The sequence below is a fragment of the Onychomys torridus genome, chromosome 10 (genome assembly GCF_903995425.1).
Source record: "Onychomys torridus chromosome 10, mOncTor1.1, whole genome shotgun sequence".
Lineage (NCBI taxonomy): Eukaryota > Metazoa > Chordata > Mammalia > Rodentia > Cricetidae > Onychomys > Onychomys torridus.
In genome coordinates, this window is record NC_050452.1 from 45652795 (window position 1) to 45724883 (window position 72089).

The window sequence follows — 72089 nt, forward strand, 5'->3', positions numbered from 1 at the left end:
CTTCTTCTCTCTCTCTCTCTCTCTCTCTCTCTCTCTCTCTCTCTCTCTCGGCAGGGTTTTTCTGTGCAGCAATGGCTGTCCTGGAACTCACTCTGTAGACCAGGCTGGCCTTGAACTCACAGAGATCCGCCTGCCTCTGCTTCCCGAGTGCTGGGATTAAAGGCATGTGCTATCACCACTACCTGGCTATTTGTCCATTTCTATCTGGCACCCTGTTTACATCTTTGCATCTGTCATTTGTTTTGCTTTTTAAATTTTTTTAAGTAGACGGTTTCACTGTGTAATCTAGCTTGGTGAATGACCAATTCTCCCAGAAGTTCACAGGCTCTGTCTTGTGAATGGTGCTTAAAGGTGCCTGAGAGTCAAGCCAGCCACCTCCACTACTGCTGAAACACCACCTCCAGATGGTGAAACACGGCTCCTGATAGGCAGTTTCCAATCCCTGCTGTGCACGCCACATCCATCCGCGTCTTCTCAGGAAGCGAATGGCCAGGAGTCCTAGGATACTTGGACCCAGGTTTCCTGCTTCCTGCATTCTCCTCTTTCAACAGAAGCCAGAGGCCAGGAAGCCTGGATCCTTCCTTAAGAGATTTTCCTTTTCCTCCCTTGGATCTTTTTCTACAGATCCCAAGGCTATTTTTCCCACGCTACAAACGAGGAAGCATGAATCTGCAGCCACTGGTTATAAACATTCAAGCAAAGAAAAAGAAAAGAAAAGAAAGAAAGAGAAGGAAAAAAAAAGAAAAAGAAAGAAAAGTCATCAACTTATTCTCAGCCTGGACCTGCTAAGGACACAAGGTCTGACACTTCCTGCGGGTTGCACCTTTGCGCGTCTTGCACAGCTGCTCCCCCTGCTGCCAGATGCTGGAAGTGCACCCGTGGGTGGGGCGGCAGGCCCCGGAGATAACCTCGCTCCAAGGTGGCTGTAAAGTGAGTGGTCGAAAGATGACATCGTAGAGCCTCAGGATTCTTCCAGGACTCTGGAAAAGGGGCCAAATGAAGTCTTTTTTTTTTTTTTTTCATGTCAGGAATACACTTTGTAATAAAGGTTGCATAAATATCTTCCCTAAACAGTGTTTTGTTCCAAAACCAGAAATGTACGCCTCCTTTAAGGGTTAAGTGAAGGAAAGGACCCGAGGGCTGGAGTCAGAGTCAACATAGACCCAAGTTTGGACGAGCCTCAGCTTGTTTACCTGTACTTTGAACACGGTGACACTGCCCATCTCACAGCGTCACTGTGGACCGTATCCAAGAATATGAATGTATTATAAATGTCTTATAACAAAAACCACGGCGTCTGCCTCCCTTCTAACAGCCTCTCCCCCTCTCTCTTCCCCCCTCTCTTTTTCCTTTCTGCCTCCTTCTATCCCGACTTCCCCTCTTCTCCTTTCCCATACCGTCTTAACTGGACATTATAGTGAAGCCGATTAACCCTTCCACGCCCCGAAAGGAAGTATAGGCAAAGAAAGCTCAGCCACAAACCGGAAGTAACAGAAAAAAAAAAAAAAAACTATCTCGGGCAAAACAGTTAAAAAAAAAAAAGTGAAAGAAAAAAAAGAAGAAGCGTCTCTCGGCATTTGGGAGATCAAGTTAGGTTTAGCTAATGACGGGGTTGCCAGGCTGGCTTGACCCCCTAAGTAGGGGGTTTTAGTGACGATTGGGTAATTCTTGACCTCTGTGTGACCTCATAAATAGAAATTCTCCTTCTGCGTTGTAGGCGCTCTGGAGCTAGTAAGTTCCTGCCTTTTTAAATGTAGGTCTCTCCTCCTTTTCCCCTGTGGCAGTGGGCGGGCCTGGGCTCGCGGCAGGGAGGGGCCGCCACGCCTGCGCCCTCCCGGGAGCCACCCTGCCCTGGCTGCTGCTGCTGCTGCTGCTGCTGCTGCTGCTGGGAGCCCGGCTCCCCCCCCCCCCCCTTCCTGGAGCAGCCTTGCCACGTGGTGGATTGGCTACTTCTGGGAATGTGAGAGAGAGCACCCCAGTGAGGGCCACACCAAGAACTTTTACAGCTCTGTTCATTATGTCAAACTTTCCTTGCAAGTGTCTGCTTGGAGATGATGAACCCTGAGATGTTCTCTAAGGCGAGGAAAGAGAAGGGGTGACAGAGGGGACATGCCGACCAGTCAGGACAGTACGAGTTGTAGTGTTTCCTTAGTGTTGCTGGAAAAATCTTAAAACTGTTCAAGAGCTCTCCTGCCTCTTCTTCCTTGAGAGGAGTTTCCACTGTCAGCAAGAGAGGGCTCTACCAAGATGCCGGGGAGCCTCAGCACCCCAGCTTCCATGACGGTTCCTGCTCTCGGACTAAGGAGGAAGACAGCAGCCTCCTGGCCCTGAAGCTTCTCTAGGCAAAGCGCTTGAGTAGAGGGGGACTTGCGTCTCTAGATGATAGGAGTCCATGGGACAGTGATGTGGAAACAAAAGTATTCTCGAGGTTTTATAACACCATGACTTAGGCTTGTGTGTTCTGAAACTGCCTACTGCTTGTCCAGTGACCTCCCAGTGTGCCTGTGCAATGGAAAAGTGTCCTGGCAGGTGGATAGACTTGCTTTCAAGGTGTTTGGACCTCCGAGCCTCCTCAGAACTGTGAGACTGTAAACAGGTGGAGTCAAGCCTGTGCTCCGGATGGGAGGAGGTCAAGGTCCCTGAGCTGGTTTCCTGACTAGCCTCGCCTCGGTCAAGGTCTGAATGCAATATCTGGTACCTGTTATGAAGGTACTGCTAGCCTTCCTAGTAAATAAATAAATGCCATTTTAAAACATAGGTCAGCCGGCCGGTGGCTGTGTACACCTTTAATCCCAGCACTCAGGAGGCAGAGGCAGTCAGATTTCCGGGTTCAAAGCCAGTCTGGTCTACAAAGCGAGTTCTGGGACAGCCAGAGCTACACAGAAAAACCCTGTCCCAAAAAATTAAAGCAAACAAACAAAATATAGGTCAAAATAAGCACTCAAAATTATAGATTCATAGGACCTATTTATTATTTACTTTACAAATTACACAGGTGTGTTTCCAATGCAAAAACATCAGACTCTGGTACCCTCTTTAGCAGAAAGTGCATTTTAAATTGAAAATTCATTTTGATGGGTTATTTATTTCTACAAGTCTAAAGTTAAATTCTAGAACATATTGTACCTGAAAAGTCTTGCCAAAATCTCTCTCCCATCATCTGATTTCTTCAGGTTCTTTTCTCCTTCATCAGTAATCTTTTTTTTTTTTTTTAATGTTACTTGACTATGAAAATACAGTTGTGCTATTGTTGAGCCTTACAGTGAGTTGGGACACATGGTATGTTTTGAATTGGTTTCCTTCAAGTGGCCTTAGACTTACCCAAACAATCTGCCTCTTGCCTGGGACCCCCAGGGATGGCTGAGGAGCCAGTGGCTGGGCCACATGGAAGAGAGAGCCTGAGAGTTGAAGCTGTGGAGGGTTCGGTGGGATAGGTTGACCCCCATAGGTTCCCCAAGAATCAAGCCAGACAAGGTTTCTGCGAGTGCCTCCTGGAATTCTTGCCGGCCACTGATGGGGGTTGCCAGCTATCTTCACCGAGAAAAACCTGTCTAGAAAGAGGCCACAGTGAAGTCAGGGGTGAGCACGGGTTAGAGCACACAGATCTACCCCTCCCGCTGCCCCTGGGTTTGCCTTGGAGAAAGAACCCCAAACAGAGCTGGGACTCTCCAGAGGCTGCCCAGTGTGAACGGAGCAGATCATCTGGCAGCCTGGGGTAGGCTACAGAATCAGCTTTTGGCCTCTCTGGACTCGGGCCAGGTCTGTAGTAACCAAGTGTCACAAAGAGCAGAAGTTCACCATTTTGTGGTACTAGATGCCGGAAAGGAAAGCGGAGATTCTGTGCGCTGTAGAGCCCTTCTGGGACTTGGGAAGGGTGGATCGGTTCCCGAACTTTCTCCTTGGCTTCCATGTAGTTGTCTAGTCTAGGGTCTTCATACAGTTTGTCTACACATCCTCTGTGCTTGTCTATAGCCCATGTCCTCCTTTGTGTAAGTCATATTGGATCAGGATCTAACCTAATGGCTTCATTTTAACTTTGCCTTTGTGAAACACAATGAAACAACAAAGTAAAACACTACCTCATTCAAAACATCATTCAAAAAATTATAGAAATACCTTGCCTGGGAGTGAGGATCCTGCTATTGTCTGTGTGTGCCCTCGAAAGTTCCTGTGCTGGAAGATTCCTCTTCCGTGTATTGGTGTTGGGAGACTGGGATTGATAACAGGTCATTAGGACACAAGAGAATCTGCCCTCGGGAGTGCAGTGCAGGAGTGGGGTACCTACTGTGAGGGTGTTCAACTTAGGATAAAGACATGCGCAGCCTCCTCTTGTTCACGCCCTGTATTCCCTAGTTCTTCTGCCTTTTGCCATGGGACTACCCGGCATGAAGGCCAGCCCTTGATGCCCTTGTCTTTAGACTGACTTTCCTGGCCTCTAGAACAGTGAAAAATGTCTCTTCTTAAAAATGACCCAGTCTGAGCCGAGTGGTGGCGGCATGCCTTTAATCCCAGCACTCAGGAGGCAGAGGCAGGAGGATCTCTGTGAGTTCGAGGCCAGCCCGGTCTACAGAGCGAGTTCCAGGACAGCCAGGGCTGCACAGAGAGACCCTGTCTTGGAAAAACAAAACAAAACAAAAACAGAAAACAAAAATGTACCCAGTCTGTGGGATTCTGCTAGAGCAGCACAAAAGGACCAACAGACTCTAGTCTATATATTTTGTTGGTTTATTTGAGACAGCATCCCTCTTCATAGCCCTGGCTGTCCTGGAACTCACCAAGTGGCCCAGGCTGGCCTCAAACTCCCAGAGCTTCATCCACCTCTGCCTTCTGAGTGCTGGGGTCAAGGGCGTGCGCCACCATGGCTGGCCCTAACCTATATTTTTACTGTTAAAATTGTGTAGAAATTCCAAAGCAGATTGGAGCTGGAGGTCCTCTACCTCCAGATGCTGGGTTTCCAGGCACGCGCCACCGTGGCGGACTCACAAGCTGTTCTTCTCAAGGGAACACCAACTGGCACCCTCCCCTGTTCCCTGCTGCCTTCTCAGATCCAACTGTGTCCATTTCCCTCCCCAGATGCTGTCCTCACACCCCCACTCCACCACTGAAAATCCCGATGCACAATTCTGGGAAAGCATCCGACTTGTCAGGCATGTGACAAGGGGGAGGCAGTGAGAGACACTCACCCCCCCCTCCCCAGCTTTATCACTACATCCTCTATATATGAAACCCAATGCAATTCATTGTGAAGATTGGCTGTGCCATTGTAACAAATCTTGCATCGTTATAAAATGCAACCTCCCTCCAACCGCGGTCCTGTATGGCCAGATTCTATGAAATGACTTGTTACTTCGATTCCATTTTGTTGTTGGTTTTTAACTTACATTTTAAAGTAAATACTAATCTCAAAGGTCTAGCTGGGCATTGGGTGTTATGGCCTTGGATCATTTTTCTCTTTGCTTCGGTTAAATCTGGCCAGGCCTGGCGCCTTGCCTGGGACACTGTGACAGTTTGGACCTGTGACTTGGTGTTGCTGGGTGTGGCTTCCCCTGCACCTTTTCCTCCTGGTGCATGTGAAGACAGCCCAGCTCGGTGCGAACAGGCTGGAGGGATTCGGCTCCTGGAAATCCCCCCCCCACCTTCCCACCCCTCCCCCCACCCTCCCCGAAGCAAATTCCATCCCAGATCTTTCTCAACACCCAGAGGAGGAGCACAAGAGCTGATTGTCCCCTCAACTTCCCTGCAATTTGCAATTCTATATTCTGGGACTGAAGGGGCAGGGTGTGTGTGTGTGTGTGTACTAATGGATGTGAGGGTTAAGTTAAGTAGATTTGGAGTCTTGGTTGGGTCCAGCAGCTCAGTATCACTCCTGTGATTCTGAGGGAGACACTGGTCACATCTCGCCACCAGGCTCCCCAGGACTTTGACCCTGTGATGCAAAGGCCTGTTGCTCTCTGGCGTCCTGGCCATCCAGAGTTCTTTAGTTCCAATCTAGTGTCTCACGCCTCCTGGGCTCCATCCACGACTGAGGGATGAGTAGAAGCCAAAAGTGCTGGGGAGCTGCGCCATCCCTACAAAGAGGAACGTGACTGTGACTCTCAGGGACCAAAGCTCCTAGGCCACCTTCCTCACTCACCGACTATTGCCTCAAGGGACCCAGAGACGGTGGTGGGTGTAGCCAGGGTGGAGTGATTTGTTCTTGGGCAAAGTTGGGGACAATCAAGGATGACCCAGTGCCACCTCCCTCCTTGGCATTCCCTAGGTCTCTGGATGTACTGCTCTCCTTCCTTCGCTCCATTCCTGACTCATCCACTGTTAGTATTCTGACCCGCGGATCACCCTGAGTCCTGACATAAAGGAAAAACCCTCCCCTTCCCCCCATCTCCATTCCCAAAGGTGTGCACACCTCCTCTTTCTCTCCCTTCTCTTTCTTCCTTGTCTCCGTCTTTCCTATCTTTCTCTTCATCCACGTGGATGCAGTGCCTGGGTGTAAATGACTTTCCAACTGCCATTGCCGCCGCCGCTACCACCGCGCCGCCCAGCATGTTTTCCTTCCCGCAGGGACCCGGGTCCCGCCGGCCAGCTGTGGGTCTCCCACGTACATAATTCATCACACCCACCCCAACCCTTGTCTTTGGAAGTACTAGAGTCCACAGTTGCCTTCCAGGGAAGGAAGGAGCTGGAGCTGGGAAAGGTGCAGCAGTATTTGATCTTACATGACCCTGGTCTATGACTCACTCACTGGCCTCCTGGGCTGGCCCTGATTCCTGATGGATGGTTGGATGGATGGATGGATGGATGGATGGATGGATAGATGCCAGAGTGGACATGGAAACAACACAGGCCTGAAAGGAGGGCTGACGTGAGGTACCAAGTCTGCAAGTGAACTCCCAAAGCACTTGATAAGAAACGATGTCCTGAGGGAGATGGTAACAGTAACCCCCAGCGAGCGTCCCCCACAAGATGCCTTTCCATTTCAACATTACAGTCACCCCAGGAGGCAGGTCCTGTTTCAATTCCCGTTTTACCAGGGAGGAACCTGTCATAGTGAGTTCCAAAGAGGCACAGTTAAAATAAAGCAGAACCAGGTTCCCAGCTCTGGAGTTTGTGTTCTTAGTGTAACTGCTCTGAACTAATAAAAAAAAAAAAATGTGGGTATTATTCACTTTATTTTATAGCTGAGAAAGCAGAGGCAGGGTAAAGTCAAGTGCCTTGTCCAATACTGCACAGCCTGGGAGAAACAGAGGAGAAAAACACCTCCCCGCCCTGACTCTAGACTTCTCCCCAGGCACAGGGCGGGGCCCTCCAAGGAGTGGTGGAGCTGGGATGTAATTGCATCTCCCATCTGACTCGCCCTTCTCCACCTCGAATTTCTATCTTCCTCCTGACGCTGTGAGCTCTCCTTTCAGGTGACAGGAAGCCACTGGAAAACAGAGCCAGCTACTGAGTGATCTGGTGAAGAAATCAGAAACCTGCACCTGCCAATCCAGGAATGGGTCCAACACGCCCGATGGGACTGACACCTGGCTTCCCAGGTAAAGTGTCCAGAGCCCCAGGCCAAAGGAGGTAAAGACTGGAGGAAGTTAGAGTTCCCAGAAAGGCCAAGGGGCAGAAGCTGAGAAAACAAAAGGCTAAGATGTGATTTAAAAGACAGGTTGGAATCAGAGTCTCTTAGTTGGGAAGAGCCATGGAGGAAAAAAAGTAACTTTTTTTTTTTTGTTTTGTTTTGTTTTGTTTTGTTTTTGGAGACAGGGTTTCTCTGTGTAGCTTTGCGCCTTTCCTGGAACTCGCTCTGTAGACCAGGCTGGCCTCCAGCTCACAGAGATCCACCTGCTTCTGCCTCCTGAGTGCTGCGATTAAAGGCATGCGCCACCACCATCCGGCAAGAGTAACCTTTTATTGTATCAATAACCAGAGCTAACTAACATTGACTGGGTACTTTGTACCATGACCCATGCTACAGGTTCACCTCAGGGCTATATGGTTAGGAAAATGCATCAAAGTTTAGCTGATTCAATAAGGAGAAAGATTTGGGCTGTCTCCTCACTCTGAACCCACTTTTTTAGTACTCTTTAACTTTTGATGGTGGAACATTTCAAAGATGATTTAAGAAAATGTTAATGGGGCTGGAGACACAGCCTGGGTGGTAGAATGCTCTGGTAAAGTACATGAAGCTCTAGGTTTAATCCCCAGCACTGGAGATCCAGCCATGGTGGTACCCGCCTGTAATTCCAACACTCAAGAGGTTAGAAGCAGGAGGAAAGGAAGGAAGGAAGGAAGGAGGGAGGGAGGGAGGGAGGGAGGGAGGGAGGGAGGGAGGGAGGGAGGGAAGAAAGAACATTGTAATGAATCCCCATGAGTTGATCTACTAGCTGCCATCATTATCATCACAAGCCAGTCTTGCAGCATGTAGCTCCCTATTTTGCCTTTTGTTTGGACTATTTTGAAGCAAATACCATACACATCACTTGTGCATTATAACACCCCATTACACACACAGTAATATATATCCCAGAAAGGACTATTGTAACAGCAATCCAGTGTGAGATGGTTAATCTTGGTTGTCAGTGTGACCACATCTGAAACCAACTAAAACCCAAGCAAGTAGGCATGCCTGTGAGGGATTTTCTTGATTGGATTGTTTGAGGTGGGGAGACTCACTCTGAATCTGGATCACTGAGGTCAGAAGACTCACCCCAAATCTGAGAGACACCTTCTGGTGATAGCCCACATAAAGGACATGGGAGAAGGAAGCTTTCTTTGGCTTTTTGCCTGTGTGCCCTCCCTCTGGCTGGCAAGTTCATCTGTCCTGTTCCTGAGCCATTTCTTCAATGATGTCAGAACCTACTTCTGCAGGATTCCCATGTGGATTGAAGACTGGCAGCTCTCTAGGACTTACCTGGGACTACAGCACTGCTGTTTTCCATCAGCATGGAGGCTGTGCTTTCATCTGCTGCTGTTTTAGCCAGCAAATTCAGCTCCAGAGTCACTGGCCTGCTTCTCTAGTATTGGCTGGGCCACTCAGGCTACAACCTGGCCAGAATTCTGTTCCTGCAGGAACTGGTTATGTTGCTGCTACCAAATACAGCTTTTAATTAAATCTCTATTGTTCTATTTGTCAATAAGACTCGGGAGTCAAAGGCTGGTGTGAAAACCTGCCAGCTCAGAGAGGTTGAGAAGCAACTAGCTGACCTTCTCTCTTTGGCTCCCCCAAACAAAAGAACCCATGCTACACTAAGTCCCTCCCTACTACTTCCTACAGGTCTTTCTATCATCTTACAGATACCTTATGACTCTCTATGATTACTTTCTGTCATCGAGTTGCTCACTAGGCCTCCTGACCCAAAGCTGATTTTATTTAATCAACACAAACACAAACTTAGAGTTTATAGTGTGATTGAATATCCCACAACACAGAATAGATCAGGACTGCTGAAATACTCAGCCTCATGGACTGAGGAACTACCAGATCCTTGGTTTTTCTATCAAGAGATATCCGCCATTGGACTCCTCAGACCACAGCCTGAAAGCCACTCCAATAATTACATATTCATTCTGTCAGTTCTGTACCTCTGTGCCTGACTAAACACAATGTTACATCTAAAGAAAATGGAACGACTTTTAATATCAATTTAGGATTCAATTATTCAGGTATCTAATTGACTCCATAATGTATTTTTGCAGTTGGTTTATACAAATTGGAATAAAAATAGTTTATACATTACATTTGACCATGTCTCTTAAATCCCTAACTCACAGGGCCTTATCTCCATGCCATTCATTTCATTGAAGAAAGTGAATCTTTTACCCTGCACTATCTCTCACAGTTTAGATTCTGTTGATCATGTCCCTGTGATGTCATCTAACAAGTTCTTCAGCCTCCATTATTTCCTGGGGAAGTGTTGCTAAGATCTGGTGGTTGGGCTGGGTTGACACTTCGTTGTTTGGTAAGACATTTCAGCAAGCATGGAGACCCAGCACATAAGTATTCTTGTTTCCCAAACACAGAAGCTCAGGCCAAAATACCAGCCCTGATGAAGGATGGGGACTGGAATTTGAGTCTCCTGACTCTGGGCCCCTGTAGATGTAATTCTAAATGGTCTTATTAAATAAGAAACACAGAGCCAAATACAGAGTTAAAAGCCCAGAGATGGAGCAATAGCCAAGAGCTGAAACCACCTTATCTTACCACTCACTGCTGAGTGACCTTCTTCCTGTGTCCTGTCTTTGTATTGCCTTTCTGTTCTGCCTTCTCATTGGCTGTAAACCTAACCACATAACTTCCTCGTCACTGCCTGTCTATATGGACCTCCAGGTCTCTATGATTGGTACTGAGATTAAAGGTTCAGGTCACTGCTTGCCTGTGTCCTTGAACACACAGAGACTCTGCCTGACATGTGACCAGATTAAGGCATGTGCTATCACTACCAGACTTCTGCTTAATGGCTTGCTCTTAGCTCTGATCCACAGGCAACTTTATTAACATACAAATAAAATCACATTTCAGCACAAATAAAATATCACCATAGGCTCCTGCCCTTCTACCACATTGCAGGACTGACTGCAATCCAGACCCTAGAACCTTCTCCTTGGGTTGGAAGAATGGTTTATCTCCATTCAGAGAGAAGCCAAGATAGGAGTGGTGTGTGTGTGTGTGTGTGTGTGTGTGTGTGTGTGTGTGTGTGTGAAATCTTTTTAGAACATGTGGCATTATTTAAACAGATGCTGAGAAAAGAAGTCCCCCAAGTCTTGTAAGGGGTTGGGGGTGGGCTCTGCAAGCTTCTGCTTTGCCAAGGGACTGGAATCCTTGAACCAGAACTCGGATGTGCATGAAAGTTTTATTTTCTCTCTCCTTTTGTATACTGAGAACAGGCTTACCAGAGGAACATTTTATGTCTTGTACTTACTCATTTTAGTTGGAGGGAAACAAATATGTGCTCATGTGTGCTGCCAAGGTTGGACACCTGAGGCGATGTACAGAATTCTTCCCGCGGGAGGATACAGGAAAGGATTTCTCTATCCTCATTTTCCAGAAATGAGCATAGATGCTGAACAGGCAGTTCTAGAGCTAATACCATAGGCCAGATAGACAGAAATATCCCTGGCCCAAGCAGAAGAAAGTCACTCCGAACCTCAGAGTGTGGAGCAGGAGAAAGATGTCTCAAATACCCAACACCTGTGAGAACCGACATTCGTACAATATGTAAAACATACCACGTACTTCATGTGAAGTATTTATTCTCACAGCAGCTGTGCAGGTGAGGAGTACCTGCTCCTGTTACCACAATTTGCAGATGAGGAGAACCAGTTTGTGTTAGAGAAGGCAGTGTTCAAACGCAGGCTAGCCTCATCTAGTGACAGTGGCATTACCATCGTGGTCAACTAGACTAAGATGCCCATCTCTGTGAGAAGTTATAGTGACGTACTAGCAGAAGAAAAAGATGTTACAGAGTTTGGGGATGGTCCCAGGAATGGACACAGGGGGCCCTGGTGATCTGAAATCCAGTGTCTTCCATTTTAAGGCAGGTGTCACAGATGGAGGGATGGAGATTTCTTGAAGGAATTGACCCTAGAGACGCAATGATTGAGCATTCTGCAACTCTCTGTCAAGTCAAGGACAGAAAGGACTTCCAAGGACTTCCAAAGCTATCAGATCCTAGGTGGCACATACCTACTCTAATGTGGATACTAAAACCACACGTTCAGTGTAGACAGGTTGCAAGAAAGGCTTCCTATAGGAAGTTCCTCTGTCAGGCAGGACAGCCATGCAAGGGCCCAAGGCTTCCTTAGTGGGAAGGGGGAGCCAGATTTCAGCCCCCTAATACCCTTGCAGCCAGGAGCAAAAGGGTAACAGTGCTCTTATAGGTCAAGCTTGCTTTGAAAAACAAGCTCTCCACCTGCTAAGCCCACGTCCTTCCTGCTGAAACATTGCCATCGTTTGATGGTTAGGTCACGTGACTGTGGTCTCATTTCAGCTCCTAAGAAGGCAGAAGCCAATTACTATATTATGCAACTTGCTGGTTTGTTTTTGAATTTTTTTAAAAAGTTGTTTTCACCACATTCAAGGCCATAGCGGTCAAATTTCCCCCAACCTTACTGGCTTGACTCACAAAGTCAGGGTGACATTATTCTACCTAAGCATCCTGGAGAGTGTTACCACAGTATATATACTCTCTTCAATGGGGCCAATGTGCTTCATTAGCTTTTCTCATTGGATTTTGTCTTAGAGACAGAGTCTCTAGTCCATGCTGGCCCCAAACTTACAAATATAGTGGAGGATGACTTTGAACTCCTGATCTTCAGTCCTCCTGCTTCTGCCTCCTGAGGGCTGGGGTTCCAGATGTGAACCACCAGGCCTGGTATAGGCGATGCTGAAGACTGAACCCAGGGATTGATCTCCGGACTTGGTGTATGCTAGGCAAACACTCTGCCAATAGTCCTACACACCCAGCCCCATCACTGGAATTTGCAAAAAGGGCACACACAAAAAGAGGTATTTTACACTTAAATTTCTTTTTTTAAGAGTTTTAGTGAAAAGCAGAGATGGAAATTCAATCAATGCATAGGAAAGACAAACAAATGAAAGAAGCCAGTGGCCCTGGATTCCACTTTAAGACACCGAAATGAACAGTAGGTTTTATAATTAAGGGGAAATTGTTGAAGGGGCAAGAGGTATCATTACTAAGTAGTCTTGGTCAAAGTCTGGTCCAGAGAGGTGGTTTCATAAAAACTGCTAATCTGGCATTAACTGGAGGAGACCAGTCTGGTTCTTACAAGACAATCTGTTCCAGGGTGTAGACGCTTCCACACAGGTAATTGTTCTCATCCTGGGGATGGTCTGTCCTGCCGGCTCATTGCTTGGAGATAGTTTCAGGCTCTTGTTACAGAGGTGTTTATCAACCAGCCTCGCTGCTCCTGGAGGACCCGGTGACTCAAGAGGAGAGGTTCAGGATGAGGACGTGTCTCCATGCCTGCAGCCTGGATGTGGAATGAGGTTGGTTAGGTAGGTAGAGGCTCCCTGAGCGGTTAACATGCCCTCACAGCATCAGGGAGACAAACAAATGTGAAAGGAGGGCAGGGATCCCGATTCCCTCAGGATTTTAGTCACCCTGTGGGCCCAACGGTGGAGCCGGTGCACCTCAGTGAGAGGAACTTCCGGGAGCCGGTTACAGTTTTTCTCCTGGGTTTGACTATTCTCAGAACTCATGAGGGGATTAGAATACCCCAGACTAGTGCATGGGTTGTGATGGTGGGGGCTCAAAAGAAGAGAGAGATTTTAAAGTCTGAATGTAGAAGCAGAACACAGGAGGACGTCAAAGGCAGAAAACTGAGAGAGAGAGAGACAGAGACAGAGAGACAGACAGAGAGAGAGAGACAGAGAGAGAGAGAGAGAGCGAGAGAGAGACAGAGACAGAGAGACAGCGAGAGAGAAGAAACAAACAAACAAAGAAACAAACAAAGAAACAAAGAAAAAGAAATCCCATCAGGGCGCCATCTTTCTTTTTGAATTGCTCCATGAGCATGAACTATTCAAAACGAACCTTAATGTCAGGTAGCCACACATAAGAAACAGGTTGGCACAGCCCCTAAGCTTGCATTCCTTTTGGAAAGTGGTGGCTACAATCTGTCATCGGCTTTGAAATTATCTTAATATGCATATAGTTCAGGCTGGCCTTGAACTCATGATCCTTCTGCAGCAGCCTCCCAAGTGCTGAGATTACAGGTGTAAGCCATCACGCTGAAGATCGCTTTATTTGGTTTCTGATGACATCCCCTCTTTGTCTCTGGATAACTCCAGAATCCTGAAGAGAGCGTGCTGGTTGGTGTGACCCGATCTCAAATGGTGAATGAAGAGCTTGAGTGACAAACGATAAGAGTCAGGACCAGTAAGACCCACGTGGGCCGAATTCAAGCAGCTAAGAGGTCTAGACAGAGTGGCTCTGAGACACAGGTTACCTGAGGCTCATTGTCATGTTTATTTTGTCTGTTCTGTAGGTGATTGCCTTGCAACTCAAGCAAATACTGCTCAGCTTATTTTATTAGAATCTGTCCTTCTGTTGGACATGGTGGTGAATGGCTATGATTCTGTCATCAGGAGGCAGAGACAGGAGGATTGCAGCAAGTTCAAGGCCAACTTGGTCTACATAGCAATACTAGGCCAGCCATGGCTACATAGCAACACCATGTGTCAACAGCAAATACAGGAGGCTGAGGGTGTAACTCAGATGCCAGTGTTGCCTTCTCCCAAGACCACAAAAACTGGGAGTGTTAGCTCCTGTCTGCAACCTAGGGAGGCAGAAGCAGGAAGGTCAGGACTTCAAGGTCATCATAGCTACAACATAAGTTTGAGACTAGTCTGAAATACGTGAAACACCTTGAAATTCTGCCGAATGTCAGCAAACAACTTCTATCTCTCTACAAGGAAAACACAAGCATCATCAACAGGAGCCAGAACTTCAGACAAAACTAGCTTGGAAGCAAGCGTCATTGTCCACAAGTTTGGCTGTAAATCCGTGAGAGAAGGAAACTGTGCCCGGCAATGATGTGGGGTAGCCATGGTGAGAATTCGGCAGAAGGTTTAGCAACTGACGAAACAGTCTGGTTTTTTCCTTTGCATGAACTGTAGGGTAAAAGTTCCTGTAGACAGACATTATGTCAGAACCATCAAGTTCTCTTCATTTTTCTCCCAGAAATGCATTAAAATTTTGTTTCAGTGTAAAGGATAAAATAAGTTGTAGGTAATAGGCTATTTTTATACATAGACCCCATTTAAATTCATCTTTTAAAAATATATTTATTTCGTGTGTCTGTATGTGTGTGTGTGTGTTAATATATGTGTGGGATATGTGTGTGTTAGTATATGAGTGTGTGTTAATATATGTGTGGGATGTGTGTGTGTTTGTCTGTGTGAGTGTATGTCTGTGTGTGAGTGTGTAAGTCTGTGTGTGTGTTAGAGTATTTGTGTGTGAGAGTGTTAATGTACTTGTGTGAAGTTTGTGTATGTCTGTGTGTGAGTGTGTGTGTGTGAGTGTGTGTGTGTGCGTGTGTGTGTGTGTGTGTGTGTGTGTGTGTGTGTGTGTGTGTGTAACTGTAGGCCCACTAGTGCCATGGCAATGCCCACGTGGTGGTAAGAGGACAACTCCTTAGCAGTTGTTTTTTTTTGTTTCATTTTGTTTTGTTTTGCTATTTTGTGGGATTTCGGGGTCAAACTCAGGTTATCAGGCCTGTACTCTGCACCCACTGAGCCACCTCTCCAGCCCTTAAAGTTGTCTTTTAAGGATCAATGGGAGGGAAAAAGAGTAAGTAAGGTGACCAATGGCCAATTATTGCAGCGATATTACTTGGAGTATAGTGTTTGAGTGTGTTCACAATACAATTAGGAACGTGTGAACACTAGCCCGGAAAACGTTAATAGTGCCAATCATTCTAGCTTGGAGGACACCATCATGGGGAAGTGTTCTTCTAAGAAGGCTTACATGCTTGAGGTTCTCAACCAGTGGGTCATGCCCCCTTGAGGGCTGAACAACTCTCACAGGGTCACATATCAGATATCCTATCTATCAGATATTTACCTTGTAATTCACAACAGTAGCAAAATTACAGCTATGAAATAGCATATGATTTTATATATAAGTAACAAACAATTTTATGGTTGGGGGTCACCACAACATGAGGACCTGTATTAAAAAGTCGCAGCATCAGGGAGGTTGAAAGCCACTGGACTAGAGGAACACAAACCCATTCAACGTATAAAGGAGCCAGAAACGATTCACCCTGTGCGTACACAGAACCCTTTATAGAATGACCCAGCTTCGATCTTTGAAGCAAATTCTAGATTCTGACTCAATTAAAAAAAAAAAAAAAGGTCCACAGCACTGACAGCAATCAAAATTTCAGACCTCTTACAAATCTAGGGGACAGTGCTGGTGACCACAGGCAGACTCGCTCTGACTGGCAAATGTGTCTCCTGTATGTAACAGAATGTTCAGTAGTCAAAGCCAATACATGCAGACCATGTCATTATTAGCAGGACCGCCCAAATGGCTGGTTTTTCACCTGTATCTAAAATTAACAGACATGTCCAATTTTCCCTTGGTCATTTTATGTGTTGAAAGTCTAGACGAAGTCCATATTATAGTACAAAGAAGTGTCTGTGATTGTGCATGTATTGAACTGACATGTTCCTAACTCTGCGAACTTCTGCATAACTTTCAGACGAAAGTCCACAAACATAGATCTACTCATTCCTGTCACAGGTTCACAGTGCTGGTGGTGGTTTGTATTTGTGTTTTGTGAGAGTTTCATGTAGCCCATGCTGGCCTTGCTAGGTAGGTCTTGGATGCTGGATCTTTCTGCCTCCACCTCCTAAGTGCTGGGATTGCAGCTCTGCTCCAACACTCCTGACTCATAGGATATTAAGTATGCTGGGATCGCCCTAAAATAATAGTTACTTAGACAGCAGTCACTTAGAGGGCTTTAACATAAGGAGATGCTTAAATGAACCTTGACTCTGTTAAGGCCCAGTTTCCTGAGTATTCAAAAGCCTGGCAGAGTCAGCAGAAAGCAGAGTGATTGATGAGCATTGCATCACTAGATTACATTTGACTTGGGAGAATCTCCAGATAAGTTTACCTTTTGGAACGTCTTTTATGAAAGTTTGAATTTCTTAATAATATGGAAGACATTCTTACCCTGTGTGTGGTTCTTCTCATTAAAACACACTTTAAATTCTTTCAGCCTTCTGCATATAGAATTAGGACCCTAACTCTAGACTTGACTTCCCCTTGCACAGCCCCAGGAAGACAGCAAGCGTAAACCGTTTTCTGTACATTGGTTGTTTATGAAAGCGTATTTATTAGTAATCCCAACTATATTTTAAAAGAGAGCGGGTCCAAGCAATACTTATGACAGGATAAAGTCAGTGACAATCACTTGTCCATGGGGCTAACTTCTCTAAAGGTTTTCATCAGCCCCTAAGCAGGCAACAAGAGCCTGGCTTTAAAATGACCTGCATTCTTTTTCCCATCTCAGATTCACTGTAACTCTTGAATGCCTACAGTTTAGTTAGACCTGGTCAGTATCTGGACCTCTATCTGTGTTCAGAAGAGAAAGCAGCAGAGTCAGGGCAAGTGGGGGATGGGAGAGTTAATAGCTTCTATATAATACTATCACACACACACACACACACACACACACACACACACACACACACACACGTTTCAAATTAGGTGTGCCAATAGTGATTTTAGCTTGCAGGTGTAGGGACAGATGAAGTTTACCCTGTTTTCAGAATCCTTTGGACTCTGTCTTACCACCAAGTGGTTTGGGGTAGCTCAAGGTCCATGCTGACCTGTTACCAAGCACCTCTAACTGTGGGGTTCCCTCTACATCAGGAGCTGGATATAGTAGGCAAATCTCTGTTTGGTGGAATTGTCTTACTATTATTACACGTTATCATGTGTGTGTGTGTGTGTGTGTGTGTGTGTGTGTGTGTGTGTGTGCCATGCACATTCACAGAGGTCAGAGGACAACTTACAGGAGTGTTTTCTCCTCTCCTCTTGTGGGATCTGGGAGTCTAACTCAAGGCATCAGCCTACCTCGCTTACCCACTGAGTGTCTCTCCAGCCCCTCTGAGACAAATGTCTCAGCAGTCCATTGCTGCCATCACCGGATCTTTGAAGCCCATCAAATCAATCGCCACAGACACTGACTGAGAGAGCAATTCATTACATGACATATGGAAATGAATATATTGATTCAGAGAGCGTTTTCAGGTAAATCACCAAGTTTATAAAGACACCAGTTAGCTAGAATCACCGCACCACCACCCCCGGGGGGAAGGGGGTGTACCAAGAATGCTGACGTAGCATTCCTCACGGTTTCAGAAACTACAATAGCGATCTCCCAAATATCCTTGTCTCTCTGTGCACCTTATAAGCCATCCGTGTGTGTGTGTGTGTGTGTGTGTGTGTGTGTGTGTGTGTGTGTGGTGTCTCTCTGTGCACCAACATGTAGGTGAATTCAAACTTCCCTGTCACACCAGCAGACACCTAAATTGCTCAAAAGAAGTGCAGATTGGCTTGAAAGAACCCCAAAGGGGTTGGGGATTTAGCTCAGTGGTAGAGTGCTTGCTTAGCAAATGCAAGGCCCTGGGTTCGGTCCTCAGCTCCAGCAAAAAAAAAAAGGAAAAGAAAAAAGAAAAAGAAAGAGCCCCAAAGATAAAGCCTGTTCCGACAAACAGCAGATGCCCAAATACCTCAAGAGAACCTAATGGCTTGGAAGGGCTCCCCCTCCCCCCAAACACAAGGAGATTTCCTATTAGACAAATTACAGAAATTCAAATGAGTTCAAAATGAACCCAAACAGCTCTAAAGAATCTCAAAATGAGGAGGCAAGGGACAGAAAGGGCTAAGGTCACTAATTGGGGGGTGGGGCACATGCTACTCCAGCTAAGACCTCAGGGCCCCCAGAGGCCAAGCACCTGCTTCCCCCGGAAGTTGCCAGCGCTGTCCAAAGTGAAAAAAACATGCCAATCTCCTGAAATACAAGTGATCCCAGCCTGCGGTCATTCCATTCTTCCTCTCCCTTTGTTGTCAAGCTCCTAGGGGTGGCTGGCTCCCAAAGTGTCACTTCTCTGACAGCCCAATGGGCTAGGCGAACTGAAAACTGAGTAATGGCGAAAACAGGAGGGGGAGACTTCACCAGCGTGGCCACACCAGGAAGCTGGATTAAGGGGTCCGCTGACCCCCAAGTTTGTCTTCATAATTGGTATTCTATAAATACTTTCAAAGCCATGCTTAAAAAAAAAGCAAAGCTAGTTATAAATCATTATGAACCACTGGGAAATAGATTTGGTTTTAACTTCATTCTTTGGAAATTTAGAGTCAGGAGATAAAGCTACACACAGAAGAAAACTCAAAACCTGTATTCACACATAGTCGTTGCTGTCTAGTTTATAGCAAAGAAAAATGAAACCAGCTGTTCTGTATGGAAGAGGTCTAAATTCTGTAAATTCTGGTATGTATGCCATAAAAAAAGTGTGTATCTGTTTATGTTTGTTTGGGTACACTTACATATGCATGTGCACACATGGGCAGGCCAGAGACCAACTTTAGGAGTCCTTCCTTGGGAGATAGTCACCTTGGGTTTTTTTTTATTATTATTATTTTGGTTTTTTGAGACAGGGTTTCTCTGTAGCTATGGAGCCTTTCCTGGACTAGCACTGTAGACCAGGCTGGCCTCGAACTCACAGAGATCTGCCTGCCTCTGCCTCCCAAGTGCTGAGATTACAGGCATGCACCACCACTGCCTTGGTTTTTGAGACCCAGAGACCTGCCTATTTCTCTCTCCCCTGGGCTAGAATTACAAAAGCACACACCACATGGCTGGGTGTTTTACATGGGTTTTGGGGATTGACCTCAGGCTCTGGTGCCAGCTTTATTTTTAAAGTGTGTGTGTGTGTGTGTGTGTGTGTGTGTGTGTGTGTGTGTGTGTGTGTGTGTGTGTGTGTGTGTATTGTAGATATGTGTGTGTGTGTGTGTGTGTGTGTGTATTGTAGATATGTGTGTGTGCATATGTGTATATGTGTGTGTGTGTATATGTGTGTGTTGTATATATGTGTGTGTGTATTGTAGATATGTGTGTGTGCATGTGTGTATATGTGTGTGTTGTGTGTGTGTGTGTGTGTGTGTGTGTGTGTTTGATAAATGGGGAGACACGCAGGCCACAACATGCATGTGGATGTCAGGAGACAACTCTGTACCATCCCTACTCTCCTCCCACCTTTATGTGGGACCTGGAGCTGGAACTCAGGTAGCCAGCTTGCACAGCAAAGGCCTTTATCTGTGGGGCCTTCACCCCCAACTTCGAGTTGTCCTCATTTTCCACAACAAACATTATAAACATTTCTTGGAACACGTAAGCCTCTCTTGGTAAGCAGGCCACACAAGCAGTAGGAACTGTGTCTGGCTGCACTCAGAGACAGGCATAGTATGTGTTCCTGGGGGCATCAGCTGTCAGAAGAGAGGACGCACCAAATGGCTAGTGGGTTTCTAAATGGAGATAAGAGACTCTATTCAGGAAAGAGCACAATGTCATTGTTCCTCTGTTCTGTTTCTTATTTTCGAGCATGAACATGCGTTCTAACTCTTATTCACCAAAGGAGAATATATATATTCCGGGGTTGAACTTGGAGTTGCACTACTGGTAGGCGGCATCCTAACTAGTGTTTTAAATAGTTGCTTGAAGTAAATGCATCCACAGAGGACCAGAATGCAACCAGATGTTCAGGGAGTTTTCACATAGGCACTCGGGTCCAAACAATGAGCTGTTGCACTCCGAGGCTCAGTCAGCTCTGAGCATCAGCAGTCATCCTGAGAGTCGATGCAAAAACCTCACGTATTGTGGGTGCTGCTCTTACAATGCACAATCCTCTCCACACCACAGCAGTCAGAGGGGAACCCGGGCTTCATACCAAAAAGGTTCACACGCTCTGATATTCACATTCTAGTTTCGTTTTGACTTGAAAGTCACACAAAAACCGAATGATTAAATCTGCATTTCCTTTGAACTCTGTGCAAATGGTGAGGTAGGGATTCCCCTTGTAGATGACATTCCTCACTAAAAAGGATTCTGGAGGCTCTCGGGTTCTGAAGATGCCAGCTGCCTTACCACCAGCCCAATCCAGCCGACCTAGACAACTTCCTGTGTTTTGTGGGATTTCACGGGTCTCTCTGCAAGCTGGCACCTCTGTAACAAATCATGGTTGCTTTCAGGTCACCTCTTAGTTCTCACAGTTCTCTTGGGCAGGAGAGAGGAAGTGAGAGAGGCTTGCAAGCTCCTGCCACTGTCATTTTTGTCACTTGAGGACGGCGGCGGGCCGAGGTGCGAGGTCTGCTGTTTTTCTCACAATGGGGCGTGCCTCTAACTCAGGGCTTCAAGTGGATGGCACTCCATGGAGTGCAGAGGTGTTTGCAAGCCAATCATTTGGGTTAAATTCATCTTATCACAGCGGCTTCAGGGGGGTTTAAAAGTGTGCAAGCATTTCTGTTCCCACCCTGCCCTGTCTCAGCACTTCACCGAAGGCTTCTAGTCCGGGACTTCTTTTGTTGGGAGGTTTGTGATTATTGATACTGTTAGCTACTTAGAAATGAGCAAGCTTGAAGGTCGTTGAGGATAGGGTCCCCCTATCTGCTTCAGAATCTGCTTTGGGCCCCATCTTGCTTCCCTGTTTTAAAAAGAGGGAAATATCATAATTGCTCTTCTTTTGGCATGTAGTAGAAGTGGGGAACATCTTCCTACTTCTGGTAAAGCATGGCTACTTCTTAGACTTAGTTGTTTCCTTTCTTGACTTCTTGCTCCTCTGTGTTGCTGCATGATTGAGGTGTGAGTTGTATCTTTGGTCAGGGGAGGAGAGATGACTGCCTGAACTACCCAAAAGGTCCTAACATTGCAGGAGGCTTTCTGGTAAAGAACAACAATGTGCTATTGTCCTCTCCCTGCAGAGTTCATCTAAATAGACTTGTCAATCACTTGAGCAGGAAAATGCCGCTCAGGAAAGCTGCCTGTTCCAGAGACTTTAGGATGTACTGTGAGTCATCCTAAATACCTTGCTCAGTGTAATGGTTTCTCTGACCGTGGTCCAGTCTCACCCTATGAGAGTGTTTCAAATTACTCTGTAATGAACCTTACATGGCATCTACATTAGGTCAACTGAGTTCACAAGAACCAGGAAGCCAGGGTGAGATCCTGGTGATGGTACCATCTCCATACTGGTTATTAATCTGGCCAGTCTCTGTTTCTTCGTGGTTGAATCCTGTAGGGCTATTTCTAGGAACCTATCCATCTCTTCTAGGTCATCCAGCTTGTGGGGTATCATCTCACATTGTTGTCCATGGTACTTCTGTGGTACCAATTGTTACATCTTCTCTTTCGTTTATGACTTCATTTGCTTATTTGGCTCTCTTTATTAGTCTAAGTAAAAGTTTGCTAACTCTATCCTTTCAAAAGAAAAGAACTTCAAGTTTTACTGATCTTTTCTGTTTGTTGTGTTCCTTCTTCTGGGGAGATATAAATAAACATCTATTGACCCCGGACTTGGACAGACCACGGTAACAAGCCCATGCAAGTCAAGCTTTATGAACCGGTTAGTATAGGAGCTTATAAAGGAGCATGGATGAAAGGTTCCTTCCAGAAGTGTGGGTGATGCCAAAACAGCTTTATCACTGCAAAGTACCAACCCATCACGGATAAGGATGCTATGGAAGCTGCATATCATACTTCCACTCCTGTGTACTCTAGCATCTTCCAAGATCACTTGTAGCTGGGGGAAGTCATGGGGAAGGCATGGAGAGTCATGGGAAGTCATGGGGAAGGCATGGGAAGTCATGGGGAGTCATGGGGAAGGCATGGGAAGGCATGGGAAGGCATGGGAAGGCATGGGGAGTCATGGGGAAGGCATGGGAAAGCATGGGAAGGCATGGCTAGAATTCCAAGTGAGGATACTCTGAGCATCTTTGCCATCCAGATGTCAACAGCTTCATTATCATCACTGTAGATCGAGGTATCTTTGTGTTGTTCTGCTTGTTCTGTTGTCATGGTTACTGGACCCATGTTATCTCTACTGTATGTGCTGGGGTGATTGATGCCACAGCACACCATATTGATTCTATAGCTGCTGGAACATTTCTTTATGATGCTTTGGTGTTTCTTATGTACTTTGTTCTACTAACCTTGATATTGGTTTTCCTCCTCCTTTTTTTTAATTTTATTTTTTTAAAGACAAGGTTTCTCTTTGTAATAGTTCTGGCTGTCCTGGAACTCACCTTGTAGACCAGGCTGGCCTCCAACTCACAGAGATCCGTCTGCCTCTGCCCTCCAAGTGCTGGGACTAAAGGTGTGTGCCATGACTGTCTGGCTCCTCCTTTTTGGCTAGTTCCTTCAGATATAGAGTTAGGCATTTTACTTGAGATCTTCTTCTTCTTTTTTTTTTTCTTCTTTTCAATATTGGCATTTATCACCATCAGCTTTCCTCTTAAAACTTCTTTGACTGTGTCCTATAAGTTTTGGTTTGCTGTATTTCTACTTTATTTGGCAGAATTAAAAAAAAAAAAAACTCTTTAGGTTTCACACAAAAGTGTTTTTTGTTGTTGTTGTTGTTTTTGTTTTTGTTTTTGTTTTTGAGATAGAGTCCCTCTATATAGTCCTGGCTGTCTTAGAACCCACTATGTAGACCCAGATGGCTTCGAATTCACAGGGCAGTAAGTAATTAAAATATTATATTATACAAACACTAACAAGCCCCTCAAAAGCAAACACTTCTTTCAAGCTGTTTCTGTCAGGCATTTTGTTACAGTGACGTGAGAAGTACCTACTTTAGTAAGGGCTGTCATGAGATTTCAGTTTCTAAATCTCTGGGAAACTTGCGGGTTTTGTGTATATTAAGTATCTATTGCTACATGCAATAATTGCATGAAACTTAGTTTCCTAATGAGACAATGCACATTATATCTCTTTTCTGCAAGAATTTCAGGCACATACAGTACACATCGCTGCTTGGGTAGCCCCATATTACAGCAGCTGGCTTCTCCCATGGTAAGAGATCCAACAGAAGCTGCTCTGTATACCCTAACCTAGTCACTGGAGTCACAAACCATCCTTCACAACCAAGGTACTGTTACACGGTCTGCTTGACTCATTGGGAAAGAGGTCTGTCTGCATCAACATCAATTGCAGGAAGACATGGTCACCAAAGGCCATCTCAGAGATGGGGTGGCATTAGCTGCACCTTCTGTCTGTCAGTGATTTGTGGCTTTTCACACGCAGAATTATAGCCCTTGCACATCCTTGGAAACCCTCAGCCTCACAGCATCATCTCCGTGTCTATAAACCCGTGAGGCGCTTCAAATCCAATATTTGACTCCAGTCGCTTGTATGGCCGTAAAATCCTCCTTAGAATTTCCTTTGCTGAACCCTATGTTTTGTTATTCTGTATTTCCATTTTCACTGTTCTCAAGATTTTTTTTTCGATTTCCCTTTTGATTTCACACAGAAGTTTTAACTTTTTGTTTTGTTTCGCTCTTTTCTCCCTCGTGGCCTACGCCCTAGAGAAATAGATTATCTGTCCACTGAACAAACCCAGTAGATGAGGGCAGCACAGGCTTGGGGACAACCACACAGAGGACAGAGACAGCCACACAAGAGGCGCTGGTCCATGGCAGTTCTGAAACTCATTCGGGCATATGTGAGTCCTTTCTTGATTAGAACCCAAGCCAAAGGATAATCCCCTGCAGGTCCCTGGCCCCATCTTCTATGCTCATGGTTTGGTTCCATGGCATTCTTCTTTTCTCTGAAAGGTGGGCCATGTCTGCAGCTTTCTCATTTGCTCAGACTTCTTCCTGGAGTTCAGAGGCCTCTTTATCTTAAATTGTTCTGTCTCTTTGAGTCTATGCTAGAAATGGCCTTGCTAAGACTATAAAAGTTGTGGCTTTCCTGTAAATATGACTGATGTTCACTTCTTGGGTTAAAGGCCACCCCCACAGGGCTGCTGAGAGTCATTCTGGCCTGCTGGTGGGATTGCTCAGGGGCATCACCTTTAACTTTGCTAGAAGCCCTGTTACTCACCTCAGTTGTTCCCCAAGGCACTGTCTGGCTCTTTCCCAGGTCTTAACTAAACGGTTTTACAACCACGAAGTAAGCTTTATCTTCTTAGTTTGCTTTCCTCTGATGGCTTTGGATTTTATCTTTGCCTTGAAGCCATTTCCAAAGTCTAGTGCTATCAAGGAGGCTAGGAATTTTCAAAGACAGGAATTTCTGGTTCTAAATTAAAAAAAAAAAAATGTGAATAGCTCTTCTTTTAGCTAACTTGTTCATATTCTGTTTTATAGAAAGTCGAAACCTACACACTTCAATACTCTGCCCGGGAATCTCCTCAGATCGATGCCCCCACGCTGACATGAACATTGTCACAGGCAACAGCACCACTAACTTTCTCAGCAGTACTTTGAAAGGGTTCTTCTTTCTTTCAGATGGAGGGATAGTTTCCTCATGCCCCATTGGCTTCAGTGGAGTCTCTCTGAAATGGTTTAGTTTTCCACTTTATACTCTCCTCAAATCCTCCTGGGTTTTGCTCACTATTTGACTGCAGAATTCGACTCACACTTTAGATTTCTGATGCAGCATTTCAATACACCAAATCCAGGTACACATTTCTCCAAAAGTACTGCCATCAAGCAATACGAGTGTTTCAGTCTGCCAGGTTACCCGTAGGTCAGAAACGAGAGTATAAGCTGAGTGGTTCTACCTTGGGATCAACTACGCATCAAGTTTTAGTCAAGATGTTAGCCAAAGTTGTAGCGATAACTTAGTTATGAGCAGGCAAATCTAATTCAGTTGCTGGCAAAATGGTATTGATTATGGGATGAGGGGTGGGGCTCTTAGTCACTTTCCACTGAACCCACTTTCTTGGTAGATGAATGCTTTCATGGCCACTGGCTTCCCTGAGAGAAAAAGTTGAAATTGTGCTGTGCTTTGTAATATAATCTCAGAGGTCACATATAGATTAACTCTGATACAATGTGGGAGGGGGGAACATAAGAGCAGGACAGAGAGAAGGCAAGGCCATTAAGAGATGTCTCAGAGATCAGTTGCCATGGCATGTATATTCATATACTGGAGTATTTTTATTGTGACGTATCATTACCTTTTTCAACAAGGGGTTATTGAATAGCAAACACACACTCTGTTCTTAATGCTAGATAAATGCTAATTTCCAAGGCTTGCAAAACGGGAGGCATGTGAGGGGTTGGAGCTGAGTAAGCGAGTATCAGTGCTGAGGCAGGGGGAGAGGGCTGAGCAGGCAACTGACAGAATTTGTGTCGGGTGCTTTGGGAAACCATGGGAGACTTCGAAATCTAGCCTGGTTAGACTGGTTTTGAAAGAACCACTATAACTTTTGTGCTGAAAAGTGGGGGTACAACACCAGGGTCCAGTAATTAGACCCTGGAAACGGCGAAGTGATTGTAGAAGTGTGGTCCAGGAAAGAGAGGAAGTAGCGAGGGTGGAGACTGTATTTCAAATGAAGAACCAACGGTGGTATTTTCCAAGGGGTTGGCTAGAGAGTGCCCACATGCTAAGGCCCAAACCACGACATCACCCATGGTACCTTGCTCCAGGTGTCTTTGCACACTGGACCCCCTTGTCCGAGAGGCTCTCCCTCAGACACCAGTTCCTCTCTGCCCTCAGACGAAGCCTCTCCCAGTGAAGCAGCGATTTCTGTGCTAGACTCTCTGCCTTCGACATCAACCCTCTTGGTCTTCTGACACCACACTTATCACCAAGTGTCCTTTGTCTCCTAATCAGAAGTTCAAGTTCGTGAAAAGTGGTAGTTTTGTAGGCTTTGGAAGCATTTCCTTAGCACTAGGAACTGTACATATAGTAGGTGCTCCACTCTGTTAAGAAAAAAGAATGATCTATCAAAATAAAGACTTAAAGGGGCTGAGAGAGGGCTCAGTGGTTAAGATCACATACTGCTCTCACACAGGACTCTGTTCCAGCATCTCATAACTGTCTCTAACTCCAGCTCTAGGGCGATTGGAGGCCTCTGGCCTCTCTAGACAACTGCACACATTCGCACATGTCCATGCCCCCTTTCCACCCACCATATACACACACAATTAAAAAAAATTAAAACCTTAAGTATACAAATCAAACATGCATATGTGAGAAAAGAAAGGCAGTTGGATTTGGTTTGAGTAAGAACCAATGAAATCACCTTTTACGAAGACAGAAAAAAAAAAAAAACCAACAGGGACAATGGAAGGTAGGTTTTAAGTGGCTGGGGAGGTGGCTCAGTGGGTAGAGTACTCGCTGTGAGTGTGAGGATTGGATTCAGATCCCCAGCATCCATGTGAAAAGTGCACTCACAATCTAAGCACTTGGAGGCAGAGACAAGAGAACATCGGGCTCCCTAGCCAGTCTAGCCAATCAGTGAGCTCCGGGTTCAGAGAGACCTTGACTCACAAAATAAGGTGGAGGGTGATAGAAAAAGACACCCAGTGTTGAACTTTGGCCTTGGCACATGCACACATGACTGTGCATGCACACATATGCCCCCTTAACACATGCATACATACACGTGCACGAATTTTGAGATGCCAGCATAACTTCAGTTGGAGATGTGAGACGTCTACGTAGAAAGTGGACACCAATTGGATGCACACCTCTGACCTTGGAGGGAATGTGTGTGTAGCCAGAGACGAGAAGACCTAGTAGTCATAGTATTCTAATCACTAGAATACTCAGAGGTTGGGCAAAGAGAAGGACCAAGCGACAGCCACTGACAGAGGGTGCCATCAGGGACGGGAGGAAAACCAACTTCACGTTAATGCTCTAGAAGCAAAATGGAAAGAGTTGACTTAGTTACTGTTCTATGGCTGTGATAAAAAAAAAAAAAAAAAAAAAAAAAAAAAAACACCAGGACCATGGCAGCTTATAAAAGGGAGCATTTACTTGGGGGCTGGCAATTTCAGAGGATGAGTTATGCAGACAGACTCGTGGTAGCAGGCTGGAATGCGCTGGAGCAGTAGCTGAGAGCTCACTCACTTCTGATCTGAAAGTTACAGGCAGGGGATGGGGGATGGCAGGGGGACTGGACCTGGCCTGGGATTTTGAAACCCCAAAGCCCATCACCAGTGGAGGACACACCTCCTCATCCTTCCTAAACAGTCCCCCAAACAGGGAACCAAGCATTCAGATACAGGAGCCCTCAGGGGCTATTCTCATCCAGGAGTCATAGGTGTGTCAGTGCTTCCCTGATAAGTCAGGCACGATAAAGATTAAAACTCGACCTCTTTCCTTTTTCCATCCAAATCAAAAGTGTTTTTGGACGTGTCTGGGCATCAAGTCCAGGCTCTGCATGCCTGAGGCAAGTAAGCAAGCTAGATCGCTGAGCAGTGTCTCTAGTCCCTAAATCACGAGTTAGGTAAACTTAGGTGGGTGGGATGAGTTTTGCATTACTAAATGAACAATATTTAACTTGAATTCCATGTATCAGAACTATGTGTGTGTGTACAACGTATACTCAGATATATAATTATTTATAAATACTTCCTTAGCCCATTCCCTGAACCTAAGTCACATGCTTCTTATTATAAGCTAAAGTATTCTTTCTCAATTGCCAACCCCAGCCCACCCAATCGTCACCGGACCCCAAGCAAACTGCAATTTATTACATTCTTTGAAAGAATAAAATAATCAGGTCGAGTGCACACCAGGAAATGCACCAGCACAGTACCATCTGGAGGAAGCCAAGCTAAGGATACGGCCAAGACAGCTCAAGGCATCTTTTTGCTGCAGAATTCAGAGTGTTAAATTCCCGAGGCTCCGCAGGCTTTGGAAGGTAATGCCTGTAATAGTAGACACAAGAGCATAGAGAGTCCATGCCTGTCACAAGTTAAGGCCTGGAATGAATGTTGTAGGACAAACGCTAACCGAGCTTGGGACTTCAGACTTGTGTCATTTGCAAAAAGTAACTGTTAGTTCGTGATATTTGGTGTCTATAAGACCACCTTGCTTGAGAGATTTACAGTGATTTTGTCCTTCAGAAGAAAAAAAACAGACAGAAATTCCAGGCGTGCAAAGAGTTAACAATGGGCCTGCCTGAGATGCTGTCCCGTAATCATGCTCAGTCCATGTGATGCTCAACTCACAATATCGCTGGCAGTCTGCGTGTCCATGTCAGGGCAGCCTGATCGTGCTGCTGACATCATGGTAGAGAATGTTTTGAGAATTTCATTTGACTCTATAGATGTATCTGTGGCCCAAGCCACAAGGCCAGTCACTGTGCATCATAATTATGCACTGCTTCCCACTCTGAATAGTAACCCACCCATCTGATCATAAGTCCAACTCGCCAGAACTGGCCCCAAATGGCCAAGGCTTTCTCCTAATGAATGTTAAAAGGCAATGCAAGAGTGCCCAGGAGAGAGGTCCCTCTGCTGGCAGAGCTGAATGGGTGTGTATGCTGCAGTGTGTCTTTCCCCTCCCCACCCCCCAGCTTCCTTCTATCTGTTCCGTCAGAGACAAAGGCAAAGGATCCTGAGAAGCAGGATGGTTGAAAAGGGGCGTGGTACTAAGACATCTCATAATCAAATCACCCAAATGGATCAAACCAACAACTGAGAGACAGGAACATGTATCCACTTAAGGTACTTAGGAAGGCCTCTAACAAAAATCTGAGAAGTTGTCAAACTTGTGCAGTGCGGGGCTGCTAGTGAGTCAGAACCTCTGGGTCTGAGGTGGGTCGTACACTTTATGTCAGTTCACAAGAGTGGTCCCCAGGCACCCAAAGCTTAAGAAACATGGAGATCATACAGCACATCTTGGAAGAGAAATAAGACAAGAAATCTTTACATTGCTCAGATAGACACTTGGCACCATTTAAAGGGCCATCAGAGGGGCACAGAGAAGTTCCCTAAAGAATAAGAAATATCTTCCCTTTACACAGATCCCATGTTACAGTGACTTTCATATTTTATTTTGTGTCTCATAATAACTTTTCAGGGGACAATGAAAATGTGTTTCAGAACTTTACCCCTATTTTAATTTTTTTAGGTTAAAAGATGATTGGTTGGGATATGTTTGAAGACGTAACAGAGCTACCAAAGAGACAGGGTAATACAGAGATTAAAAACAGTAATGGCTATTTCACAAGCATTTTTCAAGAGCAGTTTGTGTCTAGGTAGCCTGCACCTGCCCTAGAGAGACGGGTTCATTACTCCAAATCTACAACTGCAGCACACAATACTCTGCCTTAAGAACACTATGCCTTGGTTCTGTGGGAACTTTTACCACTTCTCAAAATGGTGTTCTCCAACTCGACAGCACAGAGGTGTTAAAAGATCTCTGCCGCTTGTTTTGTAGATGTTGAACCTTCAAAAACATTTTTTTTTTCTTTCTAAAAACAACTTCAGCTTGATGAGATAGTTGACTTTGCAGGTAAAGGCGCTAACCACCAAGTCTGATAACCTGAGTTCATTTCCCTGGCCCTATATATAGTAATGAAATGACTCCCACAGGTTGTTTTGTGATGGTCACATGTATACTGTGATGTGCGTGAGTGCCCAAGCACATACACACACACACACACACACACACACACACACACACACACACACACATAAATGTAGAAGTAAAAAAATACATTTAAATGACAAGACAGTTATAGAAACAAACGTTTTAAATGTACACATGTAACAAATTAGCTTTCCACGGGGACAAGGAGCAAACAACATACATAATTGTTCACACAATATCAGATTTTTAAAGGCATTCATTTTAACATATCATTAATCATTGAACTTGGCTCCAGCGGTGCATGGCAGTTCTAAATCTGGCAACATGTGGCTTTGACCTATATCTGTCACAGCCTTCTTTGAGGGTGAAGAATAGTAAGTGGACAAGAAGCCCCGTATGCAGAGAAGATTGAAGCCCAGTGGCCAACACTCACCTTCACGGGATCTGATGGTGGTGAATTCTCGCCACTCGGTTGAGTCTTGGGACACCAACTAGAACTGTGACTTTAGGTAGGTCATCTCTGCTCTGTGACATGTGTCGTCTGGTCTAGAAAACCAGGGGAAGGATGATTGCTAATTTCTATTAACACGTGTGTTCCAGTGTTCCCTATGCATTTCTCCAAGACCGCTTGCCTTGTACCCCAAGGATACGTTGCTAGAATTTCGTTGGTGTCAACTGGGTAAAAGGGTTCTTTCTCCCTTTCTTGCACTTCAATTCAGTCTCTTGTGCTAGGTTCTTTTCTTTGCTACTGGGCCGGCTCTTTAAAAACCCTTGCACGAGCTGTGCCCATAATTAACAACTAATTAAGAAGAAGGCCTGGCTGCTAGGGCTTGGCGCTTTCCAAAAGGAAGGAGCAGGAAGGTTGATTGGCGTTCTCTATTCACAAGGCCCCTACATTGCTGCTGGAGATGGCGGCTCCTGAGCAGTGGGAACAATCTCATTAGAGACCTCTGCTGGAGCAATCAATTCACTGTCACTGGACCATATGATCCTCAAGAACTGTCACTGAGTTCCAGGGTGTTTGTTAAAAGGAGAAAAAAAAAAGAAAGAAAACAAAATTGACAGTTGGAAGTGGGCTTCGGTTTGGGCTATTTCTTGCTCTGGGAAGGGCACTGTCTTAGATAAAACACGAGGACCAAAAGCATCTCCTGGAGGAAAGGGTTGAGTTCATATTGTAGCTTATAACTCAGTCACTGAGGGAAGTCAGGGCAGGAACCTGGAGGCAGGAACAAGAGAAGAAGCCATGAAGGAGGGCTGCTTTCTGGCTTACTCCTTAGGGTTTACTTAACTTGCTTTCTTACAGCACCCAGGGCCACCAGCTCATGGGTGGCACTACCCACAGTAAGCTGGGCCCACCCACATCAATCATCCATCAAGAAAATGCCCCACAGCCTTGTCCATAGGCCAATCTGGTGGGGGCATTTTCTCAATCGAGATTTCAAATTTCCCTCTTTCAAAATAACTCTACCTTGTATCAAGTTGGCATTAAAAAAAACTACCCAGCACAAAAGTATATTAAAAAAAAAAAAAAAAACTAGCCAGATCATAATCAGGTGGATCTCAGTGTTGCTCCTGCAGAAATTTTAACAGTTGTGTCCTGATGGGTGTTAGAGGGATGCCCTCTCCAGGGACCTCTGGCCAGCCTGCAAAACAACTGTCCATTACTCTGCCCTCTTCTGAGATGCCTCTGAATGTCCACCTTTGAAAGTCCTCACATTCTAAGCTTTATACTATGTGGCCTTGGTCCCTGGCACAGTTGACCAGACTAAGGACGAGCATATGAGTCATGGGGACCATCTATTCAGTGACCAAGAAGAGCGGCTTAGGTAAGATAATATGATTTAGTTGTAACAGAAGCAGAAAGAAGGGCGCGAATCTCCATTCTGGTCAGCAACCAGCCTGTGACAAGACAGTTGGTCACTGAGCTAAACTGTACCCTGCACAGCAAGCCAGGCCTCTACTGAGGCCCAACAAGGCTCTACACAGTGAGTAGAGGAAGCAATTCACACCGTTCTGGTTCTGATCGTGACACGGGCATACAGCTGTCATGGCTGGCCATCCTCAGGAGGACCTACTGTCAAGGAAAACAACGTTCCTCTGCTCTTTAGAGGATGAAACATTGTGAGCTTCAGCTTTATTCTGCCATGATGAGATGGTGATTGTTGACTGTCAGCTTGACAGGATTCAGAATCACCTAGACAACAGGTGTCTTTGCATGTCTGTGAGGGTTGTCTAGGTTAGGTTAGCCTCTGGACACATCTGTGGGGGATTATCTAGGTTAGGTTAGCCTCTGGGCACATCTGTGGGGGATTATCTAGGTTAGATTAGCCTCTGGGCACATCTGTCAGGGATTATCTAGGTTAGGTTAGCCTCTGGGCACATCTGTCAGGGATTATCTAGGTTAGGTTAGCCTCTGGGCACATCTGTCAGGGATTATCTAGGTTAATTGTCATGGGAAGACACAACCACTGTCCATAGTGTTAGGTTTCAAACCTGGAACAAATGGCTAAGGTGACTATTTAACATAACAAAGCAGATAGGTGCTCTCTGAATTCTTCAGTCCTTACCTATTACAAGGTCCTCCTGGTTGGTCCACCTACCTCCCTCCCTGAATTCTTCAGCCCAGGGGCTGGACTGCCCTTCCCCCAAATGCTCTTCCTTATATAATCCTACCATCTTGGTTACCTGGGCTCTTATCTACTCTCTTTTGAGCCTCCTGGTTGCTGCCCCTGGTTCCCTGTAGTGTTTTGTTTTGTTTTATTTTGTTTGTTTGTTTGTTTTTTACTCTTGCTCTTCGGAGACCCACCACCCAGCTCCTAAATAAATACAAGGAGTCTTATTCTTACTTATGAATGCTCAGCCTTAGCTTGGCTTATTTCTTGTCAGCTTTTCTTAACTTAAATCACCCCATCTACCTTTTGCCTCTGGGATTTTACCTTTCTCAATTCTATATGTCCTTCTTTCCTTCTTATTCAGTGGCTGGTTGTGTGGCTGGGTGGCTGGACACATCTGGCGTCCTCCTCTCCTCCTTTTTTCCCACTGCTCCCTCTTCTCATTCTATTTATTCTGTCTGCCTGGCAGCCCTGTCTATCCTTTCTCCTGCCTTGCTACTGGCTGTTCAGCTCTTTATTAGACCATCAGGTGTTTAGACAGGCACAGTAACACAGCCTCACAGAGTTAAACAAATGCAACATAAAAGAATGCAACACATCTTTGCATCATTAAACAAATATCCCACAGCATAAAAGAACATAATACATCTATAATAGTCCACAACAGTTCCCCTCTCTCTTCCTTCTCTCTTCCCCTTTCCCCTCTTCTCACATGGCTCAGGGTCATGCCCACTCTGGAATCTACCAGAACTCTCTGTCTCTGGCTATGCTCTTCCTTTTCTCTGTAATAAACCTTCTCCTCCACCACCTAGGAGAGCAGTCATGTCTTTTCCTTTTCTTGTTTTCATTCACATGGTACTATTTCATAAGCTGGGAACACCAGACTCAACAAAAAGAAGAGCTGTGTGCAAAAGTCCGTCACTCTGCGTTTCCTCAGATGCAATAGGACCAGATGCTCTGGCTCCTGCTACCATCCCTCCTCACACCGATGGACCATGAATCCAGTAAACCCCCCTTCTGCTTTCGTTAGGTGTGCTGTCCCAGCAATGTGTAAAGGAACAACACACAGGATGATCTAAGAGTCGACCTGCCCGTGAGCGCGCAGATCAGCACCTGCTCTCTACCAGCACTGTGAAAGACGTAAGGTGAAATGGTGCCATTTCAGTGGGATCCATTGTGCTCAATAGTGCAGTGACCAGAAGCAAAGCAGAGGTTTAGCTCCTGGAGATGGCGCTCCTGCCAGTGATACTCTTCGTGTTCCCATTAGTTAAAGGCCAAATATCTAGCACCTCCACTTCCCATGGCAGGTTCTTGTGACATGTCTGCAACCATTGAACAAGGATGGTTTCTGAGACACTGCTGACAAAGGCAGAATTGTCAGGCAATCTAAATGTGCATCAAGCACATCATTGAGCAATGATGTCCGTCCTTACTGCAGATCAGTACATAGCAGTTCTAAGAGCAAGGTGGACCTGTCCCATCCACCCTGATGGGGTGGGGAGTGATTTACAGAACACTGCGTTAAATTTAAAAAAAAAAAAAAAACCTATTTACTTCCTTCAAGTTGCTTTCACCAAAGGGAAAAATAAATTATCCATTTATGCATCTGGAAGGATCTACATTATGCTTTTAACAGCAGGTGTATTTGCAAGGGATTGTGGGATGGTAGACTGGGATGTAAGGCAAGATAATTGTTTAAAACTACATAGAACATTATTGGCTAAAACAAGAACTCATTTTTGTATTTATTAATTAATTCAACAATTATTTGTAATGTTAAACAGAATTTATTCATGCACTATTCTCTGACAAAGTTATGCCACAGATACCTATTTGAAACAAAGTCTATGGAGTTTTTTTGACATTTGAAATGTATGGGGTCTGAGGAGATGGCTCAGTCAGCAAAGTACTTGTTGGGTAAGCACAAAGACCCAAGTATGGATCCTTAACACCTGTGTGAAAAGCCAGGCATGGCAGCATGCATCAGTAATCCCAGTTCTGGGGAGGCAGAGACAGGAGGCTCCCTGGGGCTTGCTGGCTAGCAAGTGTAGCTGAATTGGTAAGTTCCAGGTTAAGTGAGAGACCCTGTCTCAAAAATATAATAATAATAATAACAACAACAATTGAAGTAGAGAGATTAACAAAGATACACAACATGGATTTCTGGCCTTCATATGCATTTACACTCATGTGCCTAAACACTCATGCACATATATACAAATACGTATACACATGAATACATATACACATACACACATGCACACAAAAGAAATGCATGGTAGTACTCACCTATAATCCCAGCACTCAGGAGATAAAGGCAGAAAATTTGATAATTCAAGACCTGAACTACATAGCCAAACTTTGTCTCAAATTAAAACAGAAAGAATCAAGGCAGTAAACTTGAAAGCCAGTCCGAGCTCCTTTACCTATCCATGTGTATCAGATTCAAGCTTGGAAGACATTGGCCTATAGCCCCCTCCACCCTCACCAATGCTGAGGGAAAGCCCTTCCATCCATAAACTAAAATAGAAGGAAAAAGCTGGGCATGGCAATATACTCCTTTAATCCCTCACTCAGGAGGCAGAGGCAGTGGGATCTCTGAGAGTTCTGAAACCAGCCTGGTCTACATGACAAGTTCCAGCCAGGCTACATAGTAAGGCCCCAACTTAAAAATAAATAAACAAACAAACAAATAAATAAACAAACAAACAAACAAACAAATAAATAAATGATGGCGGTGGAGGAAGGAGGCAGAGACCAGAGGCAATAGGTCAGGCAAGAACTCAGGATGATGTTAGGATGTTTTAGAAACATCCGGTCTGGCTTGTGGAAGCCAAAGGATATAGAGAGGAGAGAGTCTCCAAGGATGTTGTAGCCTTCCAGATTGGGGATATGATCACCATGGTTCAGGAACAATGGTGTATGAATAATGGAAGGTAATATAAGAAGACTCTATGGCTATACTTCCTGTTTCTCATAACCTGAGGATCCCTGATGCCTCTGAAGAGGGGGAACCACTTCTGAAGAGACACATGGCCCGGCAAACACCTAGTAGAAGAGGCCATAGGATGCCAGGACAAATGGCCAGGAGGAAGTCAGCACATCGCAGCTTCTGAGAAGCCACACCCAACTATGCCTGCTCAGTAATCTCCCAGTCCCGAAGGCCCGCCTGTCCAGACATACCAGAGCACAAAGTTCACACCATCACTCACAGCATGGAGACTCCATCCAGGGGAAGCAGGAAAAGGGCCCACTCTGAAAGATGATATGTGTCCCAGGGACTGAATTATGGCAAGAAATTGTCTTTTTTTTTTTTTTTTTTTCTTAATAGCAATCCAGGTATGACATCCAGTTGAAGAGACTAACCACTTAAATGGGAAAGAGAGTGTCTAGACCAAAAGAAATTAGAATATTGTTTCTTGGCAAATCTAAATTTTCCTGCCTCAGGGGAAGAAGCTTATGTAGAACTCAGAGCTGTTTTGAAGACAACAGAAGCTACATTTTCTTCACACATCTTAGTTCTGGTGAGAGAATCTTGTGACTCACAGTATTTATGTTTCCAAAATATCCCTTTGACTCAAAAATCACAGCCACTCTTTGAAGGATATTTCAGGAGGCAGCCCTATTATTTTATTTTATTTTATTTTATTTTGGGGGGTTCCTATAGCAGCCATTTTAAAGGAAGACAATCTGCTGTATATCTTGTTTTTCAGTCCATCTGTGGTTTGGATCCCCCTACTATTTACATCCTTTTGGGGAGAAGTGGCCTAGGCTGGCCTCAAGCTCTGCATGCTCCTGCTCCAGCCTTCAATCCTGGGATTTACAGGCATGCAGCACCATGCTCAGTATGGATGGACTTCTTTGTTTTGAGCTGTCTGTCAGACTGGCTCCTGTTGGGAAAAAGCATTAATATGTATATGTGTATACCGCGTTAGTCAGCTCCCCATCATTATAATGAAATGTGTGAGATAATCAACTTATAAAAAGAAAGGGGTTATTTTTGCCTCGTGGTTTGGAGCCCATGCTCAGCTGGACCCACTGTTTTTAACACTCTGGTGGGGGTGAGGCTGGGCAATGGAGCAAACCCACTCACCTCATTACCAGGAAGAAAAGGAGAGGAGAAGGAGGAGGAGGAAGAGGCAGCAGCCAAGATCTCACAGACCCCTTCAAGGATACATATCCAAACACCCAAAGACACCCCACACTCCCCACACCCCCTCTATTGTTGCCTCCTCCCCATATTACCTCAATGAAGACCTTGCCTTTAATGGAGGGCCCAGTGGGAGACATTGGAGATGGAAATTCGTGTGTGTGTGCGTGCGTGAGTGTGTGTGTGTGTGTGTGTGTGTGTGTGTACACATTTACAAACAGATTTTGAGATAGAATTTGATCTATGGTAAAGTAAATACAATAGTGTTGGAATTTGAAATGCTTTTTGAAGCAAGCATTCTGAGAGGAGGTAAAAAGATAAGAACGGAGTGTTAAAGTGAATTTCTCAGAGCTGAGACAGAAGTGAATTAAAACGACAGTAAAGTGAATTGCCTCAGAGCTGAGACGGAAGCCTTCAGCCTGGCAACTCAGACGATACAGGGTCTGGCTCTCAAGTCACAAGATGAGCTCACAAGTTTCCTATCCACTCCTCAGTAAGTGTGACTTTGGACCGGGGATTTGACCTCCTTGAGTTTCAATTTCCTCACCAGAAAATGGAGATAACAGCATGTAATCCAGCATCCTACAGAGTCTCCGTGACCGAGGACGCCACTGGAAGCAGGTGGGAGCATTGTTCAACAATGATACAGTGACTGTGTCATCACAATGCTTCAGGACGGGACAGGTGGAGCCAGCTCCAGGGGCCTCTTGCAAGATCCCTGACTTGTTCCCTTCAAAACTCCAACTAATCTGTGGCGCTGAAGTGTCTCTCAACTGCGCGGGCACGCTGGAAAGACTGAACAATACGGCCACGAAATAAAGCACGTGATTCAGTGGAATTTGGTCAGCAGCTCTAGTCTTTCACCGGCCTGGTTCCTCATCTTGTTTTCTAAGATGAGCTAGGATGAGTCGAGACAAATGTGTCAGCCTCTACGGAGTGTCTCAGTATCCGCAGCTGACAGACATTGTTCCGTTTAATATTCACAGTGAAGTGAGGGCTGTTCTGCTTTGCACGGGGGGAAACTAAGGCCTGAAGAGGCGTGGTCAAGACTGCAGAGGTGGGGAGTAATAGCTGACAACCATTTATTTTCTTCCACAACACTGCCTGCCCCCATGCCAAGTGTCTGTCACTCAAGTGAGTCTAGGAAGACTCGGGCAGCATTCTTGACTAAAATCTCAGGTGTGTAGCAGCTAGCTTTTCTCGCCTCTTTCAACATTCATTAGTAACAAAGACATTTTAATTGATTCATTTTCGCTTTCTGCCTTCTCTTGTTTGGACTTCCTCTTGAATCTGAGCAAACAATGGCCAACAAGACATGACATGGATAAAAAGGACAATGGGAAGAAGCCGGGGACTTTCCTCCAAAGAGACAGCAGTTCCCAAGTCTCTGACAACGACGACATCATTGCAAGCTGAATCTGAGACTACCCAAGAGCCTCCATGGCAAGTTGTTCTCAAGAGAGGGTCCTAAGACCCCTAGTCTTCCCCAAAGGAGTAAGGCAATCGGCAGTCACAGCTTTCAGTATTTAGCAAGTACTGCATCCAGAATGTTACATAATGGTGAGCAGCTAACATGAACGTCCAAACAGCTTTGCTTTGGGCTGGAGTTCGAGACACACTGCAGGAACTCAGTACCACTGACTTCAACGTGGCGAAGATCAGAGTGAAATCAATGTTAAGTGTTCATTGATCCCTTTCCCTGTACTGGGCGCTTTGGATCATCCCTCTCCACACACAAAACAACCCAGCAAGCAAGACCCCTTTCATCAACGAGGAAACGGAGGCACAGAGTTCCAATCTGAGGGGGTTGTTGTAGAGTGAAGGGTTGGTGATTGTGGTGTAGTTCAAGCAGTCTTGTGAACAAAAGGGAAATGACAGAAATCGGGGCAATGGTTACCACCAGGGAAATGGAAGGGCTTACTTAATGGGATAAATCCATGGAGTCTATTTGATGGTCAAAGGAATTTATTTGGGGGTTAACTCACAACCAGAATAAAGGAGTTGGTCACAGAATCCTGGGGCACAGTCCAACATGGTTCTCTGGAGAGCTCTGCCTTGATCTGCACTAGCATCCAAGACCACAAGGTAGAGAAGAGAGGGGGCACATCTGTGCATCCCAGGCCTTAAGGGTCCCTGGCAGCCACACCCAAGGAGCAGGTACCTAGCAGCTGCCTGCTGCCTTGCTAGGTGAGGTGCTTCAGGGCATGGCACCAAGAACCACCCCCTGTACTTATTGTTGGATATTTTAGAGCGGCTACCATTTTGTTCCTTGAGCTGGATGGTGATTGTACAGGTGTTCATGTCATAAAAAACATCCTGGGCTTTGCGTAGGGATTGAGCACACTGGAAAAAAGTGAAGAGGCCAGGAGTGGGTGAGCGAGAGGAGGAAATGAACAGGAGAGAGAAGGAGAGGTGACGGTGTGACAGTGTGACTTCCCTGTGGCCAAGCACTTTCGTGGCATAAGGGACTATGTTTTCAAAATCCAGGGCAGAGTCTGCAATTTCTGTTTGTCATGTGAGCAAACTCCCAAATTAAGCGTGATTAAATGGCTGGGTATGGTGGCACACACCTTTAGTCCCATCACTGGAGAAGCAGAGGCAGGCTGTGCCTTGAACTGTGAGTTTGAGGCCAGCCTGGTCTACAGAACAAGTTCTAGGACAGCCAGGGCTATTATACAGAGAAACCCCATCTTTTTTTTTTTTTTTTTAAGTGATTCAACAGTATCACATTTAAAGCAAAACCAAGGTGAGTTACCATGTGCATCTTGCTCATCTGCCGGTCTGTAGGTCAGCACGATCCCTTTAGGCCTCCATGGGGCCAAGATAAACTAAAAGTGTGAAGTCCCACCCTGAACCAGGCAGTTATCATCCCTGCAGGGTCCGGTAAAGTGGAGGGAGGGTCCAAGACTCATAGCACTTTGATGTCATCAGAGAAGGGGACCAATCTATGCCTGGAGAACAGTAACACAGCCTACAAGTCATCCAAACCAGCAGATGTAGGGCCTCTTGGACTGGTGACCCTTCCCTTGAAGCCACTGGAGGTCCATTTCAGGTAGGCAGAGGTGTCCCTTGGTGGCTGTTTATCCCCAGATGCAGTAGAGGGAGTGCCAGCTCATGTGCTCACAGCGACCTTGGTGAAATGCTGCCAGGCACATACTGAGCTGGTGACAAGGAGCAGGGAGCATGAGGAAAAGATAAGAGATGTGTTAACACATAAAGTAAAGAGAAGGCACATGATGCTGAGCGTTTCTAGCAGGCAGGAAGCTTGGGGTGTGGCTCCATGGTGGAGTGACTGCTTTGCATGGACAAGGCCCTAGGCAGTGATACAGGAATTGTTAGTCATGCCCGGGGTCTAACAAGGCAGGCTGGACAACTCATCCCCAAAAGACCAATTCAACATAGAAGGGATCGTGAAAAGCAGCAAAAAAGAAATCTGTGCACCGTGGTCACGGGAAGAGGGACAAGGGAGTGCTGTGAATACTGTAAGTCCCTTTCCAGGGTCCTCCAGGTTTAAGTAGAGGGTGAGGGATAATGCGCCACTGAACATCCCTGATCAAAGCGTGTTCCCACCCATCATCATCTCTGCTCCAGTCTGTCCAGCAAGGTGGTCTATGAGTTGTCGGAACTGTGTCGATCTGCGACAGACAAGTTCCTCTTCTTGCTGAAACCGTTCTTCAGCCTTTTCCTTCTCCCAGCGTGGGACTCCTGGAGAAATTCCAGTCTCTTGGGGTCCATTGTCTCAATATTCTGCTAGTCAAAAAAGAGGGGCATGTTTTTTTTGTTTTTTTTTTTTTAAGCTGAGGATCGAACCCAGGGCCTTGTGCTTGCTAGGCAAGCGCTCTACCACTGAGCTAAATCCCCAACCCACGATGTCTTTTTATTTAGAATATTAGTACAATAAGCTACAAGACAGAACAGTTGCCCCCTCACCCAACCTAGGACTCCCATGCTCATAACATTGCCTTTCATCTGAACTATGACCTCTGAGAATACCACACCTTAGAAGCCAGAGAGTGACTGCATCTTCAGCCTGAAAATTACAGACTCTTAACAGTTCTTAGGAAAAACTCAGACCCTTTTCCAGAGCCTCGGGCCAACTCTCCCAAGCAACCTAAATTCGTGAATCAACTTCACGGGAGCCCACTAGCTGGGAAAATGTGTCTCACTGGAAGCATGACATGGTTCCTTTCATACAAATGTTAGGACATCTCTGAGACACCAGCCTCAGGAGTCTGGGTTTAGACCATTGGGCTTGCCGCTCATCCTGGGAAATCTGGCACCCAGTATGGGTGCAGGCATCACTTCCTGGTGGAACCAGCCTCTATAACTCTCCTATGCTGTCTCAATGGATAATGTCAACAAAGTACGGAATGGCAGGACTGTTGTGCAGCGGGACAAAGGAACCAGAGGGAGTTGAACATCTTGAATTTGCTCAACTCTTGGCCAGGGGACCACACTCTCGGAGCCTCAGAAGGAACCAAATAACAGAATAGGACTATATCGTGGAAGTGAGGAGGAAGGCATTTTGGAATAATTAATAATTTGAGGGATGAATAGAAGTCTTTATATTTAAAAAAAAGGGGGGGGGAGGATACTCCCAGAAAGGGGAAAAACACAGAGAAGCCAGAAACACCGTGTGGGATGTCCCAGCTTAGCAAGATAGGTCTGCTACATCCCACAGGCCAGTCAACAGATGGTCAGGACCGGAGCCCCAAGGAATAGCACTAACCACACAAGCTCTACTTAATGGTGGGGGCAGGGAGGGATCTACCCATGTGGAGGAGGAGACTCTCCCAACCCCTAACTCCAAGTACTGTAGGAACAGCCGGCTTTGCTCCCTGTCTTTGGAAGTCTGAGCAGTGCGTGTTCACAGGGGACCTTCCTCCTCTCTGAGTGAGGCTCTGGTCCATCTTTCTCCACGTGGCTCCTCTGAGGCAGGTGAATAGGTTTCTATGTTGACGAAAGCCCTTGAGATCTCCCCTCTCCCATCCCCCCCCCCACCTGGGAGAAACTAGGTCAGCTTAATGACACTGATGTCACACAGCTAGCTTCCTCAATGGGAGCCTTGATGGAGGGTGGGGTAGAGCAAGGCGGGGCAGGGTGTGGAGCTGAGGTCACCCTGCAGATCTGCAGGCCACTAACAGGATTCAGAAGAAAGGTGTGTCTGAAGCCGGTGTCTGCCCCAAGGCCTTTGAAGTTTTATTTGCTGTGTTTTTTTTATGTCACATAGGGCAGTAAACTGTATCTGGAGGCTGTTGTCCTTTGTTGTACAGACAAGAGCAGTGGCTTTCACACTAATGGTGTCACAGCAGGTGAATCTAGGGAGCAGAGAGTAAAGAGAACTGGTGTGGGGCCCTGACCTGGCAGCCCTGACTCTAGACCCCTATGCTTACTTTTCAGGGTTCTCAGCTGCCATAAGACATGTCTCTCTGGAGCCAAGTCATTCTCTTCAAGGTGTCTAGGTCAGATTGTGGCATGCCCGAGATCTTGCCATGGTGAGGAAGAGAGAGAGGTGGTCAGAGGGTGAACATATCATGTTCTCAACAATGGCACCTGTGTCCACACAGCTTTTGGAGGGAGGCGGCTATGACTTGCTGGGGAGCTGTTTGCTTTCATGCTCTGAAGAGGTCACTTTTGAGCACCTCTTCATGGATCAGCTCCCTTGGAATGGAGATACCAGATGCTGTGCAGGGTCCTGATTCCGCAAGCCTTGGGTGGAGCCAGCCCTTTGTGGAAAGGCATTCATTCAGCCGAGGCCGATGAACTCTCTAATGCTGCCCGAAGGTCTACACCCAGTGAGGATTGGGCACCCACAGCTTGCTACTCATTGTCCTTGGCCACCCAGGAGGGTCACCTGATGGGAACTTGCTGGAACCACAAACCATCAGGCCTTGAGAAGCAGGGCCTGCATCTTAATCATCGCTACAGAGAATTTATACACTATACCTACCTGCCTTAGGGTTTTTTATCACTGTGATGAAACACCAGGACCAAAGGAACTTGGGGAGGAAAGGGTTTATATGGCTTACACGTTCATATCATTGTTTATCAAAGGAAGTCAGGACAGGAACCTGGAAGCAGGAGCTGATGCAGAGGCCATCAAGGGGTGCTGCTTACTGGCTTGCTTAGCATGGCTTGCTCAGTCTGCCTTCTATAGAAGCCAGGACCACCAGCCCAGGGATGGCACCAATCACAAGGGGCTGGGCCGTCCTCCATCAATCACTAATTAAGAAAATGCACTCCAGCTGGATCTTATGGAGCCATTTTCTCAGCTGAGGTTCCCTCCTTCGAGATGACTCTAGCTTGTGTCAAGCTGATGTAAAACCAGCCAGGACAGCACTGCAAGAGCTCTGGTCTCTACACTGAATCACTTAAACTTCCTCTCCTAACCTCTGCCTTGTTGGGGAAGGCTGCATTGGCCTCAGTGGGTCTGTGGACTTGATTATCTTGTGGACTCTGTAGCTTCCAGGTCTGGTTCTGGTAACAGGGCTGGGTTTCCTCTTTTACATCTTGAACTTGAGCATTTGTATAGATCAAAGCACAGTAACAGTTCCCCTGAAGAGGCTTGTTGGAGCAGCTTCCTCCTGCTGCCAGACGCTATTGCAAACAGTTGACCAGAATGACTCCTTTATTACCTTACTCTGGAGAACAGGAGTCCAAACATGCTACAGCAGGGAATCCGTTCCCTAGCCTCTCCAGTGTCTAGGGGCACCTGCATTGCTTAGCTGGCAGCCCCTTCCACCCTCTTCAAAGCCACCAGTATCACATCATCACAGCATACCTTTTTCTCCGATATAGATGCCAAGGACCCCAGAGGTTATGCTGTGTCCCTGGAAAACAGGACAGACTTCCCATCTTGTGATTTTTTTTTCCTCCTTCTTCTCTTTAAAGACAGGTCTATGTAGTGCAGGCTAGCCTGGAATTCATGACCTTGACTTTCTGAACCTCTTGTCTCCACCCCACCCAACCCCCAGCACTGAGATAATAGATGTATACCACCATGTCTGGCTTTATGAAATGCCAGGAATGGAACCCAGCATTTCTTGGACAACAGGCAAGGAAGTCCTCTGTCATCTGAGCTTCATCCCCAACAACCCTCCCCTTGCCATGATCACAAGTAGAGTCTCCCCCTTTCGCCTCCTAAGATCTAGAGATTCCTGATATCTTTGGGGAGCCATGATTCTGCCTCTCAACCATTCCCAGTTTAACCTTGTGCTTGCATATGCACCCAGAGATGTGGTCATCTTCCCATTTGTTTGGTTGGACCAATACAAAAACTCGACAATTTTCACAGGATCAAAAAGACCCCTCTCTGAGACTGCAGCCGGTCTTCTGAGCAGGCAGGGCCTGTGACTCTGTGTTTATAAGAAGTTGCCCCTTGGTTCCGATGTCCTAGCTCCAGAACAACAGCATGAGAACTGCTGGCCCAGTGGGAAGAGGGTGGCTTTCAAAATTAGGCCGACCAAGGCTTGGAAACTACTCTGTTTTTGAGAAATGCGAGAGACTCTGGGACTCAGCTTTCTCGGTCCTTGTGAGGATTAAATGATTCAAGACTGAGCACAGCATCTCATGTACAGCAGTTCCAGCACACTGATCTGTGTGTGGCAGCTGATTGCCTTCTCATGGCCCTCAGACTGATAGGTGATTGGGTGGATGATCTTGCAGTGGTGGGAAGAGCCCCCTCTGTGGACTCAGTTGCAGCCCCTCAAATCCGCGATTTAAGCTCTAGCCCCCAGTACTTTTTCAGAATACGGCCTTATTTGAAACGATAGCCCTCACAGATACGATTGGTTAAGATAAGGTCCTCGAAAGTGGGTCTAATTCAATGACTGTGTGGGTATAAAATGGGAAAATTCAGACAGAGGACCACACAGAGGGAAGGAAGTGTGGAGACACAGGGAAGACATCATCAACAAACCAAGACGTTTCCAGAAGCCAAAAGCAAGGCCTGGCCCACACCCCTCCCTCCCAAGCACCTTTGAGGAAGTACCGTCCTGACAGTAAGCACATTTACTTTTGGACTTTCAACCCCACAGCTGTGAGAATGTATTTCTCTGCTTTAAGGTCAGTTTGTGGTCATTTGTCGTGGTGGCCCCGGGAAATTAATCTAGCCACCATGGAAGACATGTCCTTGTTTCTTCATTAGTTCCTGGACTATCTCTACCACTGAACCCTGAGAAGCTCAACAGCAGGGAAGGGTACTCTGAGAGCTAAGAGCAGGCCCGGTACCCCTCATCAGCAAGTCCCTGAGGTCTCCAGTCACCTTCCTGATGATGCTGGGGAGTACAGCTTCCTCAGCTCCTAGAGAGCCAGGAGGCTCAGGACTGGGTGTTATCAACTCCCCAGTGAGCTCCTTGCCTATAGTCAAGAAAGCCCTCATTGGGAGATGGAAGTGTTCTGAGGGCTGGGAAGCAGGGATCCGGCTGTGTTTCTGCAGTGTGTGGTGTGTCTAACCCAGTGGTTGGCACTCTGGGAAGAGCCTGATAGCAAGTCTCTTTTGGCTTTACTAGCTGTATAAACTATCATATCCATTCCTCTCTACTGTCTTAATTAAAAGCAGCTACAGGTAATGCATTTTTTAAATGAATTCATGTGTCCCAATAAAACTTTATTTATAACAACAAGCACTAGGCTGGATTTTTCACTAGCCTTGTTCTAGTCACACCTCCTGACCTTCACTAAAGGGACACACATTTTGTTTTCTTTTTCCCTTCTTTCTTTCTTCCTTTCTTCCTTCCTTTCTTTTTTTCTTTTTCTTTTTCTTTTTTCTTTTCTTTTTTTTTTTTTTTTGTTTGTTTTTCGAGACAGGGTTTCTCTGTGTAGTTTTGTGCCTTTCCTGGAACTCACTCTGTAGACCAGGCTGGCCTCGAACTCACAGAGATCCACCTGGCTCTGCCTCCCGAGTGCTGGGATCAAAGACGTGCGCCACCACCGCCCTTCTTTCTTTTTCTTTCTTTCTTCCTTCCTTCCTTCCTTTCTTCCTTCCTTCCTTCCTTCCTTCCTTCCTTCCTTCTTTCTTTCTTTCTTTCTTTCTTTCTTTCTTTCTTTCTTTCTTTCTTTCTTTCTTTCTTTCTTTCTTTGTATTTAAGTTCAGTTCTTCACAGACCCATTACTTGTCAGGCTCTCATAGGATGGGAGCTGGGGGAGAGGGGTAGAGAAGGGGTAGGCGGGGGTAGGGGATGGGGCTGCTTCTTACTTACAGGAAGGATTCTGCTCAGAAAGGCAAGTAGTTAGAGAGGGTCTTTAGTCTACAGAGACAATGTAGTGTCCTTGGCTCCCAGCAAGCAGCTCACACAGCATTCAGCCCTCACACACAGCTCAGGGTCAGCGTTCTGAGGTGAGTGAATAAAGGGTTAACTGCCAAGCCCCACACTGAAGCCTTAGCTCCAGCCACCCTTGGACTAACAACTTTGGTCTGGATGAACATTCAGAAAAGAAGCCCTCAGGAAAGCTATCTGCAATAAAAGATGCTATTTGTACCTCACCCCAACCTGCCCCTCCCCTTTTAAGGCGAGTCTGAAACTAGCCCAGAAACCTGCGGAGCTGGAGCTAGAAATGATGAGTCAGACATTTCACCCAAGGAGTTCTTGTTCTTTCTCTCTCTCTCTCTCTCTCTCTCTCTCTCTCTCTCTCTCTCTCTCTCTCTCCTCTCCTTGCTCTACCGACTCCCCACCTGCAGCAGCGACTCCTGGGAAGGTTGGGGTGTGTGAAGAATTCGTTCTTGTTCTACCCCTGCCCCAACATACACCTTCAACAGCCCCTCCTGAAGAAGGTTGGGGTGTGTGGACAGGCCACACGCACAGCGGGAGGAGGATCATATAGACGTTCATCTAAATTAATGAAGGAAGCACAGCTGCCCACAGCGTTGGCACCGGCTATGGGCACTGCATTCCTTAGAGCTTTTATTAACTGTGTAAGTCAGACTTTGCCCCTCCTTAAATTAATGCCTCACACCTTTTAAGTGGTCAGAACCAGAAGCTTAGAGAAAAGGAGGACCTGGTGCTGGGTCCTGCAGGGCCTGAGGCACAGCAGGCCAATGCGGACACATTCTAATCCCTCCATTTCTGCCTGTTAGATGTAGTTTTCAAACATGAAAGGTGGAGTATAGAGAGATTATATTATGTTCTTTATTGTGTATTATAATATATGATAATATATATGGTATATTATAAATGTCATAGTGTATTACACCATAGTCCATCACAGCCTTACCTGGACTCTGTGACGGGATGCTATTCTCCCCATTTTACATAGGGAGAGACTGAGGCTCAGAGAGTTGACGTGACATTAGGAGGTGACGGAAACAATATTAGAATCCATCTGTCTCATTGCTCAGGGCACAATCCCTCTGGTTGCACCAGCTGGAGATTATTTCCACTCTGTTCTGGATCAGCTCACCAGCAACTAGAGAAGTTGGAGAGAAACGTGGTTTTTTGGGGGGAAAGGGTTTATCTTTCTCCTGAGTAATATGCTGGGGTCCAGATTAAATCCAAGGGTGACAGTTGACACTACCCTGACATGAATCTGGTCTGTTGGCTCCTCAGCAGAATGGAGCTGTCAGATGGCACTGGGCAGCCAGGATGAGCTTGTTGATGATGGGTCTGGTGGGCACATGCAGGGAAGGCTCATCGACTGCACCAACTGCACTCTTGCGATGGGAGACAGACTCACATGGGTTTGTTGCATGGGACTGAGAGGTAAACAGGCTCTAGTACATATGTCCCTCTAATTTCACTCACTGCTTCAGGTGCCTATGCCCAGATGGAAATGGGGTCAGTGCATTTACTCAGATTGAAAGGCAGTCAAATGGGGAGAATTCAAGAATGAAGCCCTTTGTTATACACTGAGATCACAAAGACCCACATTCTTGGGGCTGGAGAGATGGCTCAGTGGTTAAGGGCACTGACTGGTCTCCCAGAGGACCTGGGTTCAAGTCCCAGCACCCACATGGCAGCTCACAACTGTCTGTAACTCCAAGATCTGACACCCTCACACAGTCTATATACAGCCAGGAAAACACCCTTGCAAATAAAATAAAAATAAGTAAATTATATATTTAAAAAATCCACGTTCTTAGAACCAAAGTTATAGATAAGAGGTCCCCTGCCCACATAAGTTTCTCCAATGACACAGTAAGCCAAATCAAGCTGAACTGAAAAAGTATAATAATAGGTCTATTAAGCAAAGCAACTCCCAGGTGGGTTCTGCAGTCCCAGAGGAGGCCAGAGAAGTCGCAAGCCTGAACTAAAGCAGAGAGATTTTATAGATTGTAGGCCAGGGGTGATGATGTGTCTGCCACAAGCTGGGTTTGTGCCCAAGTTTGGTCAACAGCTGAGTGCTTATGTGGGCAGCTGGTGGCATGGGTGTGGGAGTTGCAACAGCCTCCAAGAATATGGAACTGGGAGGGAGGGAGAGAGAGAGAGAACAGGGCTTTCAGGACTATGCAGAGCAGAGCTGGAGGCGCCAACTGAACAATAGACCTGTGCAAAACTTGTCCCAGTTCTCAGCACCTTCCCGTCCCCAAGTCCTTTGCAATGTGACTTTATACCTCAGCAAAGGCAGAATCTGTTCCCTTGCTTCTCTAATTTCTGCTGGACTGTGACTTTCTTTAGCCAATAATATAATATACCAGAAATGATGGCATGCAAATTATGACTTCCATACTTCTGCTTGCTCAATAGGAATGGGTATGGGAGTAGGGCACGTTAGAGTGCACTTTGTATTTTCTGTTCAATTCTGTGTGTGTGTGTGTGCACATGCACTTGCTTACATACCTTATCTAGAAAGGGACGGGATTGCAAGACTATGCATGAGTTATATTAGATGCAAAGGAAGAAGACTCTTGAATAAAAGGGAGACTAAGGTAGAGGACATAGACATGAGCTGGCATTTTGTTCCTTTCCTTTGTTTGTTTCATTGAGGTTTATTTTTGTTTGTTTGAGGTATTTTGTTTTGTTTTTTTTTTTTATTTTCCTACCTTGGCTGACCTCACACATGTCAATCCTCCTGCTTCAATTTCTCAAGTGCTGGATTACAGGTACATGCCACCATGCCCAGGTAAAGCAGAACCTCCCAAAAGATACCATGATTAGAGCTTTGATTTAGAGATCATGTGAATGTTTTGTGCAATTACATGATTGAAATGTTTGGGGGGTGGGGAGGAAGAGAGAGAGGAGAGAGAGAGTGTGTGAATATGAGTGTATGGTATGTATACATATGTGTGGATGTGCATACTTGTGTATGTGGAGGCCAGAAGTCACTTCAGGTATCATTCTTCAGATACCACCCACCTTGTTTTTTGAGACAGTGTCTCTTACTGGGACTAGGGATTACAGGTGTGTGCTACTATGCCTACCTCTGGCTCAGGTTTTAAATGGCAATTCTTCCACTCACATTTCATAGCCAACGAGATAGGAAATACATTAATTTAGATACCAAAATATCAAGTTTCCAGATCCACCTTTGCCAAGTGACCTCCTTCCTCCTTGAGTCTTGGTTGCTGTACTGGTAGAATTCCATACTGACATTTCACAGCACACATGTAAGACATAGGAAGTCTTTATGAGTGGTAACATTTTACATCACACACATCAGTAACCAGAAAAACCGCCATTCCCATAATCAGAGATCCCTCAGCAGAGCAAGTGGTAGGTTGATTTGTTGGTAGGTTGGCTGGTTGGTTGGCTGGCTGGTTAGCTGGCTGGTTGGTTGGTTGGTTGACTTTGACTGGTTGATTGACTGTTGACTAGTTGGCTGACTGTTGGCTGATTGACTGGCTGGTTGGGTGGCTGGCTGGCTGGTTGGCTGGCTGGCTGGTTGGTTGGTTGTTTGGTTTTCCTATGCTGCCTCACAGAGCTGAGTGACAAGACAGACTGGACTAACAAAATGGTCACTTTAGCTGGTGTGAGAGCCAGGTGCTGCCAGGCTACCCACATATACAGGGTAACAAGCATCAGTGGGTAGTCTTCAAAGACAGCTGGCATTTTTCACAGTTTTAGAGAAAAGGAGAGGGTGAATCCACATGTGGGGGTGAGAGCATGGGAGCCAGTCTGCCTGGCCTTCTTCCCATAAGACCCCTCCTTCCTTCATAGCCAAGCCTATCAATCACAGTCTAGCAAAATACAAGGTGGTCTTCCTTCCTGGTCATTTTTTATTGACTGATGAAAAATATACTTTTGTCTCTGACGTAGCAATATCCATTCCCAAGACTTAAGATTCTTCATCACTATCACTGTAGTCTGTTTTGGGAATAACTGAGTGGTGACCCTGCCAGGTTCTGTAACCAGCTCTTCAGCCACAGTGGCACCTGTTCCTTAGTGTTACTGATAATATGTTCCTGCTCTATCCCTGCCTAGCCCCCCTTAGCCCCTCCCACATCTTGCCAAGCCAATTCCTTTAAAATAGTTGCTTCATCACATAGACTGCCCCCCCCCCCATGTTCTCTAAGGAATTTGACTAATGTATTAATGTATTGCCTTAGACCCAGTTGAGGACAGTAAAAGAAAAGCCTAACCAGGGAAACATTTCGAAGTCTAGCTAGCAGCCATTTGCAGAGTTAGGATACTGTATGATGTGCAGCCCAGAGCAGAGTGCCAAGGCAATACCCAGATCCTTGCCATGGCTCAGCCTGATGTCACTGGGCCGTTTGTTCCTGCCCTGATTCATCATGCATTGTGATCTCATAGACTCACAAAGAGCTTTGAGGAGGCCAGGGCTGCAAATACCCAGGCATTGCCTTAGCTGTTGACAAAGATTTTCTTTTGATATTCAGAACTCTAAGTGAGAACAGTGACGGAGAAACTTAATTTTGAAAAGAGTACTTTTGATGCCAAATGCCAGTCTAATAAAGGATTCTACAGTGAGTTCTCCTTTAAATGAGTCACTGTCTTTTGTGGTCCTTTCCAGAGTTTCTGAAAACTTGAGAACTCAATGGATAGGTCCCTCGCCCTTGGCTGGTGACACATACCAGGTATCTCCTGAAGCTTCAAGCACTGTGTGTGTTTGAGCCAGAAGTGCTGTTGGGAGTTTAGTCAATAAACTGCTAGCCACACAAGCATGAGGACCTAAGCTTGATCTACAGCAGCTACTCTAGGCATGAAGGCGGATACCAGTAATCACAGTGCTGGGTAGATGGAGACAGGGTGGTCTGAGGTTTGCTGACCAGACAGCCTATCCCTATTTGGGAATCCCAGGTCTCAGGGAGAAAGCCTGACTGCAAAAGCCGGCTGGTACCTGAAAAATGACACTCAAAATTGACCTCTGGCCTTCATATGCATGTACAGACACAAGCATTTATACCTCACACACGTGAACAAGCATGCACACACATCTACAAAACAACAAAAACAAAGAAAATGTGGTCCCTTCCAGTTAGCAAGCTTGGAGGTCATGGGAGGTCATTAACAATGACCTCCTGCTACCCCTCACTCTCTACCCCTGCTACTCGGCTTTGGACCTCACCTCCTGCATCACTAATAAGACATCGATTTGAAGGAAGGAAAGGATTGCAATCGCCCTTCTTAGAACTTGAAAGGAGAGTAGAATTCCAACTGCAACCAAGATATAAACGCCATACAAAGTGTGGGTAGCTGGGCATTGCTGAGGCCCATCAAGGCACAATGTGGCTTCTTCGGATATTTTATAGATTTATTTTTAATTTTTTTTCTTTGATTCTTTTTAGTTGACCCTGTTACATGATTTTGGTCAAAGGAATGGGAAGTGAATCATACCTCTGGCCCTGGGTGGAAAGAGACATTCTGAACTGCTCAAAAGACTGTAAGATTCAAGGACATACTATTGATTGCCTTCTCACCTAAAAGTTAATGAGAGGGAGCTGTCAATCACCTGCACAGGCTACCACCCCTTAGGAGAGCTGTCTGGTGCAGAAACTGGGCACCAGCCTCACACTGCACTCATGCACACATGGATTTGTATACACACGGGTGAACATGCATTCTCGCAAGAATGTAACACACACACACACACACACACACACCAAAAAAAAAAAAACACTAAAAAGAAAAAAAGGGGAAAAAACCCTCCAATAAACTGTCCTTGAGTATTTTTTTGAGTCCATTTAAAAATTCTTTTATGAAATCTACAAAAAAAGGGGGCTGGAAAGGTAGCTTAATGGTTAAAAGCTCTTGCAGAGGACCAGGGTTCCATTCCCAGCACTCACATGGTAGTGGTTCACAACCTACCATAACCACCTAACTGTAGGCAAATCCCTTGCTTTTTTTTTTCCTCTAAGACTTTCTCATCTGGAAACAAGACAAGTGGGCATGACTGAAATAGTAGAAAGCAAGCTGGGTTCTCAGGAAAATCCGATGGGCCTGGGGCGGAGCTGGCTCTCTGGAAGAACTCCGCACACGGCAGCTCCAGCTTCCATCAGACAAGAAGAGGCTCTGAAGTCTATTTCTAGTTTGTTTGCAGAGGCTTCGAGGGAAAGGCAAGACCTTTAAAGACTTCCATTAATAAAAGGGAGGAGTCCACAGAGGTCATGGACCCTCTGGGTACTACAGGGGCTGCAAACCAGAATTGAAAAGCCAGAGAACATCAGTGTCCAGTAAAAACTACACAACCTGTTCTGTGGCCTCTAGAGAGAAGAGAAGCAGCCTCGAAACACTCTTTGTAAAGGAATCTAGAAGCAACTAGTTAGGTGACCAACCTCTCAGTCTGCTCAAAGTTCATCTCCAAACTGTATGAGGCAGGGCCTCACTGTACTTACTACTCAGGCCTGCCCTTGAACTCCTGGGCTCACACACATCAAAGTCTTACATCAGAGTGCATCTCTTCAACTCACAGCCCGTGGTTCTCACCTGCAGTTTTAGCTTAGCTGCCCAACTCCCATTTCCCGGCTCCCTGAGAGAGTTTGTTTACCCCAACTTCACCTCCCAGCATTCCCCATTTCCATTTAGGATTTCATTTATGTCTCTTCTTTTCAATCTCAGGGAGAGATTGTTGGTACCAGATTAATGTGGGGAGGGGCTTTGGAAAGAAATTCGGTTTAGTTGCTTTAACTGGGGGCACTGGAAAAGAATTGACCACTTTGTCTCAGAGCTGGAAAGCTCCCAAAGTCAATTCACAACTACTGCATAGTGTGTGTGTGTGTGTGTGTGTGTGTGTGTGTGTGTGTGTGTGTGTGGTGCATGTGTGTGTGTGTGTGTGTGCTTGCTTGCTTCTTCAGGAAATGATCCGCTCTGCAGAAGCCTGTGAATCTCACCAACTGGTGAGGTGGTGTCCGATGATGGCAATCCTGTCATATCCAGAGCTTCAAAACATCCCTTTAGAAGAGGTGACAGTTCATTCCCAATCCACAAGACAGTTGGTTTGGCAGGAAGGGGCAGCGCCACTCAGCAAATTGGCAGAAGCCTAAGGAAGGGGTGGTGTAGAAGGCTTCCTTGTTTGTTTCCGAGGGCTGTGCCCTGTGTACAGTGGCAATTAGGGGACAGGGTGGGGCCCTCTGGGCTGAAAATGATAGGACAGGTACTGCCCTAATTATGGGAGTTTATTGGGATGATACTTGGGGTGTGGTTATTACCATCTGTTGGAGTTCACGAACTAGACTCATAAATGGCAGGCTCAAAGGGGAAGTGAGGATATTACAGACTGCCCTGAAGCCTCTAAGATCCAAAATGGTCAGGTTAAATACAGAGATGGGTTTGGTGTTTATCTCAATGAAACTTTTTGGGAGTAGATGACACCTTTGAACATGTGGCCCTTTGTGGTCCATCTAGTGAGCACCGAGCCTCAGGATGCAACATGGACCATACTGGGCGGTTGTCTGCACATTAAGCTGTCTGCCCTGTTGAGCTGCCAATTGGTGAGCTTCTCCAAGCAGCAAAGTGTGGGGACCTCTGAGATGGGATGGCAAAGACAAGTCCTGGAAGCAGGAAAGACAGGGAAGTTTCTCTGTAGGGGTGCATCTCAGTCCAGACCCTTGGTGGTGGCTGTCCACCTATGCCAAAAGGCACAACTGGCAACCCCCTTCCAGAGTGGCTCACCCGCTCAGTGCTTTTGAGACTTGGTTGCACATCGGAAACACTGAGGACCTTGTTTCATTGTAAACTACAATTCAGCAACTTGGGGCCCCAGAGATTCAACATTTTTATACAGCTTCCAGGTAATCACCAGGTCCATGGAAAACTTCCTGAGGGGCAATCCAAGAGGCAAGGTCCCTAGTGACACTCTGAAGTGCTCAGCTTCCTCTAGCCTCAGTTTCCCAATCCATACCATGGGTTTCTGGGTGTATGACTACAGATTCATCTGTTGCTTATTTTGAGCAATTTATACTTGCTGATTAATGGATATATTTTGAGGCAGAATTCCTAGGAAACTAATCAATTTTTTTCTTATAGCTTGCCTGTTTTTATTTAGTGTAATTAAGTTAGGTGTTTTTTAAGCTCAAAATCATTTTTCTTCCTCAGATTGTACTATTACTAGCTCAATGACAACTCCTGCAGCAGAATTTTTTGATCAAGGGATGTGAGTTGTTTATTAAATATTAAAGTTCTTCAACTACCAGTTCAAAAGTTGTAGTTATCTTTGGAGGTCAACTAATGACCTAAGACATGAGAAAGGCATGAGCTAAGGCAGTGCCTGCTGGCTTTATCAATAGGGGACAGAGGCTGTACATCACACAGCCTCTTTGCTCAAATCAGCTTTCAGGCTACCTAGGCAGACATTCATCTCAGAATTTCAAAATTTATTGTTGCAGAATACTAGTTAAAAATGTGTTACATTTCTTTATGCTGCAGAATATTTGTTTAATGATGCAAAGATGTGTTGCATTCTTTTATGTTGCATTTGTTTAACTCTGTGAAGCTGCATTACTTTACCTGCCTAAAACACCTGATTGGTCTAATAAAGAGCTGAACGGCCAATAGCGAGGCAGGAGGAAGAACAGGCAGGGCTGTCAGGCAGAGAGAATAAACAGAGGGAGAAATCTAGGCTCCAGAGAAGAACAAGGAGCAAGAAAAGGAGAAGAGGAGGATGCCAGGGACCAGCTGCCCAGCCACACAGCCAGCCATGGAGTAAAAAGGAAAGAAAGATATATAGAACAAAGAAAGGTAAAAGCCCAGAGGCAAAATATAGTTAAAGAGAAATGGGATACTTTAGAAAAGCTGGCTAGAAGCAAGCCAAACTAAGGCTGGGCATTCATAAATAAGAATAAGTCTCCAAGTATTTATTTGGTAGCTGGGTGGCAGACTCCCAAAGAGTAAAAGAGAAAGAAAAAAAAAAAAAAAGCAACTACAACTACTCATATTAGCAATCACATGTTTTCACATATTAGCAATCACATGTTTTCACATATTAGCAGTCACATGTTAAGTGCAGCTTTCTGACTGTCCATGCGTTGCATTTTTGTTTTCTGTAGCAGCTCACCAAACTCCCCAACAGCTGGATGTGAGTGAGTCTTCCAGAGAGTATCCAAGACTTAGGCAAACTTCAACATAACCTCACGCAGAAATGTGGCAATAAAGCACAAGCTAAGTTCAGGACAAGAGACTTGGTCTTTTATTCTTTGTTGGTAGCGATTAGGATTCCACCTAGAGCTTCCTGCTCATCGTGCAAGTGATGTACCAGCTGAGATGAACCCATCATAACCTCTTCCCAAATCAAGGAAAGCGGACATTCAGACAAAAGAGGTACACAGAACCCAAACAGGCGCGATCAAGGAGGGACTTCTCCATGACATGTTACTTAGGTGAGATGTTAAGATATAAAGCAAAGAAACCATACAGAAAGATGTAAGGGAGGTATGGTTGACAACTACACTCCGATGGATGGCCCCATAAATATATGGGCAACACAAATTAGAGTCAGTAAGTTTTTTTTTTTTTTTTTTTTTTTTTTTTTTTTTTTTTTTAAGAGAAAGGAGCGGGTGGTAGTGGTACACGCCTTTAATCCCAAGACTTAGGAGGCCGAGATAGGCAGATCTCTGTAAGTTCGAGGCCAGGCTGGTCTACAGAGCAAGTTTCAGGACAGGCTCCAAAGCTACAGAGAAATACTATCTCGAAAAACCTAAATAAAAAAATAAAAATAAAAATAAAAAAGAGAAAGGACATGAAGCTGGGAGGGAGGATGTAGGGGTGGGTCTTGGAGGAGTTTAGGGAGGTGGCGGGTAAATATGATCAGAATAAAATTTTTAAATTAAGGAAAGAAAACTTTGACCAGGAATAGGTAATAAAAATTGAATTCTGACTAGCGTGAGAGAGGGGAGACATAGGAAAAAGGAGCTGGAGAGGTGGATCAGTCAGTAATGTCTTGCCTTGCAAGCACAAGGACCTGATGCCCCCTTCCCCACCATGCAGGCACAAAAAATAAAAGTCAAAATGTAACCAAAATATATATGCACCAAACACTGGGGATCCTAATTTTATAAAATAAACACTGATGGGTATAAAGGGCCAGACAAGTCCTGATACAATAATAATGGAGGATTTCACTTTTAACTTTTATTTATTGTGTGTGTGTAGGGGAGGGGGTGTCGGGGTTGTACATGTGCCATGACATGTGTGGGGGGCAGAGGACAACTCTCGGGAGTCATTTCTCTCCTACCAAATGGATTCCACCAGGCTTGGTGGCAGGTGCCTTTACCTCTTCAGCCCTCTTCCCAGACCACAGCAAAGGATTTAACAACCTGCTTTTATCTGTACTAAAAACCAACAAATAAATCTTAGAGTTAAACTACACCATAGATCAAATGGACTTAACACGTCTGCTGAATATTCTGTCCAACAGAAACACAATAGACGCTTTTCTCTCAGCCCACGGAAGCTTCTCTCATCTAGACCACATTCTAGGCCACAAATCACATGTCCCCAAACACAAAAGAATCAAAATAGCCTCTTGTATCTTATCAGATCGCAGAGCAATAAGCCAAAAATAAACAGCAATAAAAACTATAGAAACCATACAAACACATGGATGCTGAATCCTCTTGAATGACAAGTGAGTCACTGGAGAAGTTGGAGAGGGAATTAAAAAGTCTTATAATTAAATTAAAAGGAAAGCACAACTAACAGAACCTTTCAAGGCGGTTGTAAGAGGAAGATTTAAATCTGGGAGTGCTTGCATTAAATGGTCAAAAAGATCTCAGATAACTAACCCAGTCATGTACCTCAAAGTCCTCGGTGTAATCCAAACTCAAAGCAGTATGTGGCAAGAAATAATAAAGACCGAGGCAGAAATAAATAAAATGGAGAAAATACATTAAACCTATCAGAACTGATAATTTAAAAATAGGCCAGAGTGCCAGACCTCTAGCCAAACTCACCAACAGGAAGAGAAAGAAGATCCAAACTAGTAAAATTAGAGATGAAGAAGAGATCCCAGTGCAATGTAGAAAGTTATTGGAAAGTACTTTGAAAATGTTTCTAGATTCTTCAGTTTTTTTGGAATGTAACATTTTCAACATCTGACCTAATAAAGTTAGATCAAGTAGATAAATCAGTGACACTCATATAAGTGGTAATAGATAGTCTCCCCATGAAAAAAAGACCAGGACCTCATGGCTTTACTGCCATCTTCTACTACCTCTGAAGATGAGCTGACACTCAGGTTTCTCAGACTGTCCCATAAAATATAATGGGAAGGACCACTGCCAAATATTTTATGAATCCAATATCATCCTGATCTCCAAACCAGATAAGGATGTAACAATAAAAGGAAACTATAAATCAATTTTCCCCTTGGACATAAGTACAAAAAAAAAAAAACCAATAAAATGTTTAGCAAGAACACATTAAGAAAATCATGTATCATTACCAGATTGGTTTTATTCCTGGAATGCAAGGTTGGTTCAACATACACCAAATCAAATGTATGTCATCATATAAATAGACTTAAGGGCTGAAATGACATGCTCATCGCAACAGGCAGAGGAGAGCCCTTAAGGACATTCAAGGCCCTCCATGATGAAAGCCCCAAAGGAACTAGGAACAGAAGGCACACACATATAACATTATAAAGACGGTAAGCAGCCGTGCTATAGCTAACACTGTACTAAATGGGGGAAAATGAGCACGTTTCCTCTAAGATCTGGAATGAAACAGAGTGCTCACTCTCTCCGTTCTTATTTAATATAATACCCAAGTCTTTGTCAGAACAACAAGGCAAGAGAAAGAACTATAAAGGATACAAATGGGAAAGGAAGAAGTCAAATTATCCTTATTGCAAAAAGACATGATTGTATTCTTAAAAGACCCTAATGACTCCACCACAAAACCTTTTTAAAAACGATGTTTAAAGCTTCATTTTTATTTTAGGTGTATGAGTGTTCTGCCTGCATGTATGTCTGTGCACCACGAGTGTGCAGGGCCTGCAGAGGCAAGAAGACAACACTGAAACCCCAGGGACTGGATTAATAGACCATTGTGAGCCACCATGTGGGTGTTGGGAATTGAACTCCTATCCTCTGCAAGAGCAGACAGTGCTCTCAGCTGCTGAGCCATCTCTCCAGCTCTGACAAAACCCTTAAACTTTCAACAAAGTATCAATATACAAACTCAACATATAAAAGTCAGTAGCTTTATTATATGCCAATAATGAACCTACTAAGAAAGAAATCAGAGATGAAAAATCCCATTCACAGTACTTTCCAAATGCCCAGTAAATCTAACCCAAGAGGTGAAAGACATCTGCAATGAATACTTGAAGACATCGAAGAAAGACATTTAGAGTATGGAAAGTCCCCCTGAGCTCATGGGATGAAAGAATTAATATTGGGGGGGGGGTTATAATGCTGAAAACAATCTACAAGTTAAATGCAATCTTGACCCCATTCTTCACAGAATTTGAAAAAAGCCTATCTCAAATTTTATTGTAGTGTTATAGTAACAAAGGCAGCACAGTACTTGCCCTAAAACAGATCTGTTCATCAATGGAATAAAATAAAGAGCCAGAAATAAACCCACACAGTTACAGCTACCTGATTATTCAGAGCGCTATCAGAAGCAGACATGGGAGAAAACACAGCCTGCCACAGTTTGGATGATTATGGGGCTCTTTGGCCTTGGGAATTGGTTTATGGGAGGAATGTGGAAGAGTCTAGAACTTTGGGACAAACAGATCTCTAATTCTGCAAGCAGAACATATATACTGTCTATGTGTGTTTGCACGTGTGTTTGTAGGTCATCAAAAGAGGGGTCCATGAAATAGGAGGAAGAGATCTATCTTAAAAGGAGCTGGGAGATGTAGAGGATCATGGGTTACTCTGAAGGGAAGCAAGAGCAGACAGACTCACTGTACAATGAAAGGGGACCAGCTAGCTGGAAGGAAGGAATAAGGACACAGAGGAGGCCAGTGGGGTAGGGGAACAAATGAGAACAAGCTGCAATGCACTCCTGTCTCAAGATGCTATGATGAGACCTATCACTTCGTGTGCTGACCTAACATTTTACTTTAAAAAATTACTAGGGTCGCTAACACCTAACTAGGCATGCAATACGTGAAAGAGAGTGGTGCTAGTTAAAGGTACAACCAGACTATGTAGACTCCTCTGTGAGGCTCTCCTCTCAGCCCCAGTGGTAGCCATAGCAACACACCTTGCTGGATCCCCCACAACCACCCAACTCCATGAATTAATCATGAGAAACAACTGAGCCGGAACAATTCATCTTCATTATTGTATCATCTCAGGAGCTAAAGAAAGCAAATGAGAGCAGTTGTCTAATCTGAAACTGGGAAACCAGAAGAAGCCAAACTATCTGAAACTCTAACTTTAAAATAGCCAGTTATAGTTACAGTTACTCTTACAGTTATACCTATAAAGTGTAAACTATTACAACAAGCATCACAGTGGGAACACCACAACCGTCTACACATAGTATATGATTATATGCTGTCAAAGGTTAACAAGACAAAAAGAAATTCCTGACCCAGTATTTTCTTTATTTCCTTACACATCGACTTGAGATGGAGATCTCACTATGTTGCCAGGCCGGTCTGGAGCGCTTGGGCTCAGAATCTCAGCGGTTTGTGAAGGGAAACTGTGTACTTCACTGACTCGCTGGCCAGAACTATTCTCTTGGAGAACATCATCTCACAAGTGACAGCAGAGTTCTGTGCTTTTATAACTAGTGAATAAACGAGAGGGCTAAGATAACAGAATGGAGGCTTGGGGTCATCCTTGGACCCTCAGTGGTCCTGACTCCCAGACACAGGCAATTCCACCAGGCCCATAGTCCAAAGCCTGGGATTTCAGAGCCCTAAAAATCCGTGAAATTAGGACTAGATTTGTCAGAGAGGTTTCCAAAGCTCGAAACAATTATCAGAAGTCATACGTTATAATAAATGTTAAGTTTGTGTGCTAAATTAAACAGGACTGTTCCTTTCTCCCATAAAACTTAAGTCCTCTAGCCTAAGTAACTTTATCCACAGTGAGAAGAAGATATTTTGAGGGTGGGCATGGGATAAGGAATAAACTTCGCCTCACAGGGGATGGTGGTATGACGAAGAGGGGGAAGACTGGGAATGTGGGTCTTGGTTCCCTTATTCGACATTCAGAAAGTCCTCTGTGCTGTGCTTCATAGAACTTATTATTAAGAAAGGATGGCAAAAATTTAGGAGGAAGACTATGAAATAGAAGAAAATTGAGTAAGGAAAGTTTAAAAATAAATGTAAAGTGGTATATATTCTCAATAGAACAGTTTGGCCATATCTACTAATATATAAATGATCCAAGTGCCTTCCCTGTAAGCCGATAATGTCATTCTTAGGAGTGCTAAGGAAATAAATCATGACTACCCAAAACTACTTATAGAAAAGTGCTTATTGGGCCAGGAAGATGGATCAGTAGGTGAAAGCATTCCTATGCAAGCCCGGCGATCGGAGCTCTATTGCAGAACCCATAAACTGCCAGGCTTATTCTAAACACACTCCTGACTGTGTCAGAAACCATTTGCTTCCCAAAGTTACCTGCATGCTTTTTCCATCAACCACTCTGCAGACTAGTTGGTCTTGAGGTTTTTGCTTGCTCGTGATTTTGTTTTGACATTTTTTTAAAGCTGTCCTGATATGTATATAGCCACCTCCTCTGGTTTGGGTTTGCATTTCCTCTGAAGGACCATGTTGGGCATCTATTCATGGGCTCCTTTGACGCTCTGTGTCTTTGGTGGTGAAAAGTCTCTTCCACCTTTCACCTAGTTTTAGAAGAACTTTGTGTTCTTCTTTGAGTTGTTAATGGCTCCTTTATTTGCTCTGGGGCTTCCTCATCACGGACGGTGTGTGCTGTTTTCTGCTGCTCTGTGGCTCTTCTCTCAACATACTTTCCAAAGAACAGAAGTTCCTATTTTTGATGATGCTCAATTTAATAATTTTTAAAAATCACTTGGGTTTTTGTGTGGTATCTGAGAAATCTTCCCTTACCCAATGCCATAAGTATTCAATCAGCTATATATTTGCAAATAGTTCATTCCCATCCATGCTCTTCGTTTCATGTTTAAGATGTTCTTAGAGGACTTTTGAGTTTCAGTGAAGACAAATCCAGTTTTTAGTAGTCTGTGTGACCTTTCTTACCCTTATATTTAGATAAAAACATCTATTTTTGTGCCTCTTCTTTTTTCCCCTTCCCTCCCCCCCACCTTTCTCCTTCATTCCTCCCTCCCTTCCTTCTCTCTCTCCTCCTTCCTCTCCCCATCCCATCCCTCCTTCCCTCTATGGAGAAAGTCCTTGAGAGAACAAGGCTGAGCTGTGGTCTCTAAAGGCCGTTTCCTCTGAGGTTTCTGCACAGAGGTTGGTTTTCAGGGCTCCAGTCAGAAGAAGCACACAGGAGGAAGAAAAGTGGAGCTGGAGATAAGATCACCAGCAGTTACAAAGTTGGTGGTTCAGGGGGTCAGTAAAGCCACACACTTTCTATTCACTCTTCAAGAGTGAGAGGTGCATTCGTGATTCCTCAAGAGTCTCAATGTGTAAACAGAGTGGAGATCGCTCTGTGGAAATGAACAGAAGTAAGATCACTGTGACTGTTTCCAAGGGTGTCTCCCGCCTCTTCCAACCCAACAATTAACTGGAGGCAGTCACTGAAATAGTGACCAGTGTATCACGTGCTCCAGGAAGAGGGTTTGCAGTGAGTGACTCCTATTTCATGGGTCAAATAAGACCAGAGCCACTTCAGACATGTTCCATGACCTACAAGGATGCCGGGGTCTCTATTTTTCATATTTCATACACATTAAGGGCCAATTTTAAAAAGTATAACATGTCTGAATAAGAATACTTAAAATCAATAATGAACTGGCTGAGAGAACAAATATCAAAATTTAAAAAGAAAGAAAGTTATGATGTCATTTAGGGAGGAAAATCTGAGGTCAAGTGTGATCATTCTTGTTTGGGAATTGTAATATCCCTCTCTGTAACTCAGCCTTGGCTCAGACGTGGGATTGGTAGAAACAGTGAAGTCATGAACTGAAATAAACTTGCAAATTCTCTTTTTGTTCCCACACAGACAGATCCACCTCGGAACCCCAGGGAAACCAATCAAGACACCAGAGTGAAGGACAGCAGTGGTTCCTGGAGCAAGTGCATCCCACCCAAGCAAGCGTCCTCTGCCTTTCCCTGGCTGCACTGTGTGTAGACATTTAGAGGATGCAAGAAGGGAAGGGTTAGTGATAGTGAACGAGTGTCCCGACAGTCACACGTGGAATACGCTTGCTCCCTGCTCTCTGGGAAGCCCTGAGACCCCACAGCTCTGTACTCACATTTCTTCTGAAAGTCCAGAACAAAGAAACTTCTGGCCAGGAAATGGCTGGTGCAGGATGCCGTCCTGGGCCATAAAGACCCTGCAAAGATGGGACTTGAAATATTTTGTGGGGAAAACACATGGGCCAGGCCTGCCTGGAACTCCCATTGTCCTCAGCCGGCAGTTAGGTCCTTGGCGCAAAGGGTCATAGGGATTCTCATGGAAATGGCTTTTCCCCTAACTAAATCTTCCCTTTCCTGAGAACATGGAAACCCCACCGCACAGTACATAGTACAACACTATAGAGGAAAGTAAGAAATAATTGCTGTTCAATGCCCCATGATATAAATACCAGGGGCCAATAAACCTTCAGAAGTGTGACAATGGACAACCCTTACAATCATACAGAAGATTTGGATCCATTCCACCATGAGGTGCTTGTTTGAGACAGTGTCTTACTGTGTGCCCAGGCTAGGGTGAAACTTGTTACCATCTCTCTCAGCCTCCCGACTGCTGGGATTGTAGGAGTGTCCTACCATGCCCAAGCCTTTAAGAGGGTCAGTTTGGGGTGTTTTTAAACATAGAATTGTTAACAATGAAAATGCACCTTCCATGGATTTTTCATGTTGTCTCTGTATAACTTTTTGTTTCCTTTCAGCCCTAAGAATCTAAGCAAAAATTTCTTGGTATCTCAGACAGAGCCAGAGGGGCTTTCACACAGTGCAAGCGGGAATGCAAAAGGGTGGGGTCACTTAGGAAGACAGTTGGGCAAATTCTATGATAGCTTCACTCTCCATGTACATGCTGCGTGACCTAGGAAGCTCAGCCTGTGTTTTCCCTCCAGAGAAAAGAAAGTATGTATGCGAAGGTCACAGATGCATCCTTTTACTAACCAAAAAAACCAAAAAAAAAAAAAAAAACAAAAAAAAAAAAAAAAAAACCAAAAAACAAAAAACCCAGATGCCCATTAACTGATATGTAAACAAATTGTGATAAATCCATACAATGACAAATACATTCATTAGTAAAAAGAAACCCAATACATGTAATAAACGGATAAATACTGTGTGTACTATGATAAATGACTAAAGCCAAACTCAAAAGGCTGCAGATTGTGTGATCCATTTAAACAGTCTTCAGAAAGAGCTGAAATGAGATAGGGCCAGAAAATCCATAGCTGCGGGGGGGGGGGTGGGCAACAAAGGAAACATGAGACTCTTAAAGGGGTGCAAATATTCTCTGTCCAAATTGTGACTATCTCTTGAACTTATGCACCTGCCAAAATAAACAGATCCACAAAACAAGTAAGAGACTAGTGGGCCGGGCTAGGATTCAAACCTTGTCTCTTTAAACATGGAGGAGGGTCTGAATGGATTGCCTGAGTATTGTCCACAGGAAGGCTGTGATCCCTGCTTCCTCCATGTCATTTGCTACAACCCTGCAATGGAAGTGCTCCCTGGACCCCAGGTGCCAACTCTGTCCCTGAACTGCTGTGTAGCAGCTGGAACATCATCTCCTTTCAGTCCTGTTCTCTCTTCTGTAAAATGTCTGTCATAGTCTAACCAGGCAGAAAGAAATGGAAGCAAATAAGATGAAAAGGAGCCTCAGTGGCCCCAGGAGGTGCTGTCTGGTGCTTAAAGGGCATAAAACCTGAGCACAGGGGACAAAAGAGCAAAGTGCTGGGAGCACACACACACACACACACACACACACACACACACACACACACACACACATACACACACACATACACAGGACAGACAGACATACAGACAGATACACAGACACACACACACAGACACACACACACACACACACGACAGACAGACATACAGACAGATACACAGAGAGACAGAGAGATACACAGATAGACATACAGACAGATACACAGAGAGACGGACAGACACACACACACACAGATACACAGGTAGACATACAGACAGATACACAGAGAGATGGACAGACACACACACATACACAGATACACAGAGACAGACATACAGACAGATACACAGAGAGAGACAGACAGACAGACACACCCACAGATACACAGAGACAGATAGACATACAGACAGATACAGACACACACACACACACACACACACACACACACACACACACACACACACACTACTGCCCAGGACCACCAGTCTCTCTGTCCTTGGCTCCGTTCACTATGTGTTTATTTAAAGTCTATTTTCAACAGCTCTGAAGAAGGGGATACAATTCCTTACAAGAGTTCAGTGATTAGAAAGGAGCCAAAATTAACAAGTGGAAGGAATCAACTCTAACTCTCTCTCTCTCTCTCTCTCTCTCTCTCTCTCTCTCTCTCTCTCTCTCTCTCTCTCCCCCCCCCCCCACCTCTACCCCCAATGCCTCAGGCTTTTCCTGCCACACTGCCTTTCTGTTGAGTGAGAACCTCTGAAGATAATATCTACAGAGACCTCAAAGAGCAAGTCATTGTGAGAAAATCTCTGAAAGCAGAGACTGTGGCATCTCTTTGCCAGCTTCTGCCCTGAGAGAGACCAAGACAGGCATGCACTCTGGGTGGACAGCAAAGTGGAGAATCCCCAGAAACCTACCGCCAAGCTCTGATCCCTCATCTGAGAAAATGACATCTGCCTTGCCTCCTCGTGGCAGGGCTAAGGGCAAGGCATGAGACACAGAGTACAAAATTGCTTTTCACAATTGCAGGGGGATGATAGACACCTGAGCAAGCTTCTACTGACAGACACCTGAGTGACAGCTGGTGCCGGAGGACATCACTTCCCAGCTTTGTTATAATCCATCCGAAGCTAAGGGGTGGTGGGGACAGTCTTCGGGGACAAAGACATCATTACAAGCATCAGACTGCTTGAACACTGTGTTCTGACCAGAAAGCTTCCTCCTTCTCCTCTAATGGAATGCCTGTCCCATTTAACGTGATGTGTCTGTCTGTCATGGAGCCTCTAATTAAAGACTTGTGAGAAAGATAAAAAGTCATTATGTCTCACCTTAGGAAGCACTTGCATTACTTAGGGCTTTCAGTGAACGGCCCTAGGGAACATCTGGCTCCTCGGACTTGGCAAATGTACCAGCCTTCTAGACTCGTCTGCATAACCAGGATACAGATGTTCTGAGGCTCTAAGGGCCCTGTCAACAGTGCTCCTGGGTGCACAGAGCTTAATCCAGGGCCCCTGAAAAGAACTAAGAGAGAAAGGTCAAGGGTGACGGATTTCTGGTCCTGGTGGAAAGAGCAGGCACGCCACTCCTGCAGCAGGTGACTCCAGACACGGTGCAGGGCGTGGGAAAGACAGAAAGGAAGCAAGATGGGACCGAGAAGTGGAGAGAGGAAGGGACCTCGGCACCGTGTCTGACTACATGAGATCGTGTTTTTAAAAGAAGAAAGAAAGAAGAACGGAAAGAATGGAGAGGAAAGAAAAAGAGAAAGGGAGAGAGTTAGGAAAGGCAGAAGAAAAGAAAGAAACCAAACGGCGTCATTTCTAACATTAATGTGCTTGATTGTCTTTAATGATAGTATGGTGATCTGTCCTGCCTCCTTTGGTGTCTGTTCGTGTGTGTGTGTGTGTGTGTGTGTGTGTGTGTGTGTGTGTGTGTGTGTGTGTGTATGTGTGTGTGTATGTGTGTGTGTGTGTATGTGTGTGTGTGTATGTGTGTGTGTGTGTGTAAGTGTGCCTGTGTGTAACTGAAGTGAGATGGAAGAGTTGCACAGCCCACTTTTCCCTCTTTAAACCACAATTTAACACAGTGCTGTTAAAATTCTTTATAACGTCTGGTTTTCAACATTCAGCACTGTTTTGTTTTTGTATTGTTTTGTCTTTTAACAACTTTCTTGCACTGAGCTTGTAGGCCTTTACAACAGATTTTTATAAGGAGTGTCTTTTTCTTTTCTTTTCTTTTTTTTTTTCTTTTCAAGATAGCGTTTCTCTGCGTAGCCTTGGCTGTCCTAGAACTCACTATGCAGACCAGGCTGGCCTCCAACTCAGATAGATCCGCCTTCCTCTGCCTCCCCATTGCTGGGAAGAAAGGCGTGTGCCACCACGGGCTGGCTAAAGGAGTATCTTTTCAGCTCAGAGAGTCTTCCTACAGTCTGAAGTCTTTGAAGTCATCTGGGTCAAAGAGAATGCTAAAAATGTGGAACAACCAGGTAGGGTGGCTCACTTCAGTCATCCTAGCATTTGGGAGCTTGACACAGGAGGATCACTGGGAGTTGCAAGCCAGCCTGGGCTGCACAAGACTCTGTCTCGACAAATAAACAGAAAGAGAAACAGCTATTTTAGTTTTATACTGCGAAGTACAACCATCTAACCTGGGTTTCCGATCTTCATTAGGACATCCTACTCTACTCGATTTAATTCTCTGTGTCCTTGGTTCTCACCAGTGAATGACCTCAGGCAGTGACCTCAGGGTGGCCAGGCAGACAGGTGCAGGCTGTGGACTGAATCACCAGCACAGATTTCTCCTTCTGTCAAAATCCCCAGCAGCTTGGCCCTTCCCATGCCCGGTCCCCTCTGTCTGGGCCAGGGATGCTCAGGTCTTGCCCTTCCTGTTTTCTGCCTCCACAGAGATGTGTGTACTTTGAATCACACTACTCCACATCGCCAGCTCTCATCTGTCAGATCCTGTCTTTAAGTCCAGGGGCATTTTCCACTGACAAGTCTTTCATCCGTTCCCCTCTCCCAGGGGTTGTAACTCCTTGTCATCTGATCGTCCTGGCCAATCTCCACAAGATGATCGTATCATAGAGATCATTAATAAAGATGAAATGCGTAACAGCAAAGTGAGCTGGCTCCCAGCCCTACCCAGTGCTCTACCCTGCGTCGGTCTCGACCCTGCGTTTCTGTGCTTTCTAATTTCAGCTCACGTGACCAACACTGGCTTTTCAAGCTGGACTCGGCCATGAGTCCCCTGCAGGACCTGCATCCCTGACCACACCACCTGTTAGATTTTTCCGCCCTAGAGGTGGCCTGGAATCTCTAACAGGATTCCACAGGGTTCGGGCACAACAGGGAGCCTTGAGATCAGAAGGAGGGCAGGGAGAGATCTTTCAGGGTCCTCTGTCAAGGTTGTTGCAGGACGGCTATTGCCTCTTTACAGAGTGGTCCCCCATTCCAATCCCCTCAGCCCTTTTCAGCCCTGGGGATGGTAACTTCCACCCACCCTCCGGTGGCTTCTCTACACCCTGGCCGTCCTTACAAGACATCCTTTAAACTCCCCTCAAGTGAGCCAGCACGAACATGCCGCCTGCTCTTCACTAAGGTTCTGATGAATACACCGGAGTATGACCAGCCCCGGGCTAATGCCACTGCAGGGCTGGGCTGGCCACCACACCTGCCACCTCCTGCTCCCAGACATTCAGCAGCTCTGCCAAACCCTCTGGGGAAGTCAGCCTCCCCCACTCCACCCCCCCAGGCGCCCTGTCAGATCCACAAATGTTCAGCGATTTTGGAGTTCTTACATTTGTTAATATAAAAGGGCTTTGAAACTCTCTGGCAAGGGCTACTTTCGGCGTTCCAGCCTTTTCCATGTATTCATTTAACAAATATTTCTGAGCTCCTCCCATGTGCCAGACACGGAGCTAGACAGCAAGCACACATCTGTGGGCAAAGCAGACTCAATCAGGGTTGTGGGAAGCAGAGAAAAGTGCTGACCCAGGGGCTGGAATGTTCTACGGGATGACGGCCTCCTGCAACACAGAGCCGGGGGGGGGGGGTGGGGGTGGGGAGGTGTATGGTTCCAATTCCTACTGGGGGCGTATCTTCAACATATCACAAGGTCCTAAAAGAACTTCTGTACAAGACTTTGCAAAAGTAATACTGTCCCCTGCCCCCCCCAAAAAAGGGAAATTTAGTGAATGGGGATGACCAGCTTCCGTTTCATCGTCTTCAGGTATTAAGGGGTCCATCGGCTGTGGCAGAGCTGAAAGTGTTGATACCTCATGTCGTCTCTGCCCTCTGCCTGTCATCTTTCTGTGCCTGTCTGCTCTCACCTGATCGGCCCTACCTGCTAGACCAGATGTGCGCGTCCCAAGACACCTGCAGCAGCCTTTGCCCCCTTTCTGCACTCTGACATGGTCTCCCTCCCACCCGTTTCTAGAAGCCAAGCTGTGGACTCAGCTATCCCTAAGGGCGTGCCCAGAGCACCTCCAGGGGGGTGTTCTTCCTGCCCTTTGGGTCTCTGACTCCCCTTGGTTCCTGATGAAGCTGAGTTGAACAAGCCTTTGGCTTTCTGTCTTCCGACGGGAAATACTGCGCTTAGTTCTGGTTCCTTAAAGCTCAACTCCCAGAGTGGCTGCGGACATTCCCTGTCCTCTTGACTGTGCCCCTACACCCAAGGTTCCCTTTCAGTCCATCCCTCATTATGACCTCTTCAGAAGCCTAGGAAAGCTGCCCTCTCCCCGCTCTGTCCTCTGAACTTCCCTACCTTGACGAAGTCGCCCCTCTCTCTGCCTCCCGAGGTCTAAGGGCACTTCTTACTTCAAAAATAGACATTTAGGGCTGGGAAGACGCCCCAGTGGGTAAGAGCATGCGCAGTAAAAGGAAGCAGGCCTGAGTTCAAATCCCCGACATAAAAACTGGGCATGGCCCTGTGAGCCTAGAACCCCTAACCCCAGTGTTGGGAGACAGAAACAGGTAGATTCCAGGAGCTCCCTTGCCAGCAGCTAGCCTAGCGGGTTTCATTGTTTCAGTGAGAGATTCTGTCTTAAAAAAAAAAAGCTTATCCAGGGGCTGATGGAAACAGATGCTGAGACCCACAGCCAAACATCAGGGAATCCTGGGGGAATCCTGCAGAAGACGGGGAGGAAGGATTGTAGGAGCCAGAGGGCTCAAGGACAACACAAGAAAACCTACAGAATCAACTAACCTGGGCTCACAGGGGCTCACAGACACTGAGCCAACAACCAGGGAGCCTGCATGGTATCAACCTAGGCCCTCTGCACATACATTACAGTTGTGTAACTTGGTCTTCTTGTGGGACTCCTAACATAGGAGCAGGGGCTGTCTCTGACTCTGTCACCTGCTTTTGGGACCCTTTCCTCCTACCGGGTTGCCTCATCCAGTCTTGGTAGGAGAGGCGGTGCCCAGTCTCACTGCAACTTGATATGCCATGGCTGGCTGATATCCGTGGGAGGCCCGCCCTCTTCTGAAGAGGAATGGAGGAGGAGGAGGAGTGGATGGGGTGAGGGGAGGGGATGGGAGGAGAGGAATAAATAAATAAACAAATGGGAGAGAATGCTAAAAGGACACCCTGCATACTCCTGTGACCTTGCCTGTTCTCATGGGCAAGCACACCCACATGTGTATATATACCATGTGTGCACATGCATGCCTGCACACACACACACACACACACACACACACACACACACACACACACACAAGCTTTTTAAAAAGAAAGTAAGTTAGATATATTGTGATGATGGTCAAAATAGCAATAATAGAACTATCTCTACACTGGGCAGGTGCTGTACTGAGTACTTTATATGCGCATGGGTCTGCTTTCCGTGACTGCAGCACAGTACCAGAGGGAAATTCATGTTGGTTTATAGTGTTGAAGGTTTGGGCCATAGCCAGTGGACCCACTGTTCTGGGGGCTGTGGTAAGGAAGTAAACAGTATTAGGAGTAGTGGGGAAGAAAGCTGGGAACCAAAATGAAGAAAACCTGTGTGCCACCACCCCCCTCAAGGGCAGCCCCATGACCTAAATACCTCTCACTAGGCCCTGCTTTTTTTGTTTGTTTGTTTGTTTGTTTTTCTAGACAGAGTTTCTCTGTGTAGCTTTGTGCCTTTCCTGGATCTCGCTCTGTAGACCAGGCTGGCCTCGAACTCACAGAGATCTGCCTGCCTCTGCCTCCTGTGTGCTAGGATTAAAGGCGTGCACCACTGCCACCCGGCTAGGCCACACTTCTTAAAGGTTATACCCCAGTCCAATAGGATCAACCCTTTCACACAGGCATTCCTCGGGGTACATTCCAGATCTAAACTGTAGCAGCGAAAGTCCGTGTTATCATGTTGCCAAGTTTGCAGTTGACAAAACAGAGAGAGAAGCTATGCTTTGCCCTAGGTCACTGCATTGAGCCCAAACTCCAAACACTGGCCCACTCATGGGGGTCCAGCTTCGCTCCACCATGTCCCTCATTCTAATGTCTCTTAAAGGAAAGGTGCTGGCCCTGGAAATCCCCCACCAGCTGCCCACCTTGGACGGTTAACTTCTCACACAAGGAGCGTCCTCACTAGGCAAACCCATCGTCCATCGAGGTGGCAGAAGACCCAACGGGTGAAGCCTCTTGATTATTCTCCTTTTCCTGCTGCTCCTGCACTGGGTGTGGCAGTGAGTGGGGAGTCACCAGGCCACCCCTTCACGCTACTCACTCACAGCTCCTCCTCTCTGGCTGGAGAGATGACTGTCCTGACTCTCCGCCCCACTTGTGACCAGGATTGTATCTGACCCATACAGCCTCCTTCAAGCCTGTGTTGCTAAAAGGAAGGACTTTATAGAGAGCAGACACAGACAGGAGAAGGTCATGGACCTAGTTAAATTGAGCCACATGTGATGAATTATTCATTCAACAAAACATGTACAGAACATCATTAATGTGCCAGATAAAGAACAAGGTATAGGGCAGTTTCTTCAAGGAAGAAAGAATAAAATGTTCCAAGTGTCCTCCGGGTAGACTGTATGATCACCTAGCAGATATCTATTGCCCCTTCTCACCCCCATTTCCTGCCCCAATGACTTGGGGTGTGACTATACAGAGTGCTTTGGTGTACTGTGACTGCTAATCTCAGTTGTTAACTTGATGAGGACGCCAGTCAGCAGAGAGAAGGGCCTCTAGAGGATCCCTCGGGGATTCTCTTGATTAGGTTACCTAAGGTGAGAAAACACATCTCCCCCTGGGCTGGGATCCTAGACTGTCTGAAAGGGAACTAGTGAGCTGAAAACTGATCATTTATCACTCTCCACTTCCTGATTGTGTATATGATGTGACCAGTGGCTTCAAGCTCAAGCTGCCTTGACTTTCACACTGGACCCTCGAGCTGTGAGCAGAACAAACTCTTCTTTCCTTAAGTGGCTTGTCAGAGTATCTAATCCCAGAAATTAAGATGTCCACAGTATGTGGGTAGAAGTAACAACAGTGAATCCTTGAAGAGGTGTTGCAAATATCAAGCAGCTTCCTTGACCTTCTCTCAACTTGAGAACACTGCTTGCTAATGGGTGTGTCTCTTAAGCCTGGGTCTTAGAATAAGAAATGATACAGGGATAGCTTTGAGTTGCAGCACATAACCCACACCATGGAAAGGCATGTGAACAAACAGTATCTATTTGTCATGGAAGGCCCCTGGAGTTCTGGTATTGTTTGTTACATAGTATCATCCCAACAAAAACTGACTATTCACTCCAATACTGAGCACGCTACTGAACCTATCCTGAATGTTAATAATAAGGCTTTAGCGCATAAGAGAGACCATCCACATGTAAAGGAGAATCTCTTCATTCAGAATAAACTATGTATCACACACAAAGATGCTTTTTGAATTGAACTATTGCTCCTACGTGCCATCAATTTCTCTGATCCA

At 45.6% G+C, this 72089-nt stretch overlaps 1 long non-coding RNA gene across 3 annotated transcripts; it reads right to left on the reverse strand.

The window, feature by feature from the left end:
- Nucleotides 1-12491: 12491 nt before the first annotated feature.
- On the reverse strand, nucleotides 12492-30813 carry LOC118591778. Of its 3 annotated transcripts, none has more exons than XR_004946022.1 (5): nucleotides 30503-30813; nucleotides 28289-28400; nucleotides 27129-27384; nucleotides 26159-26444; nucleotides 12492-12975 (listed from the first exon to the last, which is right to left on the reverse strand). It is a non-coding gene; the product is annotated as an uncharacterized LOC118591778 (long non-coding RNA). The 3 variants fall into 3 exon arrangements; XR_004946020.1 differs by having other exon boundaries at nucleotides 28266-28400; XR_004946021.1 differs by lacking the exons at nucleotides 26159-26444; nucleotides 27129-27384; nucleotides 28289-28400 and having other exon boundaries at nucleotides 30503-30808.
- Nucleotides 30814-72089: the final 41276 nt, after the last annotated feature.